The 71024-nt window shown below is 50.8% G+C and overlaps 1 protein-coding gene across 1 annotated transcript; it reads left to right on the top strand.

The window, feature by feature from the left end:
* Nucleotides 1-15635: 15635 nt before the first annotated feature.
* Nucleotides 15636-44733, top strand: RSPO4 (R-spondin 4). The gene is made up of 5 exons (XM_032859376.1): nt 15636-15714; nt 41351-41539; nt 42224-42364; nt 43779-43964; nt 44633-44733. Exons 1-5 carry the CDS (start codon nt 15636-15638, stop codon nt 44731-44733), a joined length of 696 nt encoding a protein of 231 aa, XP_032715267.1.
* Nucleotides 44734-71024: the final 26291 nt, after the last annotated feature.

Below are 71024 nucleotides of genomic sequence, written 5' to 3'. Positions count from 1 at the left end.
AGAATAGTGATTGATGGATGGCAGGTTCTCAGTAACAATTGAATAAATGGATAGATGGGTGAATGGGTGAATAAGAGGACAGAAGGATAGATGGACTGGACGATGATGGATAGATAGGAGTGTAGGAGGAGGGGCTATTAGAGATGGGTGGATGGATAGACAGGAGAATGGGACGTTGGGTCAATAGGTCAATGGGTCAATGGGTTGATGTGTGGATGGTGGATGGGGAGATAGATGAATGTGAAGATGGTGGGTGGGTAGATGGGAAAATAGGTGCACAGGAGTATGAAATAATAAATTGACGGGTTGGGACACCTGGGTGGTACAAGTTGATCGAGCATCTGCTTTTGGCTCAGGTCATGATCCCAGGGTTCTGGGATTGAGTCCTGCATTGGGCTTCTTGCTCAGCAGGGAACCTGCTTCTCCCTCTGCCTTCTGTTCCCCCTGCTTGTGCTCTCTCTCTCTCTTGCTGATAAATAAATAAATAAATAAATAAATAAATAAAATCTTTTTAAAAATTGATGAGTCAGTGGATAGATTAGGGAATAGGTTTACGGGTCAATGGGTTGGTGGGTTGTTAAGTGGATGCTAGGTGAGAAGATAGGTGGATGGGAAAATGATGGGTTGGTGGATGGGAAGAGGGGTAGATGGGAGGAAAGAAGGATGGGTTGATGGGTCAACTGATGAATGGAAAGATGGGCTCCTGATTTGAGAGGGTCAATGGATAGAGTAAAGAGAGTTCTGGACTTGGAATCAGACAGACCTGGGTTTTTGTTCCGATACTCTCCCCATTCCCCATGTGACCTCATTTGATCATGCTCTCTGATCCTCTGTTGCCACATCTGCAAAATACACAAACTTTTTCTTTGCATCAAGTGTCTAGCAATTACTATGTACCAAGTGCAATGCCGAATGCCTTTAAACCCCTCAACAACCCTAAGATGAGGAGGCTGAGGCCAAAGTAAAAGACATGGCCTGACTGTGGATATATGTTAGCAAAGACCAAGCAAGAACCCAAGCAGTTCACCAGATACCAAGATCCAGGTGTTTGTGAATGTGGAGGGATAAACAAAGGAGACTATATTATTATTATTATTATTATTATTATTAATTTTATTGATTATCAGGGATAGGAATTGACCAGGAAGTACCATTTGTGGTGATTTGAGATACATTTGAGACCTTCCTATGGCTCTGGGTCATCCTTTATACCTTGATCTTCCAAGAGGATGGCTAGAGGAGAGCTGAGGGTATGCCAGCCAGGTAAAATCAAGGGACATCAGCAGGAAGCATTGCTTTCTCTGACTTTGTCTTCAAGTGGGAGACCAGACAGCCAAGACTAAAGCAGTGGGGATGGGAAAGAGGAGAGGTGGGTGGCAAAAACATTAGGAAGGGAGGTTGGATAGGACCAGTGACTCACTTGATTTGAGAGTCTGAGAGAGGGTAGAGCCTACACACGAATCTGGTAACTGGATGGAGGGTGGGACCACTTCCCACAACAAATGGAGGTCTACATCAAGCTGAAGTCATCCTGGCTCCCCAGCCATAGATCATTCACTGAAACTGTGATGATTCAGAGAGGCAGCCCAGTAGTTAGGAACAGGGCTTTGGAACCAGAGGGACTGGTGGCCAAGTGCTAGGTAGGTCTGCCTCTGTTCCAGGCAAGATGCTTCCTCTCTCTGAGCTCTGATTTCCTCAAATGAGAGATGTAGATAGAAGTCATTGCTGTCCCTCAAGGATGTTATGAGGATTCAGTGAGGCTTCTTGTGCAGATTCAATGAGGCTCTGTAGAGTGAGCACAGATAGTACAGGAAACCAGCCACCACACTGCGAAGGGACACAAGCGACCTTGTGGCGGGGAACTGAGATCCCAGCCAGCAGCACTAGTTCTCCGGCCGTATGAGTAATCCACCTTGGAGGAAGGTCTTCTTCTCCCAGCCAGACCCTAGGATGTGTGCAGTCCCAGCCAAATTCTGCACTGCCACATCCTGAAGGACCCCAAGCCACAACCACCCTGTTAAACCATTCCCAAGTTCCTGGCCCCTAGAAGCTATGTGAGATAACACATAATTGTTGGTGTCCTATGCCAGGGGTCAGTGAACTTTTTCTATAAAAGTTTAGATAGCAAATATTTTAGTCTTTGCAGGCCGTGTGGTCTCTATCATTGTAGTGAAAAGTGGGCCATAGACAATACAGAAATACATGTGGCCATGTTCCAGTAAAACTTTATTTATAAAAACATCTTACCTGTCCCAGCTCTCAGACCCATGCACAAGGAAATTGCTAACCTAACTGTGTTCTGGAAGAACAAACTAAGTAAAACTCAAAACAGTATTTGTGCCACAAGAGGGGAGCTGTCTCCTGGGGCTGTGGAAACACTCCAAGGATTAATGTGATCTGGAAGGCTTCCTGAAGGAGGAGGACTTGAGCTGAACTCTGGATGATAGGTATAACTCAGATGAACATTAAGCACAAGGACAATCATTTCATACCAGAGGGAACAGCATGAATAAAGGATGGAGGGGCAGGCACACAGTGGAAAGTTTTGGGCATGTGGGTCGTGACTGCCTGGTAAGGGGCTCAGCTGTCATCCTGGAGACCAGGGCCTCTCAAACAGAGGCAAATGGGCTTTAATAATGGGCTCTGGGGAGAAAAGCTGTGACTTTCATAAAATTAGTGACCCAGAGACAATGAAGACACTGGAGTATGGTGAAGATTTATACTTTATTTTAAACAGAAGAGGGGGTATCTTGGTTTGAGTTCCCCTCAAAGCAGACATCTAGATGAGGAATCAAGCAAGTGGTTAATTTGGGAGGTGATTCAGTGAAACACAGGTAAGTGAGGCCTGGAAGGAAAGGCAGCCAAAATGATGCATAATCAAGCAGGTTGCTTATGTGGGCTTTGCGAGATCCATCCCACCTGGATCTCAACTGCGGACCCCTGGATGAGCGTGAAGAACATAGCTTAGCGGTATCCCAACTAAAGACAGGAAGCTAGGCATATATCCAATTCCCACTGATCACTGGCTAGGACTCTTGGCTCTGTTAATTCCCAAGCTCCTCTGGCCTTGGTGGAGACCTGCAGGTGTTTGCAGGAGGCTCCTTGAGCAGAGAAAGTCAAGTACTGAGAGAGCAATGACAGCAAGTGCTATAGGTAGGGTGACAAAATCAGTGGGTTAGGAAGAATGCTTGAGTGCTCAGCGTAGGACGGGCACAGAGGGCAGGAGGAGCCCTCAGAGCCTGAGACATAGGGAAGTGGCTGCAGACACTTGGGGCTGGGCTGGAGAAGAGGGACTGAGGGCCAGCTTGGCTGCACAGATGCAGTGAGTGGGTGGATGGCTGCCTCCCAGAGCAATAAGCCAGAAGGGGAGGAAGCTGAGTCTGGCCCCAGACACCCTGGGCTTGAAGTGCCCATAGGACCTCCCGTGGAGCTGTCAGATCACAGATGGAGGGAGAACACAGCCCAGACAGACTCAGAAATGCAGCAAGGTGTGCAGCAAGGAACAGGAAAGGCAAGATGAATTTGCAAAGGAGGAAGAAAGAGAGAAAGTGGTTTGGGAAGGGCGGCATTCTGAGCTGATGCCCATCAAGGGCTTCACATGGACTCTCAAGCCTTTGGTGGTGGAGTTACCGGCTTTGTTATCCCTCTTTCAGATGGCATTTATATGGGTTTATGTAAATGCCTGGTGAGGTGTGGCTGCAAGTAAACAGTTGTTTAATTAGTTAGTGGATGTTCTTAACCCCGTTTTACAGATTGAGTAGCAGAGGCTCAGAGAGGTGAGGTGACCTTCCTCCTGTTCTGCCCGAACAAGATATCACATTCTGTGTTTCTAGTAGGTGTAAGTGTCCCCGAGAACATCTGGAAGGTGTCCAGCAGGGCAGAGGTTGGGGAGAAGAGTGGCTAAGCTACACCTAGGAGCAGGAACTAGCGAGGCCAAGCTTCCAGACAGGGTGGAGAGAGGAGAGTGAGAACACAGCCACCACAGGTGTGGGCAGAGCTTCCGAGATGTTTTGTTAGAAGGGAGAAGTGGAACGAAGGCTGGAGCAAAGATGGATAAAGAGGACAGACTGCAGGCTGACGGGGCATGGGGACAGGGCTGGGCGGGGCTGGGGCTCTGCAGGAGGGTGTGAGGGCTCACAGCTGGGGTTCAGGCTCACTCAGGACCATGAGCAGCCATCCTTCCCTCCACCTCACACCAGCGAGGACCAATTAGGGACACGCAGAGAAGAGGAAGTCAGGGCTGGTGGCTGACACCTGAGGCAAGGGCCGCCAGGCATCCTCCACATCCAATCTCCCTTTCTCCTGGCTAATAACATTTCCCCTGCCTTTTAGCTGAGCCCATGGCTGCCTGTGGAATATTATATTTCCCAGCCTCCCCTGGGACTGGACATGGCCATGTCCCAACCACACTGGCTAGAATATGGATGTGTTGGGGGCTATCTCAGACAGCCCCCAAGGAGCTATGGGTCTACCAGTGAAATGAGTAGATACCATGGAGACTTTCTACTGGCAGCACTACTCACATCTGGGCAGCTAAGGGAGAGAGCTACACCAGCACCTCAATGAAATCATTCCTATCCCGGCTCTCTGTTCTTATACAGAAGCTAGCCACCCAAGTGAGCACGGCTTCCCACTGCCCACCCACTGCTGGGGGATGGGGAATGCCTCTCTCCTGGTTCTCCCCCTACCCCTGGGCATTTTCCATAACTGACCCATCATCTGCCTTCCTCCCCAACCCCCAACCAGCCAGACTGTCCCCTCCAGGAGGGCAGGGACATCACCAAACTCACAGCTAAACACGAAGGCCAGCACAGGGCCTGGGGCACGAGAGGCCCCTCATACACAGACCAGGTCCTTGCTTTCAGGGACACAGCCAGCAAGACCACAAACCCCATTTTACAGATGGCCAGGAGCGGGGGGCTTCACCACACACTCGTAGCACCCCTGGTCAGGAGTTGTTCCTCGGGTCATGAACTTACCAGAACTGCCAGCCCACGGGAGGGCGGCTGTTCCCTGGGCTCTGGCCAGCAGGTACCTGGATGGTGAATGCCGAGCTGGTATGGGCAGGGCAGCCGCTGAAGGATCTAGAGAAGCCTCAAGGAGGAGACCTGGAAGGTAATACCTTGGCCAGGACCTTTTGGGAGCTGAACCCGTAAGTCTAGAGGGATTGGAGTAGGTAATGGGAGCCGCAGGGAAATGGGGGAGTGGTCCTGGAACTCAGGGACCGAGGAAGCCCAGAGTGGTGGTGCCTATTACTTCCTCCTTGGTCCAATGTTGGCTGAGCCATTGCAAATAAAGTGGCTAAGGACTCAGTGGGTGGGGGGAGGCTGTGGGTCTGGAGGGTCCTTGGGCTGGGAGGCCCAGGCCAGAGAAGGCGGGCAAGCTGGAGACAGATCTGTGTCCTCTCAGATCCGTGTCCTTAGACCTCCTTTTCCCCACCTGTGAAATGGTTTGTTGTGAGGATTAAAAGAAAGAGTGGAAGGACCCAGAACTCTAGACTTTCTAATGCCAGCGTCCCATCTTGTCTCTCCCCTGTCCAGAGCCCCTTAGCGGCTGCTGATGGCTTTCAGAGAAGGTTGGAAACTACAGCACATTTTCCTTGATAAGAAGGACTCCTCCCTATCTGTCCTGAGCCCGGCTCTCTGGCATCTTCCCCTTCCCATCTCCCTAGAACACACTCAGACAAGGTCCTGCTCCCAACCCTACCACCCCTACGACTGCTCTGCCCCCCTTCCCACATACCCCTCGCTCTCTCTGCTCCAGCCACTCTGCCTCCCTTCACTGCCTTGGCCTCAAGTTCATTCCTGCCTCCTGCCCTTTGCCTCTGCGGTTCCTATTGCCTGGAATGCTCTGCCCAGATCTCCACACAGCTTGCTCCCTCACCTCATTCAGATTTCTTCCGTGTCCCCTCTCAGAGCAGCCTTCCCTGCACCGACCTGGTCCAACTCCAGCTTTCTTCACTGCACTCACCATCACCAAGGTCACTTTCCACATGGACGTGGTTATGGCTCCCGGTCTCCCCCAGGGCCAGAAGCTCCAGGAAGGCCAGATCTGAACCTAGTGTACCGTTGTTGAGTCCTGGGCATGTGGGCCAGCCCTTAGGAAGTATGTGTTCAATGAGTGACTGGGTTAAGTCCTGAGAGCTGCTCAGGACCCAGCTCAGACATTGGCTCCTGCAGGCACCTTTCCAGCACCTTGTCTGATCTCCCACAACCCCTCCTACGTGCCTGGATTTGAGATGTGCCCCGACTTGGTTGTGATTTCTCCTCTTTCTCTGTCTCCCCACCAGTCTATGAGGGCCTCATGTCTTTAACTCTCACTGCTCCCTGGCGCACACTTGGTGCTTGGTTACGATGAATCCATCAATCCTTCAATTATCAGCCAGTAATGGTCAGAATCTAGATGGAGAATATGGGGCAAGAAAATCTAGAGGTCCAGTGGCCCTCACTGCTCTTCAGGTGAAGTAACTTTTCTAACACTGCCCCTGCATGTGGTAGGAATGCAGGAAATATTTTTTGAACAGATGCTAATAGCTCCCACTGATGAGGCATTTACTCTGTGCCAAGCAGAGTTCTAAGTGCTTTGCCTGAGGTAACTCATTTAATCCTCACCTAACTTGATTACCACTCCCATTTCACAGATAAGGAAACGGGCTCAGAGGAGTTGTGCAACTTGCCCAAGGTCACACAGGTAGTAAGTAGGAGAGTGAGACCTGAACCCGGCAGCTTGACTCCGAGTCCACGTGCCACCAGACTCTGCTGCCTCTCAGCCGACACACAAGGCATACACATCATCACAAGGTCTGCAACTGCTATTAGGCACACCTGCTCAGTGTCAGACTTGGGCTGGATGCTCGGGGGCCGCCTGCTCTTTTGATCTCCAGAGTCCTCCTTGGGTGAATGGCACTGCCTCCATTTCAAAGGCGAGAAAAGCAAGGCTCAGAGTTAAGGGCATGTAGCAAGTAAGAGGCTCCGGATCTTGGCTCCTTCCATAGTGGGGGCATCTGGAGGCCTGGAAATGGGCTTTTCTCCTCAACCTTTCTGCACTCCGTTCTCTATCTCTGTGCCCCAGGGCCACATCTGTGTCCTGGCCCCATACCTCTGTCCCCAGCCCACCAGAGACCTGCCCAACCTTTGTTACAAAAACCTTCTCTTTGTCCTTCCCTTCTCTCCTGCAGCTAATGACTGAGAGATCAACTTGATTGTGGACATATTTTGGAAATATTTTCACTGTTTAAAAAAATTTTCCTTTGTTTGAAAGAGAGCTACAGCTCCAACCGCAGGGGGAGGAAAAACCTTACCCCCAGAGGACCAGGGCTGCACATGTAAAGCCAGAAATGACTATATTAAACAATCAAAACTGAAAACCACCCAAACAACAGAACTCCTCAGAGTTCTGGCGTCAGTAGGACATGGGTCTTTGAGGCTGCCCCCCGGATAGGGCTGGGGGCTTTGCAAACATATGAGATGGGGGTCTGGCTTCTGTGAACGGATTGTAAATCCCGCTGTGGTGCCTGGACCTTCTCCTGATGGTGATGAGAGAAGTTCTTCTCTCTGTCATTTCCTGAGTGATGGACTGGAGTCTGGGGAAGATGGGAAATTGGGTTCAGATGACGGATCCAGACTGGGGCTACAGGTGGAGTTCCAGGTTAGAGACCCCACGGAGCTAGGGCTCAGTACAGAACCAGGATCATGAGTCAGTATGGAACCAGGAGTATGACTCGGTCTATAACAAGGATCAGAGCTCACAGAACGCCTGGGTGGCTTAGTTGGTTAAGCAACAGCCTTTGGCTCAGGTCATAATCCTGGAGTCCTGGGATCAAGTCCTGCATCAGGCTCCCTTCTCAGCGGGGAGTCTGCTTCTCCCTCTGACCCTCCCCCTTCTCATGCTCTCTCTCTCATTCTCTCTCTCTCAAATAAATAAATAAAATCTTAAAAAAAAAAAAAAAGATCAGAGCTCAGTCTGCCACAGGGTCAGGCTCAGTCTAAGCTCAAGACCAGGGCTCAGTCTGAAGCTAGAGTCAAGGCCTAGCGGGAAACAACATTCAGGGTCTGACTGAAACCAAGATGTGGCTAGTCTGGGGCTCAGACCATAGCACAAATGGGATCAGAACCCCACCTAGGCCCAGGATTGTATTTGGTCTAGGATCAGAGTCAAGCTTCAGTGTGTGATGAATGACCAGGACTCAGTCTACTATGAGTCAGGGTTCTATGTGTAACCAGGATCAGGATGCATCTTGGGTTTTCAAACCCCCCAAAAAAGAAACGCCTGACACCACAGGTGAGTCTGTTCACCTTCTAGGCCTGTTTCCTCTTCTGTGAGCTGGGGATAATTATAACCCCCATCATGAATACTTCCATAGTTAAATGTCAAGCCAAACGAAATAGCGGATGTCAGCAATCCTTGCAAACTGCAGGGTGTCGGGCAGATGTTTATATAAACATCCCAGGAGAAACCCCAAAGAAGGATCGTGGAAAAGTCCAAATGTCACTAAGCCTCCTACTCCACCTTCTATCCTAGTTTCTCTTCCGCCCTGTAAAACTAATAATAGCTAACAGTTACACAGCACGGCCTTGTCTTGGGCACTCTTCTCCAAGCTTTATGTATATTTAATTTAATCTTCAAACAAGCCTATGAAGTAGGTACTGACTTTATCCCTATTTTCAGATGGGGAAACTGAGGCAGAGATAGGTTAAGTACTTTGCTTAAAGTCACACTTAGTATGTAGAAAATCTCTGATTTGAACCTTAGGTTCTTTGGCTCCCAAGTTCATGCTGAGTGTAGGCCCTGGGGATGGGGGACGAGTCTGGGGGATTCTTCCTGGAGCAGACAGACAGGGGTGAGAGGTGCAAGTCAGCAGCAGGCCGGGCAATGACCCGTGGCCTCCAGCAGCTGCCTTTCCCCAGGAGGCCGTCTCTTAGCAGACCCCACTCCCACCAGGGGACATAAAAGGCTGGGGGAGGAGTTGGCGGGTGGCATTAAGGCATCTCTTTAAACTTGTTTGTTTATGGAAAGAAATTTCAGGCCAGCTGCTGAAAACCTGTATTTTATGGGTAATTTTTCAATTTATTTAACACTGGTATTAAAAACAACAACCCAACCCACCACGGAGGCTGTGATTCCACCAGGGTTGGCAAAGGAGGGGCAGCTGGCCTAAAGCAGCTCCTTTGTTTGCCTGAACAACCCAGGGACCAGGCTGTTTGCCCTCCCTTGGGAAAAACCAGATGAGGTGAAGAATCAGGATAGGATGAGGTGGAGGTTCTGGTTTAACAAGAGAACAAGACAAAGTCCAGCAGAGGAAGGTGGGAGATTCAATGCTGGTCTTTTGTTGGAGGGGAAACTGAGACACAGATAATGAATATTACTAGTGAGAATTTATTCTGGATTGGACATTGTATTTACCTGCACTATCCCATGCAAGGTCATGAAAATTAAGATATTATCTTTCTTTGGGGTTGCTGTGAAGCAAACACTGAGACAAAGATTGGAGTTCAAGAAGTTTATTTGGGAATTGATCCTGGGAAATGCGGGGCTGGGAATAGATTGTGAAACAGGGTGGGAGGCCAGCCCATGAAGGGCAGGACATCAAGACAGGTACCACTGGGACATCTGGAGCTCTCTACCCTGCTGGGGAGTTCTGGAAAAGAGCACAGAACAAGCCTAGGCTATCCCACCTGTTGAAGGAGGAAGTTGGGGTCATTGTCCATCATTGGGTATCACCACTCTACCACTGAGTCCATCCTCAAGGTTTTCTTTTTTCTTTTTTCCAATTATTGCATTGTTCAGTTTTATACTTTCAATTTGGCTCTTTTTAAAATAACTTTTTTTCTTTGTTGAGATTTTCTATGTTTTCATTCATTTCAAAAGAATTTATAATTTCTTGCCAAAGCACTTTTTGGATGGCTGCTTTAAAGTCCTTGTCAGATGATCCCAACATCTGAATCATCCTTATTCAAACTGTGGTTTGAGCTAGCAGATTAGGCAACTTCAGGCCCTATTTAAGTCTTTTATTTTGGCTGGCAATCCCACTTTTTAGATGTAGTATGTAGGTTCTTATATACTTTTGGAGGCTGGAGTTACAATGACCATTTAGTTTCCAGAACCCTTGCATTTCTATTCTGGTGTGCTTTGTACTTCTGGTTCTACTGGGGTTAGTATTAGCTTGATACCAAAACCAGACAAAGATAGTACAAACATTATATACAGGTCAATGTTTTTCATGAATATAGATGTGAAAGTCCTTAATAAAATATTATCAAGTAGAATTCAGCAAGATATATAAAGAATCCTACACCATGGCCAAATGGGGTTTATTCTAGGGAGGGAAGGCTAGTTCAATATTCAAAAATCAATCAATGCACTACATCAACAAGCTAAAGAAGAAAAATCACATGATTATTCAATAATGGATGCAAAAAAATTTTTTGACAAAATTCAACACCCATTCCTGATTGAAAACTCTCAGAAAAATAGCAATAGAGAGGAAATTTCTCAACTTGTTAAGAGCATCCAAAAAAAAAACCCCTACAGCCAACATCGTATTTAATGATGAAAGACTGAATGCTTTCTCACTAAGGTTGGGAACAAGGTAAGGATGTCTTCTCCCATCACACTTATTCACTACAGTGCTAGAAGTTCTAGCCAATACAAGAAGGAAAAGGCAATAAAAGGATCACAAATCAGAACAAAAGAAAGAATACTGTCCCTGTTTGCAGGAGACATGTTATCTTTGTTGGAAAACCCTATAAATGTGCAAAAATACTTCTTAAACTAATAAGTTCAGCAAGGTGTCAGGGTGCAAGATCAATACATAAAAATCAGTTGTATTTCTGTAAACTAGGGATGAACACATGGTGCAACAAAATTGAAAATACAATACAATTTACAATCCTTTTTTAAAAGGGAAGAAAAATTCTTAGGTGCAGATCAAATAAAAATTTTAGGACTTGAAAATGGCAAAACACTGATTCTTTAAAAAATCGAAGAAGATATAAATAAATGGAGAGATATACCATGTTCATGGATGGAAGACTCAATGTAGTCAAGATGTTAATTCTCCCCAAATTGATATACATGTTTAATGCAATTCTGATAAAATTCCCAGCAAGATTATTTATAAGTATAGGCAAAGTTATTATAAAATTTATATTGAAAGGCAAAAGAACTAGAATAGCTAAAACAGTTTTGAGAAAGGATAAGGTGGATGAGATCAGATTACCCAAATTCAAGATTTCAGTAATCAGGACAGTGAGGTATTGGCAGACAGAACAACACATAGTTTGCAGAATAGAATAGATAACCCAGAAATAGATTCACACAAATATGCCCAATTAATTTTTGACAAAGGAGCAAAAACAATTCAGTGAAGATAAGACAGCATCTTCAACAAATCATACTGGATCACTTGAACATCCACAGGCAAAAAATGAACTTTGATGTGGACCTCATTCTTTATGCAAAAATCAATTCAAAATGGATTGTGAACTTAAATATAAAAAGATATAACTTCTAGAAAAAAGATAGAAGAAAATCTTTGAGACTTGAGACTAGGCAAATGTTCTTAGATTTGATACCAAAAGAATAATCCATAAAAGGAAAAATTGACAAGGTGAACCTTATCAAAATTAGATACCTTTGCTCTGTAAAAGATGCTGGAAAGAAGATGAAGGGACAAATTATAGACTAGGAGAAAATACTAGCAAATCATATACCCAACAAAGGACTTCTTTATGAAATAAAGAACTCTTAAAATGCAACAGTAAAACTAAAAAATTACAATCAGAAAGTGCAAAAGACCTGGCGATTCACAGACCTGTACCCCTGGGGCCAATAATACATTGTATGTTTATAAAAAATTTTAAAAATGTTTAAAAAAGAAGTGCAAAAGACATGCACAGACATTTTGCTAAAGACAATATACAGAAACTTGTAGACAAACATCCATTGTAGCCTTGTACTTAATAACCAAAAACTGGAAGTTATCTAAATGTCTTTCAGAGAATGAATGACTAAAGAAACTCTAGTACATTCATACAATGGAATATTACTCAGCATTAAAATGCAACTATTTTTCTTCTAAAGATTTTATTTATTTATTTATTTATTTATTTATTTATTTACTTTCCAGAGAGATAGAGAATGAGAACACAAGCAAGCAGAGGGAGAAGCAGGCTCCACCCTGAGCAGGGAGCCCAGAGCCCAACGTAGGGCTCGATCCCAGGACCCTGAGATGATGACCTGAGTTGAAGGCAGATACTTAACCGACTGAGCCACCCAGGTGCCCCTAAAATGCAACTGTTAATCATCAAAAACTTGGACGAAACTCAAGAAATTCAGCTGAATAAAGAAAGCCAATCTCAAAAGGACACCTGCTACAAGATTCCATTATGTAACATTTGTGTAACAACATAATTGTAGAAATGGGGAACAGATTGGTGGTTGTTAGGGGTTGAGGTATAAAGGAGAGAGTGGATGGAGTCAAAAAGGGGTAACAAGGGAATTTTTTGCCAGTGCAGTTGAGTATCTTGATGTGGTGGTGGTTACACAAAGCTGTACATGAAATAAAATTCCATCCCAGGAAACTCTGCAATCCCTGGCAAACTGGGACAATTGGTCACTCTAGCAGGAGCCATCCTGCAGCCCTTGCAGCCCCAAGAAAAATGTTGGCCTTCACCTGGAAGAAAATCCAGGTCCTCTGGCTGCTTAGGAAAAAGAACGTGTAGTGGTCAGAACCAACACAGGCAAGAACTACTGCCTCTTTAAGGCAAGAATGAGAGTGGTCCACTGTGATAGAATGGCCCAATTCTCACCAAACTCTTTTGGTTTTCTTCCTGAGCACGCAGCTAGACTGCGTTTCCCAGCCACCCTTGCAGGTAGGTGTGGCTATGTGACTGAATTCTGGCCCGTGGGAGGTGGGAGGACATCGGTACCCCCCATAGACGATCTTCCATGCCTTGCCCCATCCACAGCAAGCCTTAAGCCATGTACTAAGAGCAGAGCACAAGCTGGAAGGAACCTGAGACCTGGCTGTCCATGCAGGGGAAGGATTTGCTGATCCAAAACACCCAATAGGACTGTCATGTGCTGTAGCCATTATACCAGTCTTCATCTATTTGTGACAGTGTCCTGCGGTTCCTTAACTGATGCCCCTAGTGTGCACACCTCCTGGGATGCCACTGGCCTTGATGTCCTCTCTGGACGCTTGTCTTGAGGGTGACCAGATGGCTGGCTAAGATTCTCAGACAGCCTCCTATAGCTACAGAGACCCCGAAACCGTCTGTACATCTCAGAGCCGAGTAGAGGTCTGAGTTCTGGCTCACAGAATCTGAGAAATAGCAGATTCTGAAAGGATTGTAAGACTCTCAGAAAACACAAAAACCCATCCATGCCACTGAACAGGGGAAACTGAGCCCAAGACAGCAGGAGATGCCTGAGGTCCTACAGTGAATCAGTGGGTGAGTGAGCCCTCATTCATCCATTCTTTTATTCATTCCACACATATTTATTAAGCACTTTCTGTGTTAAGCATACAGATAATATAGAAGATTCCCGCCCTCGTAGAACTTACAAACAAGCCAACTGCAAACACAAACAAGACTATGTACTTGGTACTGTGGAGAATAAAGCAAAGTAAGGGGGTAAAGGAAATGTTTGGCTTTATCTGGAGCAGTCAGAGGGGTCCTCTTTGAGGAGGTAACCTTGAGCGGAGACAGGTCCTGAAGATATCTCAGGAAGGATTTTCCAGACGGCGGGAACAGCAAAAAGCCCTGCTGAGGGCACACAGCAGAGTCTGATAGAGAGGAGGCTGGGCAGCTGGAGCACGGAGAGAGGGAAGAGAAGGACTGAGAGGCTACAGCCTGCAGAGCTGGGTGTCTGTCCAATAGCCATGGCCTTGGCACACACTACCACCCCCATCCGTGCTACCGTGTGCATCGCTCTTCCCCAGCCCTGCTCACCCAGGCTATCCTGCTCTGGACTCTGGAGACTTCAGGACTGGGGGTGGTTGGATAGGGGCTGACTTTCCAACTTCCTCCTCCAGATCTTCTAGGGTTACCTCATTTCTCCCCGTACCTGAATTCCGTGTAGAAACCAGGAGACTCCTCCATCCAGAGAGCTCATCCGTTCATTCATTCAACAACATCCAGTGTGGCCCAGGGCTCCAGGGACCCAGATATAACCTCATCTCTGGCCTCCCAAGAGTTGACAATGTAGAGTGAGGGACAGAGACATCAATAGTTACCACCTAGGGCCAAGCTGTGATAAAGAGATTGTGGGAGCCCAGAGAAAGAACTGAATGTGGCCTGAGAATCCAGGAAGGCTTCCTAGATGAGGGGCATATCCAGGGCGGGGTCCTGAATGAGTCAGCGAAGAAAGGGGATGGGATGTGTAGGCCAATATTTCATGGAGAAGCCACACAGGAAAGGCTCAGAGGGATGGAGGGCCTGGAGGCATGGAGGGCCTGGGACTCACTGAGGATGGAGACAAGGGGCTGAAGGGGACAAGCCACACACATAGGAAGAGGAAAGGACAGTTTTTCAGCAAGAGACTGTCCAAGCTAAGCTCCACGGTGTCCTGAGTAGTGGCCCAGAGGGCAGGTGTTGGACACAGACAGGGCGCTGATCTGCTTTGTGTGGCCTTGGGCAAGTCACTGGCCTCTCTGAGCTTCTTTCCTCCCTGTAAAGTGGGGCTGATCAGAGTAGACCCTCACTGGGTGACTTTGAAGATGATATTATGTGTAAAGTGCTTAGCACAACCCCAAGCACACAGGCATCAAAAATGACAGTTACCATTATTATTACTGATATTGGTTAAGGTGGGGAGTTTGACTGAGGCAGGAGTGCACTGTCTGCTGGGTAGGTGGAGGGATCCGGCTGTGAAAGGGTTAAAACGGCCCGAGCTGCTCTCCATCCAGTAGATAAGGTTGGAGGAAACACAGTCCAGTGAATTTATGAGGTGCCGGTCACTTGGCATCAAAGATTAGGGGCTCCCCGCAGGCCGCGCAGGAAACATGCAGGGTCCATGGCCAGAAGGGTCCCGGGACTCTCTTGAAAGAACAAGGCAGAGCAGAGAGGGTGCACACCAGACGGTCAGGCCTCAGGGTAAGGGACTGTGAGACACAGAGAAAACAAGAGGAAGTTCAGGAGTGGCCCCCGAAGGGCCAGGCGCAGGAGCCAGGAGCGACAGAGGAGGGAGAAAATCGGAGGCAGGCGGGGAGTGGGGTGTCAGGGGTGCCGAGAGCGCCGGGATGGGGGTCACTTGGCGGTCGCGCATTTGTACCTGCGTCTGGCCGGCCGGCGGCGGGTCTGTGAGTGGGGCAGTGCAGGGGGCGGAACGACGCCAGACCGCGGACTGCGGGACCGACCGACCTCCGGACCCCCTCCGGGCGACCCCCGCCCCCCGCCGCGCGCGCCCTCCGAGCGGGTTAACGCGCCGCCCCGCGCGCCGGCTCCTCCCAGCCAGGGCAGTGTCCCGGCTCCGCAGACGCCCTCACTCGACCTGGCAGCCGGCCCCTGGGCAGACGGCGCGTGCCTGGCGGCGGTACCGAGCCCTCGCCCCGCGGATGTGCCCGCGCGCCGGGAGCAGCCATCGGGCCTCCGGGGAAAGCCCCGCGCGCCAGCCCCGACCAGGCTGCCCAGATGCGGGCACCACTCTGCCTGTTGCTGCTCCTCGCCCACGCCGTAGACATGCTCCCAGCGAGCCGAAGGAAGAAGCAAGGTACGAGGGGCAGCGGGCTGGTGGCAGGGCGCGAACAGCGGGGCAAACTGGGCGATGGCCCTTGGAACATCAGCATGGTGTCCCGGCACCATGGACCACTCACACCTCCAATGGCCCACTTTACAGACAGGGAGACTGAGGCCCGGGGCACCTGTCTAGCAAGCTGGCTTGCTCTCCAAGGAAGGAAGGGGCTGGTAGGGCTCTGTCACTGACCCACTCCCTATAGTAGCAGCATTGCTGAGAAGGAGGGTGGCTCTGTGCAAAGACAGGAGGCCCCAAGTGCTAGGTCAGAGGACACTGGGACTAAGGGACAGAATTAGTGGCTTAGAAGCCAGCCATCCATGCTGAACAGAGAAAAAACATATACAGTGTTGGGCTGGGAGTCCAGATGGCCCAGTCTGAGGCCCATCATTGACCCTGACTCACCTTGTCACCTTCCGGGAGGCAGTGTTCCTTCATGGGCCCCCTCTGGCAAAGGTATGAGCTTTGGGAATTCAGGGAGACCTGAGACCAGAATTCAAGTCCATTTGTTCTGAGATGACCCAGCTGAAGCCCCAGAGTCCCCCCAGTTTTTCCATCTTGACTTCCTGGGAACATTCGGAAGGTAAATCAAGGTCAAACTAGAAATGTACCTGGGGCCCATAGGAGCCCCTGGCTCCCTCAGGGTCCTATGCCACAGTCGCTCACTGTGAGAGTCAGAATGTCCTCAAGAGGTGCGTTTGAGGTCATTGCTGCAGAGTGGGGGTCGGCAGAGCCCGCACAGCTGAGGAGAATGAGCAGGGGAGCAAGTCTCCCGAGCTGGTACCAGTCTGAGAGGCAACCTTGGAATCCCAGCCACTGTGCCAAGGTTTTCTCTCATTAAGGGAATCCCTACCACTTCCTTATGACAGCTGGGTGCCAAGGCTTTACAGGTTAAGGAACTTTGCTAAGCTGTCCTGCAAGGTCCGAACAAGGCTACATGGGAATAAAAAAAGAGAGTCTGCCTTCTAGAAGCTTCTAGTTCGTTTGAGTGAAAAGCCCGGCATGGACACAGTCACTCCTGGAGTGGAGCAGGAAGCAGAGAGGGGCTTTGGGAAAATGCGGAGGTGGGATTGGGTGGGGGTGACCGACCCAAAGGGCTCTCATCCCTGGTGTGACTGGTTGGAGGGATCCAGGGGTCTGAGCAGTGGGTGGGCTTCAGGGGAACTGGGGCAGGTTTGGGACTTTGTGGGAATGTTCCTCCGTGAATGGCCCTTGGACGGTGTCTTCCCCAGTGACCTGCTGAGTGACCTTGGGGAAGTCACTTTGCCTCTCTGAGCCTGGGTTTACCCATCCGACAGCCTTTTAGAATATCTCTGAGATTTTTCTCAGTTTTAGAACAGACCAAAGAAATAAAAATAAAAACTTCCTCCTCATTGACTCCCCTTTAACAAAAGGAATGATAATCTGGAACATTGGACTCACAGGCAGATGTGGGCAAGACTGAATGTGTATGTTTGTTAAGTGAGTAGCCAAGTACATGGGCTCCTAGGGGCACTTGTCGGTACCAGTCATCTTCATTTCCTGTGTGTGGTGTCCCTGGCTACTCACAACAGCTTCACAGGGGTGAGGGGAAGGGCGGGCAGGGTGATGCTTATGTTCTGGATGAGGATTCAGAGAGGGAAACTGATTTGTCCAAGGTTGCACAGCAGGTAAGTAGCAATGCAGGCTGGAATCCCACTGTGTCTGTCAGGATGGCTCCTGAGCTGTGTTGGCCTTCCCTTCCCCCTTCCCAGAATCTCCATTTCCCCAACTGAAGAGGAGTTGGTTGGGGAGATCTTTAAGATGTTTCACAGCTCTAAAAAGACCCCCCACACACACACACACAGATTAAAGAAAAAGAAAACCTCCACTCCCTCTCCCCATCCCCAGTTGCTCGATGAAGAGGTTGGACATGGCTGTTCCCGATGCTGCCCGTGTTTGGGAAAGGGGCTCTTGGCGCCCCTCCCCACAGTAATTGATGTCTTGTGTATAGGACATAAACATGCCCCCTCCAGCATTTCCTGAGAGAGGCTTGTAGCTCTACTCATCAGTCAAGTACAATGGAGAGAGCCTTGGATTTCACTCCCACCCCGGGGCCCCTTTACACCCAGATGGTGGACTCCCATGATCCTGCCAACACCCTCAGTTTCCCATTGGCTCTGGGTGGGGGCATGGAGGGGTAGGAAAACCCTTCCTATAGCATATTCGGCAAGTGGTCTTAGGAGTCCTGGCCAAATAGGTTTGAGAAATGCTGGGTTTAGCAGATTTCTCCACTGCAGGACTTATCAGAGCATTCATGGCAAAGCAGTGGGGCTAGACAGCAGGACGTTTCCCAAACTAATTATGCAGCAGAGGGCCATTTTTCATGAAACAGCTACTTGGAAAACTCCACACGACATCCCTGAGGGTCCTAGCGGCTTTGACATTTTGCTGTCACTGTAGAAGGAGACTGTGTCCTGAAGACACCTAGGCCCTGGTCATGCTCCATCATCCATCTTTCACCTGTTCATTCAACCACCGCTACAGGGTGGCCTCCGTGCCAGGCTCTGTGCTGGAAAGCTTGGAGACACCAAGGTCTAAAGACCTGGGGCCTGCCCTTAAGCAGCTGTCACGGTGGACGAATACCCCTTCCCTGACTTCCCCAACCTCCCCTCCATCCCCGAGTCCTGGGCCTCAGTCTTCGGCCTGCTCTGCAAGGCCCAGCAGCTGCCCAGCCCAAGCCGCCACCCGCGGGGCCTGGCACCCGCAGACCCACGCTTCCTCAAGCCTGGCGTCACTGTTTTCTGATGAAACCCAATTTTCCTGTTTCTTTCCTTCTTTTTTTCTTTAATTTTTCTGTTTCTAAGACAAGAAAGAATGAAAGAAAAAGCTTGAGAAAGGTTCTTGGATCTCAAGTGTCTCTTACAAAACAACATGTTGATTAATTAAGTGTAAATGAATCAGAACCAGATGGAAACATTTCTCTTGAGACATGCTGGGGTGTCCGGGCAATGGGACAGTCAGGGAGCGTGAGGGAGCTCTGGTCTGCACCCCCCAAACCCTGATACAGAGCTTCATTTAGGCAAGAAGAAAAAGGCAGGCTGTGACAGACTTCCCAGTAGGTGATTTGTAAAGATTCTACCACTTCTCCCTCCCATTTGACAGCAGGCTGGGATGCTCTCTGGATTGGGGAGAAAGGGGCTTTCATGTGGGTTTAGTCTCACTTCTGCCCTTGTCCCCTCAGTGAGTCTCTTTTTCTTCATCTATAAAAAGACTATGGCAGCAGCTCCCTTGGGTGGGATGAGTACGATCATTCTTCATAAATTGCAAAGTCCCGCATGGACCTCAGGGCAGGCAGCACTGTCCCACTGTCCCCTGTGTGTAGCAGGGATGCTGAGACCCAGCAAGCAGGTGCCTGAGGCAGTGGCAGAGTTGGGAAAGGACCCTGGCTTCTTGTCTGCAGGGCTGGGCCGGGGCCAGGCGGGCCCAGAACAAGGGGCATCTCCCTCGCTGCTGGCCTCCAGGTGACACCAGGTAAAGACGCCCGTCAGAGGCAGCTCTGGAAGGGGAACCAGCTGCTAAAGGATGGAGTAAGGGGTGTTACCCATACCCAGAGGGCTCGGGAAAGGCAGTGCGTGTCAGTAGAAGGTTACCAGCAGAATGCAAGTCATTTTTGCCCCTTTGGGCCTGGGTTTCTTCATAAAATAGGTCTGCTTGAGAAAAGGAAAGCAGTATGTTTGGCACTCAGTAAACTTATCTCTGATCCCATGCCCTCTCGCTCTGTGGCCAGTTCTGGAGCCAAACTTGTGCTTGAAGGAGATGCTGCTTTCATCTCACACATCCCCCATCCTTGGGGGAACCCACCTCCCTCTGCAGGGATGGGAACCCCCCAGTCCCCACCCAGTCACCAAAGGAGAGCCTTGAGGTCACTTAGCGAGGGCTGGCCACGTGCCAGGAGCTCTGCACCATGGGAATCCTCACTATCACACTGCCTAGTGGACACCCATTTCCCAGACAAGGGAACTGAGACTCAGAAAGTCCACTGACCTGTCCAGGAACACTGGGGCCACGGACCCAGCATCTTGGAAGCTCCAGAGCCTGTGCGTAGAAATATACATGGGTCTTGTTGATGACTTGCCAGGGGCTGCAAGGATGATGGCATCTGAGAGGGGCCTCATCACAGGGATTTTGTCAGGAGAGGTGGGAGCAGGGACAGGGCTGGGGACTCCAGCAGGAGGAAGGAAGGGTCTGGTCAGGTGGGAAAGGCCAAAGGGGTTGTGTGGCCAGAGGAAGAGAGGTCCAACTGCAGACAGGGTGAGAATCCAGTCACAGAGGGGCCTTGGATGCCACTGGCATATCGCCTTTATCCCAAAGAAATACTCCCTGAGCCCCTCCTCCAGGCCAGGCTCTGGTCTAGGTGTTGACAAGGACGGTAAAGACGCGCTCTGCCGTGCCCGTCTGTCAGAGGGCTCGGTCTCTCCTTGAGATGTCAATTACAGACCCATCAAGAAGACTGACACAGACAGGACCCCACTGCCCCTCAACACAGCCTTCAGTGGCAGGTCTGGGGTGTTCCTGGTCTCAGCTGAGCCATCTGACACTCAACAAGGGGACATTGCTTGGCTAAGGTCACCTTACCTGTTTTCTTCTCCTGTGTCTTTGCGTCCGTCAGTCAGTTCACTGTTTATTCACCCATTTTTCCATCTAGTGAGAAAACAGACTCTGGTATGAATGCAGTTTTCAAACTGAGGTTTGCAACCCATCAGCAGATCAGGGAACTAATTTAGTAAGTACAGCCGAACAGTGAATGAAGTGGAGTACAGTGCAGCCGAACAGAACACGACAGTGTAGGATAGAAAGTTTGGGGGGGGTGGTGTCAGCAAACTTTCTTTGTAGAGGGCCAGACAGTAAATACTTTCGGCTTTACGGGCCACCAATGCCATGTCCCATACTCTTCTTTGTTGTTGTTGTTGGAAACCCTTCTCAGTTCACAGGCCATATGAAAAGGCCAAGGGCCAGATTTGGCCCAGAGACTAGAGGTAGCTAACCTCCTTTTTAGAAAATATCAGAACGTATTGCAAGTATTAAGATTAAATATTAATTTGAGAGGTGTGTTTCCATTTACACGTATAGGTTGAGTGTGTGTACGAGGAAGCGAGTGTGCATGCTCGTGTGTGTGCACATAGATGGGTGTTAGAGCACGGGAGCGTTTGTACTGATGTGTGTTTTCGGAATGTTGTGTGTGAACTGATATAATACGGGAATTTTTACCGCCGTCAAGGAAGTGTGGAGGCTGTCGGATCAGCTGAGCCCAATACAGTCTTTGTAAATCTCTCAGAGACAGGTTCCAGGAGGTCCCTGTATCACAGATGGGGACACTAAGGGTCCCTGAACAGAGGGCCTGTGAACCCAGGGAGCCCGGCTGCAGAGTTCCACCTGCGACACCAGATTGCCTCAATGAGCAGCAATGGTCCCTGACACATTGTGCAAGCTGTATGCTTATTTTTGGTGGACTTGAATTTGGTGGCCTTGTCCTTCTCAAGGCATGTGGCTTGTGGCCCCAGAAGACAGAGCAATCAGTCAGAGCCCTAAATATCCTTCTGCATCAGACACTCCTGAGCAGCCGGTGGGCCCCAGACATCGTGGGAGCCTTTCTCACTGATCCTGCCGGGCCAGCGTGGTTGCTCCCTCTGCCCTTCCAGAAAAGGAAGGCTGGTTGAGAGAGGGGACATGATTTGTCCCAGGTCACGTAGGAAACTGATGTGTGGCCTCGGTCTTCCAGGTTCCAGACCCACAGGGGCAAATCCTGCCTACTACAGACTTCTCTGGAAAACCCACGCAACACCATGAACCGCCCTGTGGTTCACACAGCACTTTACACTTTGCGGAAGGGTTCCACTTTCCTTTTTTATAGAATAATGGAATGCTAGGGCTGAAAAGGCCAGTTGAGACCTTTGAGACCAAGACTTGTGCAAATGGAGATTCAAGCAGGGCAGTACCCCACCCCACCCCCAACCCCCGGGACCCGGCGCCCATCACCACAAGAGGCCAGCCTGGGCTTGGGAGCCTCCAACGGGCCCCTGGAGTGACCTGTGTGCCCCACAGGCTCTGTGGCTTGGCTGTGTGCTTCCATGAGCAGGAGCCGGCTGAGGCCCCGGGCCAGACTGGAGCCATCACAGCCTTGAGGCCCATCCTTCCCTTAGAACGGCAGGCTGTGGACCCTGGCCAGACACAGGAGGCCCTGGACATGGTGGATACCCAGGACCAGGCCCCTCGTGCATTTCCACACACGTGCATGTTCCTAAAAACATACATTTTTTTTTCTTTAAAAATACTGAACTTTCGCTGGCATCCAAGGTTTTTAAAAGTCTGTTTTTGATTTGGTTTTACTGTCGAACGTTTACTCTATGCCAGATGCTGTTACCTGTTATTTTATTTTATTTAACAACATCAGGCACTGTTCTAAATACTTTATGTGTATGAACTGGTTAAATTTTCTTAATAAACCTATGAGGCAGGTCCTATTATTATCCCCGTTCCACAGATGAGAAGACTGAGGCACAGAGAGGTTAACTAACTTGCCCAAGGTCACGCAGCCCAGGTTCAAATCCTGCCTGGTCTCAGAGCCCACGGTCTACTGAGCTCAGTTGTCTCCCAGTCTTACTTAATCCTCATAGGCTGCTGTGAGGACTATTATCCATATTTTACAGCGGAGGAAACTGATTTAAGAGGAGAGGGTGTTAGTTGAAGAGTATGAAATTGCCATTTTTATAGGTCAAAAACAGCCCAAATATTAGCAATTTCATATACTTCAGTCCACTAGCTTGGCAAAGTAAGTTTGGCAAAACCAGGATTTAAACCCAGACAATTAATTCCAAAGGAGGGTGCATAACCACCCCGCCAGGCCTTCTCCCAGTTTGGCCACAGAATAGCCCAGGAGGTGGTGTGACCCTATTTATTCTACAGAGGAGGGCTTCCAAGCTCCGAGAGAGCAATTGACTTGCCAAGGGCACAGAGCCAGGACGGGGAGAGGCTGAGATGTGCCTCCAGGTCTCCATGGGCTGGAGCCTCCTTTCTTGGCCTGTGCAGCCAGCGGTGCCATTCAGACAAACGCCTTCAGCCCCAACCCTGAGGATCCCTCCAGGTCCCACAGGGAATGATCTGGTTCCCATCGCGGGTGGGAGAGGCCCTCCTTTTGGGCATGGCTGCCGCAGGCTGGGCTACCACCGCCTGCCCTGGGATGATTTCTTGGAATCACACCACATGATTCACAGGGCCCCCTTCTCTGTCGTCCCCGCTGGGGGCCCCAGTCTGCCATTATGGTGGGGGTTCTGTTTCACCAGCTCAAAAGAAAGGCATTCCTGAGCCTGGGGGACCCAGACCACATGGGGAAAACCACTCACTTTTGTCAGAAGCCTCCACTTTCCCTGAAGCCCAACAGCGGTGCCCACATCCGCAGGGGTGGAGACTCGAAGGGAAGGAATGTCACGGCTGCCCTTCCGGAGCCTGCCCTGGTGTTGGCACAGGGGCACGGCTGTCTCTAGCAAGCCCCAGATGAGCAGGGGGTGACCAGCAGGCTGTCACGAAGGCCGTGGGCTCTGCCACTCACTAGCTGAGTGACCTTGGGCATGTCATCTCTCCCTTCTGTGCCTCCGTTGGCTGACTTGTAAAAGACATTTCTAGCAAATAGGGGGAGCTCTCAAGAGTTCCAGCACCAGGCAAGGAGTGTGGGATTTGGGCTGTGACACACCTGGGCTGAACTCCCATCTCCGCTCCTGCCGTGCTTGGGTGAAAATATTCCATTACCGAATCTCAGTGTCATCTGTCAGCACCCTGGGAACGATCAGAGCATCTATATCATACAGTTGTCTTAAGGATCAAGATTATGCATGTACCCCACCTGAGAGATAGTGGGTGTTCAATTAATGGTGGTAACCCTCACGCGCCATGGGAGGTTGGCTCTTGCTAGCATCCAGAACATTCCAGCCTGATGTCAGACCTGTCCCTGCCTGTGTTTGGAAGTCCTCAGGAGCCCAGATTCAGAGGGTAGAGTGGTCCTAAATGCTGTGTGACTATGACACAGGATTATCCTCTCTGAGCCTCTGTTCACTTCTCTATGAAACCGGCCCTCAGAGGACAGCAGTGAGGACGGAAGGTTGTGTGTGGTACGTGTTCATGGTGCTGGCATGTTTTAAATGTATAAATGATGTGATGGCTGTTTGTGGATGAGGCCATCGTGGGGCCTGACGTCCTATCCTCTGCCCACAGCAGGCTGGAAAAACCCAGTCAGATGCTGTATTTTGAGCATGCTTTTCCTTCCTCCTCCACCCTGCCCCCCTTCTGGCAGGCATTTGAGTCAATCAGACTCCTTAATTCATAGCATATTATCAGTACAGGGTCGTGTAAAAACCTGCTTCTGTTTTGTATTTTATTTTCCTTTTTTTTCTTTTTTAAATTGTTATGAATTGCCAACTTCTTATTTTATTCTTAAATTTGTTTCACTTACTTAAAATTCTTTCTTTTTTACTTTATGTAAACCCTTCCATTTTGTTTTTTAGGTTTTCATTATTAGTAGTTGTAATGTCTAATTGTAATTAAAAATAATTTTAATGCATTTAAATTTACGTTATAGATGCAGTTTTAGTTTTACTTTTTTGTTTTTCTAAAACTTTTACTGTTTTAACTTTAAAATGCTATTTCTTTTCTATTTTTGTCAATTTTAATTATTTTTACCTGATTTTCATTCCCCTTATTTTCACTTTTTTAAATTTTTAATATATTTTATTTTTATTTTGCCCACTTTTTTATTGTGTTTCCTGAATTTTTCTTGTCAATTTATAGGACTTCCTTGTGTTACCTACATATTGACCCCCTGTTGGTTTTGACCTAGAAAATATTTTTCTTCAGTCTGACACCCATCTGGTAACTTCATATGTCCTTTAGAGAATAGAAATCTCTACTTAGGATACCGTTCACGCGATCAAATCTCATATAAGCTTTTTGGGGGTGGGGGTTTTCTTCTGCCTTACAGTCTGGGCTTTTTGATCTTAGAAAATGTCCTTATAACGGGCCCTGGAAGGGCTCAGTCAGTGGAGTGTGCGACTCTTGATCCCAGGGTTGTGAGTTCGAGCCCTACACTGGGCATAGAGATGACTTAAAAATAAAATCTTTAGGGTGTCTGGGTGGCTCAGTTGGTTAAGCGACTGCCTTCAGCTCAGGTCATGATCCTGGAGTCCCGGGATCGAGTCCCACATCAGGCTCTCAGCTCCACGGGGAGTCTGCTTCTCCCTCTGACCTTCTCCTCGCTCATGCTCTCTCTCACTCTCTCTCTCTCTCTCTCTCTCTCTCTCAAATAAATAAAATATTAAAAAAAAATAAAATAAAATCTTTAAAAAAGAAAGAAAGAAAGTGCCCATATAAGAGATCTCAGTAGAAGGGTGTGAGCCCCTGGTTCTCCGTCCTTCCAGCAGACCACCCTTCCTGTGAGCCGTGCTTCCTTGGCAATGCTGACAGTCCTGGTACAGCAGCCCAAGGCCCCTCCCAGAAACATTTCTGGAAGTCTCAACAGCAGGTAGTGCTTCTCTGTTCACTCTTGTCCTTGAATGTCCTCTCCATCACTGCATCCAGCCGACACCTGCTGTTAGCCCTCGGGGGCCCTGGACTGAGGGAGGTGGTGGGCCCCCTTCCTTCCTATGAGGAGGAAAGATGGCAGCTGGAGTCCCTGCCCCTGGAGGTGGGGAAGTTGGCTGGCAGGGCAACCCAGGGTGGCTCAGAGTCCTCGCCATGGGCTGAGCAGCCCCAGCCCGCGGCTGCCGCTCTCCCAGGGCTGCTTTGGCTGCAAGGTCACAATTTGTGGATCATCTGAGCTCCTGCATCCACACCCTACACCCCCACCACCACCAAAGAAGAAAGAATACAAGCACCCAGGACATTTGTGTGCAAAGCTGGCTACCCTGAAGGTCCTCCCTTCTTCCTGGAGTTAGTCTCCCCCTGTCTGTCCTCACGAACAGCTCAGAGCCCCCTGTGGTTGACCTTGGGCCCTAAGGGACATATGACTTTCAAGGGCTTTCGTCTGCTTTTGGAGAGCCACAGGGCAGGAGTCCACAGGGAGTGGCCAACAGGCCATCCGGGAGGCCATCCAGGAGGTGGGACCCCCAGCAGTCCAGAGCTTGGAGTCAGGTTTGCCTCCACCCACCTCCTCGTTGTGAGCTCATGGGTCTACTACTTTATCTCACAGAGCCTCAGTTTCCTCCTCCGTGAAAATGGGGCATGTGTAACCCCAGACTTGCAGAGCTGTGGTGAGTGTGAAAGATAGAACACAAGGACCGGGGTGAGAGGCTCAGCCAACATGAGTCGGGCTCTGCACACTCACAGCCCTGGTCCCTTCGAGCACCTGCCAGAACTCACAGTGACCAGCCCCTCTGGCTCCACGCTACCCGTCTTGGTTCCAGACCTTTGTCCTGGTTTTAACTGGGCAAGAAGGATGCTTCCATTTTGCAGATGAGGAAACTGAGGCCCACTGACAGTGGCTGTTAAATTTTCAGGCCTGTGCAAGCCCAGATTTCTCTGACCACCTGGGTTTCAGTTTGGCAGAGATGGTGCCTCGGGGCCGGGAGAGGGTTAGAGCCAAGATCATGAACCTCCCCATTTCCCTGTGCTCCTGCTACCCTCACCACATGCTGTGCCTGTTTCCTCTTCTTCCATTCAGTCCCTGCCCCCCCAACCCCGCCCGGCATCATACCATTTATTGATCACCACTATGGGCCAGGTTGGGTGCGTTACAACCTTAGAAGATGGGTACCCATTTTACAGAAGGGAAAATGGGACCCAGATGGGGAAAGTCAGTTACCCAGGTTCCCACCACCCTCACAGAGTCCGGGTTGGAATCCCAGCTGGGGCTCCCAAGAGCTCCTTTTCACTGTGCCAGGAATTGGTTAGCTAAAACCCAGGGCAGAGCATAAGGCAAAGTCTGGCTCCCGCTTGGTGACTGCTTTTGTCATATATGCCAGGCACATGGCCCGGTGTTCTGTGGGTTATCACCCCCGTTTACCCTCCAGACAAACCTTGGATAGCATCATTCTATTTTGCAGGCGAGACACTGAGGCTCAGAGAGGTCAAAGGCCTTCCTAGGTCAAGGTGGCAAAGCCCCGGGTGTGTGACCTGGGCTCCCACCTCCCTGGCGCTGTCTCCCCTCTCCCCATTTCTCGCTGCCAGGCAGCTGTTCTGGGGGCCTGGCCCAAGCAGATGGCCACTGTGACTCACCACTGTTCTCAACTTGGAGCCCAACTTAGGAAGCCACTGTGGCGGGGCCTCAGGTTGATGGCATCTGGAGGGTAGGGCGTGGGTGGCAGAGGCAGGGAGCACAACTGGAGGGCAAGGCTGCTTCACATCCAGAGGGGACCCAGGACAGGGACCTGTTCCTGGTGGCCTGTGGAAGTCAAGAGCAACAGCAGGACAAGGAGGCCCAACCGGAAGTGATGGCAAGGGGAAGCGGAAGCAATTTGGCATTTACAGGGAGGCCGTGGGGTAGATCCCGTCCTGGGATTCTCAGATTAGGTCTCTTTAGATCTGAGACTGGATAGCGGATCTGTAAGCCCCTACATGCGCCACGCCAGGACTGGGCCACTTACCTTGTAGTAGCCCAGGGGCAGAGCTTGCCTGTCCCCCCACCTGCTTCCACAGCTGCCAGCCTCATCCAGACCACCTGGATGACCATGCCCCCTCCCCCTCGGCACCTGCTGGAGCACAGGCAGACCCTCACCTGCTTCTAGGAAGATCCAGCACCATGCAAACCGCTTCTGAGCCCACGCACCTGGGCTGGCCCATCCGCCTGTCCGACCTCACCTGCCATGGCTCTCCCCTGACCTCTTCCAGAACAAGCTCTTTCCAGGCTCTGACCCTCCATGCTTGCTGGTCCCTATGCAGGGATACCTCTCCTAACTTTCGTTCACTCCTGGTCACTACCACAAATAATCGCTCTCTCCTTCCGGCTTCAGACTTCATGAGGGGAAGACCCTCTTGTTCACTGATGTGCCAGTGCCTAGAACAGTGCCTGGCACAGAGAGGAAGGTCTCTGATAGGAGGGAACACATTTTCCAGTGAGTGGATGATTGTCTCCATTTTACAGGTGAGCAGACTGAGGTTAAATGTCTCAGGAAGTAAGCTTGGAGCTGGAATTTGAGAGCAGGGTTGTCTGATCCCAAACCTCAGGATGTGTATCCATCAGGATGAAATGCCATTTCCATGGTCTTCGGATCCCCTCTAAATGATGAGTTATTCTCTTGCCACTCCAGCTGGGTTTTGGGAGATGGGGAAGTTCTCAGCCCTGCCCCAGCCCCTCTGGGACAGTTTTTTGGGGATCCTTTTCAGAAATCCATTTACACAGGCTGCAGAGGCAGGGGGTGGGGTGGGGGGGAGGATAGGGGATGCAAAATCATTGCCCCCTCCCCACACTAAGCCCTGGAGCCAGCTACCAGGCCCCAGTTTCATACTCATGAGGCAGCTCTCTTTAAAACACTGTGGCAGGGATGGGGAGGACTCAGAGACTGTTTCCACCCTTTGTCACCAATTTTGGCACTGCAAGATAAGTCCTGTTCATTCATTCATTCAACAAACATTTACAGAGCACCCTTGTACCCAGCGGGGTGCCTGGCGCTGGGAGGAGGGCTGAAAAAGAGAGCGTGGGAAATTTACCTTTCAACTAAAACCATGTTGTGCATCTTTCTAAAAGTTTCAGCGGGTCTGGGATTTGTCTTTTGATTTTTGTCTAATCAAATGAAAGCAAATGAGAAGGGTTTTTTTGTTTGTTTGTTTCTTGTTTTCACCCTTGTGTTCCTAGAGGTTAGAAAAGGGCCTGGCACATTGAGGGTGTTCAAGAAATACCTGCCCAACAGGTGGATAGATCATGAATATTGGACCCTTATGCACAGTGGGTTTTGACAGACGGAGAAACTGAAGCTCAGAGACAGGGAGGACCTTGCCCTAGGGTCCAAAGATATGGGACAAGAGTCCACATCTGGGGCTCTCTCCCTTTGCTGGGATTTGAGAGGGGAAGGGAACCTGTGAGAAGAGGCCAGACCCACAATCAGATCTGTGAAGACACTTAGTCCATGCCTGGAGGCCCCACTGGATTCCTGATTCTGTCACCCCTCAGAGCCTCCTGGTCCCCGGGGTCCTGGCTGAGAGAAGCTGGGGCTGTCCCTGAACATTGACAGGGTTTGGCATGAGGACTAGCCCTGACTTTTAGACCTGGTCGCCTTCCCTGATGCTTACTGGCAGTGGAGCCCCAGGATTTCTCTGTGCTGAGCACTGATCATATACCCAACGTTTCCTTGGGCTTAATTTTATGAGGCGAGGAGGGTGTTTATGTTGGGCCTATTCTGAGGGCTGGAGTCTCCCTAATGCTTAATAAAAACCACCAGTTCTTAAGACCACCTGGCTTTAAACCTCAGCTTGCCACATATCAGCTGTGTGATTCTGGGCAACTTACCTGCCTTCTCTGTACCTTAACTTATTTGTTTTAAGAGGACACCTCATAGGGTTGTTGTGACAGAGCCCGGCCATGTAGGCGCTCCACACCGCTCACACCTACCATCTGCTAGACCCTGTTCTAATTGTGTCACACGCCAACGAACTGCACCTTCACAACAACATAAGAAGACAGGTAGTATCCCATTTTACAGATGGGAAAACTGAGGCTCACAGAGGTTAGGTTTAGGCTTGAACCCAGGCTGTCTGTCTCCAGTCAGTGCTGCTAACGGTTCTGCCGCTGCTCCTCCTGCCATTGGCACTGTGGACCTTTGGGGCTTGAAGGTCGTTAGAGATGCTCCAAGCCCTGAAGGGCTGCCTCTAGAAGTGGGGGATGGGAACGAAAAGGATCAGACTCAAGATCCTCGTCCTCACACCCAGCCAGGTTTCAGCCAAAGCAGCTCCATCCTTACCTGCTCTATTAACTCAGCACCCATATCCCATCTCATTACGTGGAAAAGAAGGCTTCCGTGGCTGAAAATATTTTAAAAGTCCTTTATCAAGACCCATCCTTTGTTTTCCTGCTGGGGAAACTGAGGCATGGGGCAATGAGGAACTCTGCCAAGATCATACAAGGAGTCTGAGTCCACCACGAGACAGGTACCACTGTCCTCATCCCTAGCTCTGGACTCTCAGTCACAGGACTTCCACAGGACAAAGGAAAGGAGGTTGTAGGTAGAGTTCTCAAATCTGGTACCCTCCTCAGATTAACTTTCAGAATCTGGGCTTTCCAGTTCCTCTTAGGAAGTTTCTCCTGAATCCAAAACTAAGGATGTACTGTTAAGTTGGCTAATTGAATTTAAATGTAAGAAAATGAAAGTTTCCACTGCCTTCCCAGGTATCCTGGCCCTTACATCTTCCCCCAAAGCTTGTGGGAGCCTCTGGGTTTAGCCAGTGGGCATGCCCCCCCCCCCATGCGGCACTGGGTCTCCAGATTGGCTGGAGGAGTCCCAGCAGGGTCCTAACTGCTGCAAACATCCTCCTACTGGGCCAGAGCTGTATAGCCTCTCAAAGAGCCAGAAGAGTCCTTCACAGATAAAGAGCAATGGGGAATCAAAAGCACCCCAGGGCAGGGAGTGGGAATAAGCAGCCAACTCAAGCCAAGCATCACCAGGTACTGTACACACGGGTCTCAGAGTATTTCACGGCAGCCAAGTAGGTTTGGAGAGGATCAGAGAAGAAAGAGACCTGCCCGAGGTCACATAGCGAACCACAGAGACCCAGAACTGGAAGGAGCCAGAAACTAAGTCCACTCCCAGCTTACAACTCCTCACTGAGCACCTACTGTATACAGGCACCTGCTGTGCCGGGTGTAGGGCTATAGCTGGGAGGAAACATGCCAGAGACACGCGTGCTGCAGAGACCTGCCGTTCACGGGGAGTGGGGGAGGGGCCGTGAGTTTCCTGAGCATCTGCTCTGCCCTGCTTTGAGCACAATGCATTTGACACCCCTCCCCGTGCCCCGCTACAGCCGTGTGAGTTAAAAACAGAAGAAACTCAGGCACAGGGTATTTCAGCAGCTTGTTCAGGGCCTCTCCCACAGCAAACCTGTGTCTGTTGCTGGAAAAGAAAAGGAACTGTTTTCTCAAGATTTTTTTCGAGGGGCGTAACTGCGTCTACTTGACAATTTTGTGGCTGTTTTAAATGTAGGACAAGGCAAGAATGTTTCTTCTGCGATTCCACACGCTTGACGACACGACGACACTTTGACCCACAGACAGTTTTGTGACAAGACTGTAGGCAGATTGATTTTCTGACGGTTTCACACTCGGGCCAGTCGTGTGATGCTTCTGTGTTCACGGATAACAGGTAGCTGCACTCTGGCAAGATGGGTCCTTGGCTTCTGGCTGCACACACAGGGCTCCCACAGGAATACAAGCGGGACCCTCCTTGAGGAGTGGTTAATGGAGGGCAGAACACATCTGCCCAGGCCAGGGTGGCTCATTAAGGGATAGGAAAGCAGAGATTTGGCTTGGTGAGGGGCAGGGGGCGAGCCTGGCACCAGCAGCCTGCTCTGAAATGGGTCTGCCCCGCTACCCAGCCAGAGGGCCAGGCAGAGACAACACAGGGCGAAGACTTCGTGCTTCAACCCTGAGCACTAGAATCCTCTGGAGGTGGGGTTTACCATCCAGCCCGCGCCCGCCACTGTCCTGGCACCACGCCCGTGTTTGGGTGCAGACGAACCCGGCGCCTCCCCTTCCTGCCTCGCTGACCTTGGCACTATCCCCAGCTCCGGTTACTTGGGAAAGCCTTCCAGTGAGTGATAAGAGGAGCTGGGTTGCCCCTTCCAAATATTACCCAATATTACCCCGGCGTCTCATCCATCATCAGGCCTCCGGGGCAAGGTACTGTCTGGGAGCTCTGTCTAGCTCTGCTACCTCCAGGGGTTGGCCTTTGAGCCCCAGTTGGCTCATCTGTGTAAGGAGGAGTGGTAATAAGACCAACTTCCTTGCTTCTTAAATGAGGTCAGGGACCAATATCGTCAGCATCCCCGGACAGCTTTGTAGAGACGCAGCAGCTCAGACCTCACCCCAGACCTTGAGCATCAAAATCGACCTTTGAACCCAAGACCCCAGGGTCTTGGGCTTAACCCACTGAGCTACCCGGGCGCCCCAATTGCAGAGTGGTTTTTGAAGATCGCCTGAGCTCAGACATCTATGACATCAGGCACAGCACCAGAAGCTTTCAACCAAGCCCCTAATTGAGAGGGGGTAGTGCCTCAGATTTTAAGCAGCAGCACTGGGTGATTCTATGTGGATTGAAATCTGAGGAAAGAACAGATGTGGGTGTGAACCCTGACTCCCCACCGCACTCCATCCTGCCTTCTCTCCCAGGGTCTGGAAAGGATTCCTTCTGGATTCCAAGCAGTGGCTGGGGTGGGGCAGGACGTTTCCCAGCCTCCCGAAGCCCTGGTGGGGGCAACAAGAAAATCCCCCAGAGAGAGTTTGGAAGGGACCTGACAGAAGAACGACAGGGACAGGCTCCCTGGGTGAGGGCACACGTGCTGACTTGCCCCACATCCCAGGGCTGAGCACGGCACAACGGAGAATGAATGAGATACGCCGAAGAGGCAGGCTCAGTCCCCGGACGGTGAGTGTAGACAAGCAGGCTTCACTACTCTGAACCTCAGTCTCCTCTTCGGCAAAATGGGGACAACAGCAGCAACCAGGCCAACTTCCTGTCTTGGTCAAGGTCAAGTGGGCATGGAAAGAGGCAAGGGCCTTAGCACAACCCTGGGAACTTAGCAAGGCCATAGTAAGGGGACAGCAGGACGTGTTATTCAGTGTGGAGGACTGAAGGAAGCATGGGGTACACAGGGACTCGGGAGGCAGTGTCGCCTTGACGTGAAGATTTCAGCTTCTGGAGTCACCCTGCCTGGGTCTGACTGTCCACTACAGCTCCTACAACGTGCCTTTGCGCAAGCAGCGGCACTGCCCTGAACCTCAGTTGCCTCGCCTCTGAAGTGGGTGTGACGATAGTACTTAAATGAATTTTGCAACATCTCCACGCGGGATGGTGAGCAGCTCTGGAAAAGGGGGTCGGGAGGTGCAATATTTGCCAGGATAATTTGGATGAGCAAAAGCAAGGTGCAGACTCGCCTGTGGGGGGCACTGTGGTTTTGCCCTGCCCTGCTGGGGTTCATCCTTCCCTGGCAGAAAAGGAACATCATCAACTTCCTTTGCCCTGTATGAGCCTGGCCCTCCCACCGCAGCGACAGCTCTCTGAGGCCAAAGGGCAAAGCTATGGAAACTTGAAGGAGAAAACTCCAAACTGCACTCCGGCCCTCGAGGGAGCACCTTGGGGCGCCTCCCATGCGTCTCACAGAAACCAAATAATAAAATAGTGCCCATTTGTCTGCCACGAGTGGTGCTAAGCACTTCACATGGATGAGCTCGTGTCAATCAGACAAGTGCCTGGGAGTCGGTTGCTGCTGTTGTCCCCATTTTGCCGAAGAGGAGACTGAGGTTCAGAGTAGTGAAGCCTGCTTGTCTACACTCACCCAGCCAGGAAGTGTTGGTTTGTCAGCCTCCGAAACCAAGACCACCTCAATATTCTGCTGAAGGTGAGGCCCTCTATGTTGCCTCCCCAGGGTACTGAGAAGAGGCTGGGGGGCTGGAGACCCTTAGCCCTGCACCCCGTGGGAGACTATAAGCTGGGAGTCCTCTCCAGGGCCCCTCCCTTGCTGGGAATGGTGCAATCTGCCCCCCAGGCAGGGATGTGCCGTGGGGCTCCTCTGAGCCAGCTTCCAGGGGCAGCAACTGCCTCCCATATGTGGGGGCCTGAGCGGACAGGCGGGAGCCCAGATGTTGTTTATTTCCTTTGGTCATCGGTGACATGTGTCCCCCACTGCCAGGCAAGGATCAGAAGACGCACTGCCCAGCGCTCTCTGCATACCCCCCACCCCCACCATGGTTCTGGATCATCCCCAGAGACAGAGCAGGACTCAGGGCAAGGACTGGCCCTCCTCAGGTTCCATGGCCTTGGGGCAAGGGGCAGCCGTCTCTCTCCATCCCCATCCTTGGCACCCCCCAGGAAGGCCTCCGGGACAGCTGTGTTAAATCCTCAGTCAACCATGACACACAATGTTCTCATGCAAGACACACTTCCCTGGGCACACCCCAATTAGGAAGAAACTCCACCCCCCAAAAAATGTTGACATCAAAATAAAAAGTTCTGCACCGATTGCCCAAGCGAGCCCTGAACCACAGACTCCCACAGACACGTGGCAGGTGGCGATGTAACAATCCTGAGCCTTTCGTCTGGCTTTCTATGTGAAATCTGTTTTTCTTTTTTTTTTTTAAGATTTTATTTATTTTATTTGACAGGCAGAGATTACAAGTAGGCAGAGAGGCAGGCAGAGAGAGAGAGGAGGAGGAAGCAGGCTCCTTGCTGAGCAGAGAGCCCGATGCGGGGCTTGATCCCAGGACCCTGAGCTCATGACCTGAGCCGAAGGCAGAGGCTTTAACCCACTGAGCCACCCAGGCGCCCCTGTTTTTCCTTTTTAATGTTAGCAGTCTATCCAAATGAGGGTTTTTGTTTGTTTCTTTATTGTTTTTTGTTGTTGGTTTATTTGGTTGTTTTTGTTGTTTGTTTGGTTTTTTTTTAAGTATGGGGCTGCATTTCTCAACGTGGATATTAAGGATTTTTCAGTGACAGACACGCTGTGGGCTGCCGAGGACATGAACCTGTCTGGAAGAACATGTAATCTTCAAGGTCTTAGATGTCACCCTGGGCATTTTGACCCCTTCCAGGAAAGCTCTGCAGGCTGAACGGGGGTGGGAGGCATGATATTGCAGATGACCCTGAAGCCACTTGAAATTCCCAGATGGAAAAAATATGGAGATTCCTTGCAAACGTCAAGCCATTGACTCCTATTGCAATGAGGTTGCCTGGGGTTGTTCTCAGGCTGTGGGTCACCCTGAGATTGGGAACCCTTGTTGGAAGACCCAGGTCATTCCCTGATCCCAACAGAAAGGATAAACCTGCCCTTCACCCAAGACCAAAACTGCTTCCTCGTGTCTGCCTGAAGACCATCTCCTTGGACTTTCTGTCCACCAACACCTCTGGCCTCTGTTTGCTCACCTGTGAAAGGGAGGAGGGTCCAAATGTGGACTGACCAAGTGTGGGCAGGCAAGGAACTTGAACTTACATTTATAAAGAAGTACCTGCTGTGTGCTGGGCACTTCCTGGTTTGTTTGCACACATCTCATATCCAGGCCCATGAGGAAAGGAATTGCTGCGACAGGATTTCAGATGGGGAAACTGAGGTCCACAGAGATGAGGGTACTTGTCCAAGGTCATTGCATGAGTGGTGGAGCCAGGACTGGAACCTGGGCACCTGCACCATAACACACTTCCTTAGATTTTTGAGGGCACAGAACGGGTCATCGCTTCCATATGACAATAGACACAGTGTATCAGGGGCCTGCTTTGTGCTGGGCTCAAAGCCAAGAGTTTTTCAGGAACTGTCTCCTTTAACTACAACAACCCTGCAAGATAAGCCTTATTACACCCCTTTTACACTAGAGTAACTGAGCCCAGAGAGTTAAAGCACTTTGCCCGCGATCACACAGCTGTGCCCCAGAGCTCATAACCATAGAACCCCTCAGAGTGGACATGACGCAGTGATATTGGTTGGACGTGTGGGTGAATGAATGAATGGATCGTTCAGCCCCGGGCTAGCTCATGATCTCAGAGTTGTTATAAGCCTGCCTCCCTTTGGAAACCGCAAAGCTTGATGTGATCCATTCCACTGTCATTTTCTTGGGAAAAGATGAAGCGACTCAGATGTCATTCCAAACCCATCCAACTGCTGGAGTAAAACAGGCCCATGTATTTGGGGCCTGGTATTTTGAGTAGGGGAGGATGGTCATGATCATGGGAGACCATTGATATAGGAAATTGCGTGGGGTTCCATCTCTTCTGATGTCCCCTGAAAACCCAAGGTATTGCAAGGAGAGCTCTAATCCTTTCCTTTAGAAATGTGCATCTAAGCTGGGAGAGGCCAGTGATGAAGGCCAGGAGACAGTTGGGGTATACAAGAAGCCCATTGGGGAGCCACGGTAAGCAGGCTGGGGGGCTGGGGCTCCAGGCCCCTTGGCCTGGAGGGAACTGGAACCTGGACTTACATCATGGTCAGAAACTCTGTCTTTTGGGACCCATGAGGTTTCTGGTTGCTTTACTCTATCTGCATCCGATGTGTTTCTTTCTCTCTCTGCTTCTCTATATTAGGAGTCTAGTTGCAAGTGACAGGAAACCTACCATAGAGTGGCTTGAGAAAAGAGAATTTGTGGACCCTCGCAGGGGGGCGTCCAGGTGCACACATAATCTCTCGGCTCTGCTGCTGCCTTGTGGCCTCTATTCTCAGGACTCCCTCCCACCCTGCAGTGCCCACCAACCCTGGTCTACATCTTCCCAAATCCAAATAGAGTGGAAAAGAAAATGCACACATGTGCATGCACACACACATGCCTGTCAACGACCCCCCGCCCCAAAATCTGAAGACTAGCTCTTGCTGAGACATGTGCCGAGGTTTGAACCAGCCACCAGAGTCAAGGGGACCTGTGGTGAGGTGTATGGAGAGTCTCTCCATGAACCTCAAAGTCAGAGAGTGCGGCCGGATGGGGCCTCTATTAGCACAGAGAGGGACGACAGATGCTAGTGGCCACAAAAGCTTCTCATACATGGGCACTAGCCTGCCTTCCTGCAAGTGTCCTTAGATCAAGAGCCCAACACAGACCATTGTCTGTTGGCCCAGAGTCAAAATTCCCAAGAAAGATGGTCTAATTCGTTCAGCCAGAAAGAGCAGTCAGTCCCTACTTCAGTCTGTCTGGCATTGACCAAGGGAGAGCGTCATGCAATTCAAGCATGGTTTCCACATCTGGTTGTCAGGGAAAGGAGTTCGTGAGCAGGGGAGACCCATCCAAAATGCCTATTACATTAATTTGGACTTATTATAATGCACATTCCTGGGCCTGAACCAGACATTTTATAAGCCTCCCTGAGAATTCTTAGGCTCAGTCAAGTTTAAGAACTATCACATTTGGATCTTTCTAAAGCAGCATTTTACAAACACTAGTTGTCATCACTTATGATTCATAGAATTATCGTTCAAGTCTCTACACCCGTGACCTTGGGGAGGAGAAATAGCATTGCCCTGTCCAACAAGTTGCAGAGATGTGATGAAAAAGCCAGAGGCCATCAGAGTTCTAAGTCAGGCATGCCATTACAGTACAGAGCCACTAGAGGGCGCCCTAGCCCACCACCAGGACCAAGGACACGGCAGGACGCAGAGCTAACTCTTCAAAAACCTGAAAGAAGCGTTGAGATCTGTCCCCTGCCTGCACACCCATGTGTACACACACACACACACACACCATCCAAGGTCACGGGGGGTGTCCTTATCAGGTTCTGTCTTCTGCATGTGGAAATGTCACTCTAGAAAAATGCTGTAGCTCTAATTGCTGTTTGGCTGTCTGAGCTTGGGGAAGTCTCCACCCCTTGTGGCCTCGGAATCCCCGGTGCACCTGCAGGGGTCAGGCTGAAGGATTCCTAAGTTCTTCCCAGAGACCAGTTAGAAAGAGTTTACTTTGTCTGTCTGCATTACGTTCAGTCCCTCCTGTGGGCTTCAGCCCTCGCAGTAGCTGTGAGGTCCTCTGACAGTGGGGGCCATTCGCGGGCCATCCCTGCTGCCCCAGGCTCTGCCTGACACGGAGGAGCCTTGAACAAATGCTCCACGAGGGCAGTAGGGGGCTGACTGCCCAGGTCCCTGCCTCCACTGATGCTGCAGGACCCTGGGGCCCCGTGGTCTCCTCAGCTGGAAAGTGGGCAGAGACACCTGAGTCGGGTGTGAGTCTCTGTCCATGCACTCAGTGTGCAGCGAATGCTATTCTGTTTTTCTTAACTGAACATAATTTCTACTTGGAACTCCTGTTCTGCAGGGAGGCAGAGTTCACCTCAAGCCAAATGAGGGTCCCTTTGCCCTTTGTTGTGGGGCCGCATCTCAGGTCCAGTGAGATGACATAGCACCGAGGCACTGAGGAGAGGTACCCTGTTCTCCACTGACATCACCCTGTGCCCACCCGTGAGGCTGAAGACCCCACAGCGTCAGTCATTCTCATGCAGTCCTCAGGATCTGATAGAAAGGTCCAATGGCCTAAACAAGAGGGGTGACACTTTCTCCTCTCTCCTATACAAGAATCTGAAGTAGACCGCCCTGGGTTAGCATGGCCACGCCATGGCCTCTCTGCCAGGTCCCTCTGTCCCCGGCATCTGCCCTGGCTCTGGCTTCCAAGTCCACAATCCCACCAGCAGAGGAAGAAGGGGAGGAGAAAAGAGCCACCCTTCTTTAAAGGTCATTCCTGGAGTGTGGACAGGACACTCCCACTTAAAGCCCATTGGTCACAACTTAGACACTGCACCATATACCTCTGCAAAGGAGCCTGGGAAATGTAGTCTTCATTCTTGGAAGACATGACTTTGGCTAAACATAAGGTCCCTTACTGAGGAGAGAAAGGACCTGGGGGCATAAGTAACATAGGGCTCGCAGCTGCGGGTCTCCGCTGCTCTCAGAACTTCTGTCACCTCCTGCCCAAGATCTCAGCTTGAGGATGGGCCAGCGCTTGGCGAAGGAAGCTGGGAGGGGTAGGAGTAGAAGATAGTCCTCTTTCCTTACCTATCCCTCCCCAATCCACAGACACGATAGAGGCTAAACACTTCTAAATATATTTTTATTGTAAAGTATTTTGAAACTACAGTCAAGAATAAAAAACACAATGAACATTTGTGTACCTGCCAGCCACTTGTTGCAAATCTTGCCATCCTAATATTTGCTTCAGATTTGAAGAAATGAACTATTACAGATTCAACAGGAATCCCTGGCCTTCTTCCTGAATCCCTTTTCTCACCCACATCCTGAATCCAGTGTTTATTAACCCCTTATGTCTTTCACTCTTGATACAAATTTAAGTATCACACATGTCCAAGAATATTGTTTTGCAGGGTTTCGAACTCTACACAAATGGCTTCTTCCTCTGTGATTCATTGTGCAATCTGCGTTTTCGCTGCCACCCTTGTCTTTGAGAGTATCCATGAGGTCGGCTGCAAACCCTCCCCAGTCACGTTTCATGGGTCATATATGGGACTGCACCCTAGAGAGCTTATCTCTTCTTTTGATAGTCAGATTTTTACACTTGTTTGCTATTAAACGATGTTGCAGTGAACATCTTTGCTCATGCTTCTTCGGGCACAGACACAAGGGTTTCTCTATGCTGGTGGTTTGAGAGCATGGCCACGGTTCAGCAATAGCAGTGTCACCTGGAACCTGTTAGAAATGCCAAGTCTCAGTCCCCCCACCTCCAATCTACTCAGTGGGACACTCGGACACTCGGAGTGGAACCCAGCGCTGTGTGTTGTAACAAGACCTGTAGGAGAGGCTGAGAAAGGGTTTGAGAAGCACAGTTCTTGAGCCAAATTGCTGTGCTCAGAAAAGGCACATTCTCAAATTTACTAGATGCTGCTGGACTTTTCTCTAGGGCTTATTTACTCTCCTGTCAGAAGGGAGGGTTTTCCTTTCATTCTTGCCAGCACTCTGTATTATCAGAATTTAAACTGTTTCCCATGGGGTGGGAGGTCTGGGCTCTGTTTGCTTCTCAGCTGATGTTCTCTCTCTGGCCCTGGAGATCCCTCTTATGACATCGCGCACACTCTCTCTCTCTGCCCTCAGGTCCCTGCGGGGCTACAGCTTTGGAAACACACAAACCTCTACTCCGCTCTTCTGTGGCTGTTTCTCTTCCCAGGGGCATTAGCAAGCCCTCTGGATCAGTCAGGGTTCTCAGGTGTAAGCCACAGCATTGGGAGTTATCAGAAGGTTGTGGGGGGCTCACCGGATCCAGGCAGCTGGAGATCAGACTTGGAGAAATGGCAGGACCCATCCCAGAGTGGGAGGGAGGGGAGGCAGAAAAGGCCCAGACTGGTCTGGACAGTGACCCTTATCCCCACATAGCCCCTCACTCTTTTTGTCCAACTCCCAGGACTCGGGGTCATGGGAATGAGCATCTGATTGGTCAATGCCCATCACTGTCAACTTGAAGAAGGGCTGAACTTCCTTGGTTTCTGTTCTGGGGGTGGGGGCAGGAATTGCCCTTCTCGGGGTCCTCACACAATGGGGAATTCCTCTAAAAGGCAGATGAGGCACGAATAGACGGGGGCTGGTGGGGGGGCAGGTAGACCTGGAGAGTCAAGAAGGTCCTATGCTGGGTGGCTGTGGGCTCAGGGGGAGTCAAAGTATGTAACTGGTTTATTAAACAGTCTGACCTTGATGGGGTATAAATGCGGGACCGTTTCACATGTCCCCAGTTGCCTCTAAGAAGCTGCTCGGTCCTTCACGGACTCTCCCCACCTCCTACCTCCAGTGGTTTTCCCTGCTGCCTCTCGCTGAGACATTTGCCAGGAACCACCCTGCTTGGGTGAGGCCGCAGCCTCAGCCCTGAAGCCCGGCTACTTCTAAGGGGCCCTCGCCACTGAGAAGCCCCCCAGGCTTGCTGTGAAGGATGCATAGCTTCTTCGGCTGCTGCCTCTTCTCTCTGCTCTGCCCATCTCTCTCCTGGCCTCTTTACTCTGCTCAGAGAGACACAGGAAGGAGCAGATTGGCAGGGCTGTGACAGAATTGAATGCCCAACAGGGGCATAAGAAGCTGGCCACCCCTTGTTGCAGGCAACCCGTCTCTAGGAGGGGCACCTTGCCCCTCTTCTCACTTGATTTCGGGGGTTGGGAACAGAGGGAAAGTCACAACCCCCCACCCCCACCCCAGGCTGACAAATCCCATCTCTCTAAGTGGTAGGCTTATCAGGTAATGATCAGGAAAGCAGAAACCCCCTGTGAGCCTTGGCTAGAAAGGCTCCCTTTCTAGAGTATTCTCAGCCTCCTTCCCAGCTTTGGGTCCTGGCTGACTCTGGGGCAACAAATTTTCCTTCCCTCAACTCACTACACTTGATGATGCTGGGAGTGCTTGATGACGGTGACAGGGAGGAAGGGAGTCTTGTTCAGAAACACAGCAGGAGGACGAGGGTGTCCCCTACCCCCACCTGCATGCGCACCCTCCACACACTGATAAACACACACTATTCCCATGAAGGCTAAGTTTGCCTGTGAGTTCTAGAAAACTCCACGTAACAGTGGTTTAAATGAAACCGTGATTTCTCTCTCCTGTAAGTCTACACGGGCAGCCCAGGGCTGGTATAGCATGGTTCTACCTTCCTTGGGGACCTGGGCTCTTTCTTCTTATATCTCTAATCATTCCACGATAGCACTTCATGATCCAAAGTAGCTGCATGTGTTCCAGCCATCGTGTTCACATTCCACTCACTAGGAAGGGTGAGGGGATGACAAAGGGCATGCTCCTGCCCTTTAAGGCAGCTTCTTAGAAGTTGCACACATTGCTTTAGCTTATACACTGTTGGCCAGATTGGGATCATATGACTGTATCTAGTTGTCTGGGAAATGTAGTGGTTTGTCCGGGTGACCATGTGTTCAGTTAATATGCCCCATGAGATGGTCCGTGCTGCTCACGTACATGGTTTGACTATTTCTCTCCCACTTTCCCCCACCTTCCTCCCTGGTCTGGCTGGCAGTGGGCACTGGTCCAGGGGGCAACTGCACAGGCTGTGTCATCTGCTCAGAGGAAAATGGCTGCTCCACCTGCCAGCAGAGGCTCTTCCTGTTCATCCGCCGGGAGGGCATCCGCCAATATGGCAAGTGTGTGCATGACTGTCCCTCTGGCTACTTCGGCGTCCGTGGCCAGGAGGTCAACAGGTGCAAAAGTACGTGGCTTCCCCCTCATCCTGTGCTAGTGCTGGGTTCCTGAGACCTCTGGCCCACACCCCACCTCTCACCCCAACATGACCGCAAGCAAGCAGTGTGTGCCTGAGCCCAGACTCCAAGATACCGGCTTGGTTTCAGGCTGGCTCAGAAGCCCTAAGCAAGACAGAGCCCTAACAGCTCTCGGCACTAGTAGAGCAGGAAACCTTCACCTCTATCTACCCTAGCTTGCTGTGTGGCCTTGGGCATGTTACTCCCCTTCTCTGGGCCTAACTCAAAGGGAAAAGGGGGTCCTAACTCCTAACTCTGATTTTCACTGTGACCTGGGATAGATCATGCCCACGTTTGAGCTTTGATGGAAATGCAGCAGAAGTCCTCCATCACAGCCCAGACTTGCTATGTGACTCTAGACGAGTCGCTTGCCCTCTCTGAGCCTTGGCTCAAATGAGAAAGGGAATCTTGACCTTTCAATCCAAGTAAGCGTGTTACCTTGGATGTGGCACCTGCCTCCAGTGAGCCTCAGGGCAGACAAGGAAAGGAACTCTGGAATGCAGTTCCCACACAGGTCTGGGCTTCAGAGGAGACCGAATCCTGATCCCAGGGCTACAGAGCTTGGGCTGCTCAAAGGCAGAAGGCCCCCTTCTGCGTGGCCACCCTAACCACTGGTGGCCCTGGCTTTCTTGCAGAATGCGGGGCCACGTGTGAAAGCTGCTTCAGCCAGGACTTCTGCATCCAGTGCAAGAGGCGGTTTCTCCTGTACAAGGGGAAGTGTCTGCCCTCCTGCCCGCTGGGCACCACCGCCGAGCCCAGCACTCGGGAGTGCCAGGGTGAGTGGGGGCCTCCTCGCCCCGCCTCCTTCCCTAAGGGGCTGGTGAGGGCTGTCAGTAGAACAGGAAGAACCACAGGAGAATGTCCCAGGGTGCTGGGAGGCCCAATAGGGGACATCAGACACACACAAAGGGACCCTTCTATACATTAGAGCCATCATGAGCACCATTATCACGGTCACCATCACAACCAACATCAGATTCGTTGCTATTACCAGGGGAGGCCCCAGAGTTCACAAGAAGAGCACCGATTTTAGAATCAGATAAACCTGGGTTCAAATCCTTTTCATGTCTCCCTTCTGCCCCTCCCTGAAGCCTGGCTAATCTCCCCACCCCTACTTCAAGCTTCAGGTCAGGATTCTCCTCCTCCAGGAAGCCTTCCGGGTCCCCCAAGCCCCCAGAACCCAGGCCTCTTCCAGGCTCCGGCGGCTGCCTGTGCTTCCCCCATTATGGCACAAGCACCCTGCCGTCCCAGCCTGACATTTCTCGGTGGTGAACTCCGGGAGTCGGAGCTGGATCTGTCTTGTGCCCGCTGCTGCTCTGCACCTAGCAAAGCACGAGGCATAGAATAGGGGCTCGTCCCTACTTGGCAAATGAACACATCAGCAGAAGGACCACTGTTCTCAGGTCTGGAGACCTGGTTTCTGGGCCCAAGTAGGTCTTAAACACTTGCCATGTTCTGATGCAGATTCCCTTTTGTGTTTCCTTAGCAGGCCCCTTACCTGCTCTAGGCCTCACTGGCCTATTCTGCAAAATGGGGGTATTAACAGCCGCCTTGTTTTTTGCCTACCTCTTGGGAACTCTTAATAGAATCAAATGCGAAAAACTGTGTGTGTGTGTGTGTGTGTGTGTGTGTGTGTGTGTGTGTGTTTTGTTTCCTGCTAAGAACTTTCTTGGCCTGTGACCTCATTTTTCCTCACAATAGCACCAAATAGCTTCTGCCTTCCCCAGCCCATCAGAGGCACACGATCAAGGTCAAAGCGATGTGCTGGCCCTGAGGGCCTCCCAGCAGACCTTCTGGCCTCTTGGCCTACCTGTCCTCCTCCCAGACTCCCCCCTGCCTCCCCACCAGCTGCCCTCCCTCCCTCACGTTTGCCAGGCCCCCGGACTGCATACACCTGCCAGTATCCTTCCTTCTGCTCTACTGGATCGCCTCCTCTCCCTCTAGCTCCTCAGTAACCTCCTCCAGGAAGCTCCCCTCTAAAGCCCACTGTCACTCCCACTTCTGGCCCGGGCGTGCTTTAGTATGGCGCCCATCCCAGGCCCTCATAAATAGATAGTTAAGTGTCTCCCCTCTGCTCCTGGCGAGAGCTGTTGTCTTCAGGGACCCGGACCACTCCGACTTTGCCCTTGGATCTGAAGGACACTCCCTGCCTGCTGACCCAAATTGTCTGTCTGTGTCTCCACCCAACAGAAGAATGTGAGCTGGGCCCTTGGGGGAGCTGGGGCCCCTGTTTGCACAACGGGAAGGCATGCGGCTCGGCCTGGGGTCTGGAGACCCGAGTGCGGGAGGCCGGCCGGGCCGGACGGGAGGAGGCAGCAACCTGCCAGGTGCTCTCTGAGTCAAGGAAATGTCCCATCCAGAGGTCATGCCCAGCAGGTGAGCACTGGGCTGCATTCGGGGCTGCAGCAAGCAGGGCCCCCCCGGGGAACGCTGTGGGGCTGGGGACATTGCCTGCCCAAATAGCACCCATAGGGCGGCCCGAAAGTCCAAGATTACCCATACCTTCCTGTGGGTTAAGTCCTGCCCTCCCTGGTATCCTTTCAAAGGCAGGCGGGATCAGTCCCAACTTCGGGAGAGATACGTGCCTGCCTTCATCAGGACTTCTCTGCCCTTGCAGAATGACCACCACCCTTTTAATAGCAAGGATTTCAGAACGCCCTCTTTATGACTCCAAAGTTTGTGGAAAATGTGATCTCCTTACATGGGTCATTAGAAAAAAAAAATCAGTTGATGCCCTGTCATATAAAAGAGAAATAAAAGAAATTCCCCCACGTGGTCACACTTGGGCTCAACACAACTTGCGAACACTTAGAGGAGTCAGGGCAAACGTGAGAGCTCCCGTCCGGGCATAGAGATGCGACTTCCCAAGAGGGGACCAGCTCTTAGTAGAGCCCAAGTAAGCCCTCTGATCTCTAAACGGGCCCCACGCCGCCGGCAGCCTCGGGCCATTCAACGCGCGAGTGTTCAAAAGCAAGTGGATGGAAGGGCTTCCCCGGGCTGGGCCGCGCGGGTCTCAGACACAATGCCCTGTGCTCTTGGTGCAGGGAGGAACCCCAGCCAGAAGAAGGGGCGGAGAGACCGGCGCCCGCGCAAGGACAGGAGGCAGGACCGCACGCTGGACGTGAGGCCCCGCCCACCGGCCTGAGGAGTCCCGGGGGCTTGCCGCCCGCAGCACCCCGACCCTCCCTCAACCTGCAGCCCTCCAACACCCACACCGCCAACCCCTCCTGCTGCGGCCGCTGGGACCTCATCCTTCTCTCTCCCCACCCTTCCCCCCTCCTCCCCGCGTCCTGCCTTTCCAGCTCTCCTTCATTTCTGCTCTTCCTTCCGTTTCTCCTCCCACCTGTCCTTTTCCCTTCTTTCTCTTTAATCTTTTATCTGTCTGCCTTTCTTTTCCTTGTCTCCTGTTTTCTTTCCTGTTCTTCCCTGTGTCCTGCTCTCTCTACTTCTTAAAGAAAGAAGACGTCTTTCTCTAGGCCTTTCCCTGACCCTGTTGGGACCCCTGTTCGCAGAGAAGGGGTGTCCAAGGGCGGGGCCCAGGCCGCCGTCCAGGCAGGCTGTGCGAGTCCTGAGGGACCCGCTTCTGCTCCAGAGGAGACCCCAGAACCCAGGGCTGCCAGTGCCCCCTGCTCAGGCCAATCCCTGGAGGCCATCTCCACGGCCCTTGGTCACCGGCTCCTGTGGGAACCTCCAGGAAGAGGCTCTGGGGGCTCCCCATTCCCTGTGTAGACACAGATGGGGCCTCCGGCTGGACAGCCAGCCCTGAGCCTGCCTGTGGCCACAGAGTTTGCCCTTGGTGCTCCATGACTGCCCTCCCTCATGGTTCCCTGCCCCCTTCTTCCCAAACTGACTGTATTCCCTTGTCCTTTGGGGGTCCAAGCACTGCTTCCAATAGGACTGTCATCCCTGGGGGAACCACGGGCCCGCCCAGAAGAGGCCATCAAAGCCAAAAGGAACTTTGAGATTATCCAAGCTGCTCTGTTCCCCACCCTGGTGCTTCCTGCCCCTTGTACCTGTGGGGAAACTGAGGCCCAAGAAGGGACTTGCCCAAGGTCACCCAGGAAACCCAGGTGCTAGGCTTTCTACTTATTGGCTGCCCAGCGCAGCACACCCACAGGAAACTTTGGGGGCCTTTGGGGAGGTGATGAAAGAAGGAGCAAGGGAAGGGTCAGGAGCGAGGGAAGATTCCTCCATCCCCCAAGCCCCCAAGGAACCCTGAGCGCTTGCATTTCACTGGGACACCCCCCCCCACCACCACCACACCAGGCGAGAAGAACATGGAGAAGAACATCGGGGAGTCTCAAGTAAGATTTAGCTCAGAAGTCAGTTTGTTCTCACTGCCTGTCATTCCAGCATCACAGTACCTAGCCCCTCCTTGTTGGCCTCCCTGAGTCCCCAGGAAGGGGTGCTCCCAATTTGCCTTGGCATGGTCATGCCAAGGCTGGCCTGAAGTCAGAAGGTCCCAGCAGCTAGAAGCATTGGGAGCCTGAGGCCCAGGGGGGCCCCCAGGGTGGCCTACGGAAGGGGGACCGGCCCGCAGGCTGGAAGAGAGGTTAAAGGTGATGAGGTAGCACACCCCCCACCCCCCAAGAAGTGCCTACCCTCAGGCTTCCCTCTCTCTGGCATAATCCCTTGACACACACACACACCGCCCGCCCCGCCCCCCACCGCTCCACACACACACACCCGCCAGGCCCACCCTCATAACTGCTGCCTTTCCTCGCCTGGCCAGACCACCAGCTTCTCCTGCAAAAGTTTGTGCCTCTGAAATGCTCTATTGTTGTTGTTTCAAGACCCCTACATTTTTTTTTTTTAATAAAGAGAAAAAAAAAAGAAATTTGCAAGTGCTTCTTGGGCATGGGGTGGGTGTTATAAAACCATGATGCTGATGAGTTTGGAATAAGTGAATCTCAACCATGTGGGGCGGTTTTCCCTGGAATGCTCAGGGCTGTGAGGATGAAGGGAGGGCTGGGGATGAAGGGGCACTGAAAGAAGAGGAGGGACCCTCAGCCCCCACAGCCAGGGTCCTCTCAAGAAGGGGACTTAGCCACAGGCTGATGACAGCAGTGCTGTGCTCCCCACCCAAGGCCTCTCAGCCCCATGAATCACAGATGTGGCCCCAGGAAACCATCTGTGCCCTGGATGACACGTCCAAGGGGCCAGGGACACCCAGGAGGTGTGACCATCCCAAGGAGCCATCTGAATAATGATCTCACTGCTGGTGTGAGTGGCCTCAGCTCTGGGGGCCCGGGTTTGAGTCCCAGCCTGGCACCAGCTATCTGCTAGCTCTAGGCCAAGTCCCTTTTTATTTCTTGACCTTGGGCCTCCCTCACCACCCCCAGTTTGATGGAGGACATGACTAGATTATATCCATTGCCCAAATCTGGGCGGTCCAACAGCATCCCTGGGGCACTTGTCAAAAATTCAGATTTCAGCGTCCTACCCCAAGCCTACTAATTGTGAACAAGTTTGGGGGGCAGACAGGGAGTGCTAACTACTCATTCCAGGACCAGCTCAGTAGTGACGATGGCTCTCTTGGGGGCCTTGCCGTGGCAGTGCTCAGTGTTATGCCCCAATAATGGGTCCGTGATTAAAGGAGCGAGACTGATATAAAGCGAAGGTCAAGCAAAGCTTTATTTCGCACCAAGTATCAAGAATCTAACCAAATAGGGGCGCCTGGGTGGCTCAGTGGGTTAAAGCCTCTGCCTTAGGCTCAGGTCATGATCTCAGGGTCCTGGGATGGAGCCCCTAGTCGGGCTCTCTGCTCAGCAGGGAGCCTGCTTCCCTCTCTCTCTCTCTCTCTCTCTGTTTGCCTCTCTGCCTACTTGTGATCTCTGTCTGTCAAATAAACAAAGTCTTAAAAAAAAAAAAAAAAGAATCTGACCAAACGTTCGGGGATGCACCTCTTACAAGAGAGGGCGGCCCTTCTCTGTTTCAGACTAGCATTTAAGGGCAAAGGCCATGCGGTCCGGACTGGCCACGCAGAGGTGGCCAATGAGATTTTAACACACACAGGAAGCTCCACAGTGATGCTAGGTAACCAATTGAATTACAATTTACCCTAGTAGACATTTGAACCAGCCTATTACACCTTGATTAGGATTGGCGCCAAAAAGGCTCCCAAAGGGTGGGGCGGGGGGGGGGCTACTCCTTGGTAGCTAGGGAGACAGTATGCAACCCCCCACTGATCAGGTGTCTCCACCTGGCCTGACCCACCCCTGTATTTGAGCTTTGTTACCTGAGGCTGGTTTCCGGGACTTGTCTCCAAGTAAATCCCCTGGGGGAAGGGAGGCAGGGACAGTTTCTAAATAGGTCCTTACACTCAGGCCTAAATCCAAGGCATCTGCCTTTCTGCTTCTGACCGCCAGCTTCTGCAATCCGATTCTATAGGGTTCCAAATATAGACCTCTTCTCTAGTATGTTTTCTGGTGAGATTTGAATTCTAGGTTGCTGGAGGTTCTAACATCCATCATTCTAAGAAATCAAGATGGGAGAGGAAACTTCCCCTCCTGCAATCCCCAAGCCATGTTCTTTCCCTCAGGGGCCTGGTCCTCTGTTCCCAGATGAGGGCTGTGGACAAGGTTGTCCCTTTTTTTTTTTTTTTTAAGTTTTCAAATTAGGAGATTAGTTTCTCGAGGGCCTATAGACTGGATCTCAGACATTCTCTCCAGCTCCTAAACCTTTCTCACCCAGCCTCTCCCACGTTCTCTGGAGGATCAGGCCACCTTACTGCGAAGGAGAGCCTCCCATGTAACTATCTCTTACAGATGAAGCTCAGAGAGAATCTTTGAGACTGGCCAGGATCACCCAGCCAGAGAGGGACAGAGCCCAGACGGAGGCTTGGGGCTGGCCAGATGCTACTCCAGAGGAAGCAAACACGGCTTGGCGCATGCTGAGAGCTCCCTGCTCAACCCTCCCCCAACCTCCCACCTCCGCTCCAGAGGCCAAGAGACGGCCCTCTTTCAGGCAGACACCCCACCCCAGAGCTTGCTTGCTGGGTCCCCAGCATTGCCTGCATGTCCTTCCCACCTCCTGTCCCTAGAGGGCGCTGCCCAGCTATGAACGCTGCAGAAGCCCGGCTAGTAACCACGCCCTTTTCAGAAATTGGGGGGGGGGGGGATGGGGGCGGGGACTTCTGGCTGGCTTCTCACTCCCAGCAGGGTCGGTGGGGATGGATGAGGGGGAGGGTACCTCCCGCTTCAGGCTGAACAAGGACCGTTGCGATGGTGGCTTCTGCCGAGTGGCATTTACAGCAAAGAGGCTCCAGGACTCTGGCTCCCCGCCAGGCACTGAGGGGACGTGGATTCAGAGGAGGACCGGAGCGCTCGCTTTGGCAGCACATATACAGAGGAGGACCCGAGCCCCACATCCCACAGCAGGTCACCCTGACTGCCGCAGTTCCTGCCTCCTGCCAAGACATCCCGGCCCCCGGCCTCCAGGGACTCGTGGAGTTAAAGTTCTCCCATTTTCACTTAGAGGAACATTTCAAACTATCCTGTGTGGCCCCTCAGACTCAGGAAATGTGCGTTCTTGTAATAATAAAACAACAGTAATGATCATAATGATTAATAAGAAGAACATCTTAAACGTATTGATCTGGCTAAGGGCTCTAAGGGCAGTGGCTCATTTCCTTTGCTTGTCTCCCCTCCCTACAGGTCATCTTTCTGATTTCCTCCTGTGCGTGGGCCTGGTCCCAGCATTCATCTCCTGCAGCTTCATGGCAGCTCTGCCTGCAAGCTCACTTACACAAGAGGAGACAGAGGCGCAAGTTAAAGCCATTCAAAATCTTGGGGCGCCTGGGTGGCTCAGGGGGTTAAGGCCTCTGCCTTGGTTGGGCTCAGGTCGTGATCCCAGGGTTCGCAGCGTTGGGCTCTCTGCTCAGCGGGGTGGCTGCTTCCCCCTCTCTCTGCCTGCCTCTCTGCCCACTTGTGATCTCTGTCTGTCAAATAAATAAAATCTTAAAAAAAAAAAAAGCCATTCAAAATCCACCAGTCTCATTTTATCATCCGTTCAGTAAATATACACATAGGGGTGGCTGGGTGTCTGGAACTATGCTGGCTGCCAGTGATAAACACCTAGGTCTTGTCCCAGAGCTTTCTGTCTGTACTCAAGTCAATTACAATGGGACAAGAAGGCCTCCTGCAGAGGAGAGGATCTGGGATCAGGGACAGTTAAGCTATCTGCAGCCTGCAGGGGGTGTGGGGGGGGAGCCCTCAGGGGGCACCTCCTCCAGGACCAGTTAGGCAGGCTGATAACTGAAAACTGACATTGGAGGGGTGGATCCAGCTATAGGAAACAGCACATGCAAATGCCTGGAGCAGAAGCTGCTCATGGGGGTGCCAAGCCCAGAATTTGCAAGCCTCCTAGGCTGCCCGACTGGGGGACCAGAAGATTCAGCCCTGGGGTCTGCTGCTCCCCCACCTTGCTCTCCGACTCCCAGCCTCACCCATAGTGGTCCATTCAACCGGCCATCCACCACCCACAAGGTGGCACAGATCAGCCAGCCAGAGCTGGGGCTGAAGAAGCTGGCTGGGAAGGGGCTGCTGCCACCCAGCCTGTCCCACCCCCAGCTGCTGTCCTCCTAGCTCACACGCCAGCAGAGAGAAGCTGGCCCCACTCTGCCCTGTCTGAACTCCCGGGCCTCAGAACCCACACATGTAATAAAATGGGTGTTGCTTTATGTTCCTGAGGTTGGAGAGGTTAGTTTCACAGCAATAGACAACTGGACTAGGGGTTGATAGTGGAGTCACTCTCCTAGGGCGGAGGGCAGGGAAGAGGCAGGGAAGAGCTACATAGCAAAGCCACAAATGTCATCTCCACCACTGACCAGCTTCGAGCCCTTGGCCAAAATCCTGTACATCTCTGTGGGCCTCAGTTTCCTCATCTGTAAAAGGGGATAAGAAGAGTATCTCTCATGGTGTCTTTGTGAGGTTTAATTCAGTTTTAATAACACATGAGAGTTAAGACACAGTAACTGCTCAATAAAGGTTTTTATTTTAAGATCTATTTCATTTATTCACTCAACAATCATTTCTTAAGCCCTGAGTCTGAGCCCAGAACTGTATAGGGAATTTCACATTACAAACTTACATTCATCCTCCATCCCGCCCTCAGAAGTAGATTTTATTATTATTCCTACTTTTAATAGATGGGGAATCCAAGGCTGAGAAAGATAGCAGGAATGGGAACTCAAAAACCTCACCCTCCACCAGGTGGCCACTTACTGCATGGCTCCCACACTGGGGGGGGCACATCCTATGCCACCCCGGGGAGACCCGCATCCCGTGAGAAAAGATGGTCCACCTCACTGAAATTAAATGACAATCAAATCACACAGAGTGACCCCGTTTGACCTGCTTGAGTGGCAGAGAGCCAGATTTTGAAACCACAAGGCCTTGGCCGGGCTGTGGGTAAGTTGGTGCTCTCTCCTGCCTTCCTGGGGGGAGGAGCATGGGCCAACCTCTAGAGAAGGGAAATTGACGATGTGTATTAAAATGAAAACACTCTCCTCCCCGGCGCTCAGCCAGCCACTTCCAGGGATTTATCCTCTGATTAGCCTCATCCGCGTGCAGAACAAGTGTGCGTGCACACAACTGTTCCCTGTGGCCAGTGGTTTTGATCACAGAGAACTGGAAACATTCCAAACCTTTGCAGGAGACCCCTTTAAGGTATAGTCACATAGCGCTCCATGGGACGTCATGCAGCTGAGAAGGGGTCCTGAGGAAGGGTTTGATGTACGACTCTGAGCAATGGCCAAGACGCACGATGAATGGAGAAAAGCAAGTTGCAGAACCATGGGCAGTCTGCGAGAGGGCCGGGATGGGAGCAGGTGGAAGGAGACTTGCTGTCCTCTTTTACTCCTTTTGACCAGTAAGACATGGAAATATACTACCAAGTTCAAAAAATAAAAATGAAATTCTTTGGAGACATTTTGCAAACGGGATTTTAAATACCCTTTAGAAAGATTCACATGGCTTTGCATAAACGTTTTTCAGAAAGGGTTTTGGAGACACAGCGCTGAGCTTGAGAACAGAGGCCCCCCCCTTTTTTTTTAAGATTTTATTTATTTATTTGACAGACAGAGATCACAAGTAGGCAGAGAGGCAGGCAGAGAGTGAGAGGGAAGCAGGCTCCCTGCTGAGCAGAAAGCCCGATGCGATGCGATGCGATGCGGGGCTCGATCCCAGGACCCTAGGATCATGACATGAGCTGAAGGCAGAGGCTTTAACCCACCGAGCCACCCAGGAGCCCCAGGACAAATATGATTTGGACTGAAGGAGATTGACAAGCAAATGAACGGATGAATGGAAAGACAGCATCACAAGCTACCACGGTGAAGCCCTACTATGTACCCTACCACAACCCCTACCATTTCATCTTCCACCTCCCCTGGGAATGGGTGCTATTGTCTTTGGCCACATATACAGTTGCAGAAAGGGAGACTCAGAGGGTAAAGTGATATGCCGGCCATTGTGTTCTATATCTCCTATTTTGCTGTGGACCTGGGAATTCTGGTGAGCTTGCGCACATTCACTCCTGCGCTTTGGCATCTGCACCATGTCTCAGCAGTCTCACCCCCCCTCCCCGGCACCGCCTGCTCTGCTTCAATGCCTACCTATGATCACTCTCTTTCTGTCTTCTCTGTCAAATAAATAAATAAATAAAAATCTTCTTAAAAAGATTGTGTCTGTCCTACGGCATAGATGTTCCTCCTCCAGGAAACTTTACCTAATTGACTGTCTCTTCCCAGTAGAAGTTCCCTTCCTTGGGCGACTCAGTCCTCCTCCCTCCTTTCACACCCTCTGTTTGATACCCTGGGGAACGGCCTGGGTGCTGTAACTCTTTTGGCCAGGAGAGGGCAGCACTGTCCAAGAAGCTGGAGGAGCCAGGCTCACATGATAGCGGGACTCCTACCTCTGAAGCCCTACTGTGAGCCAGATACCACTGGGAGCACTCCACTTACTTTACTCCATTGGAGGAAGGCCCTACACTAGTTGCCTTTTACCATCCCCATCCCCATTTTATCTCCTTTTCCCTTTTTTTTTTTTTTTTTTGGTAAGACTGTGGCTGCCTAGAGAGTTGAGTTATTCATTCTCAAGTCAGATAAACCCTTCTCTTGTTTTATTTAATTTCCCTCTTGATGCCCCCTACTCTTCCCCCTTCCCTTCCTGCCCAGGTATCCACTCTCACAAGTTCATTCTGTGTCCTTTCATGTACATGAATCCTTGGATTTGCATGTTTTTATTTACAGAAATGGATTTGTGCCTGAGTCCCTCCTCCTTCCCCCTAGCATCCACCTGCTGTTTCTTAGATCCAGTTGTATTGCTTCTGCACCCGCTCCCCCTGGCGTTAGACATAGCTCCCTACCTCAGCTGTGTCGCAGTCATCATTGCCTCTTTGGGCCCCCTCCCGGGCCTGCCCGAGAATTTCTCTGGGCTACACACGCAGGGCGATGGTGGCTGGACCACTGGTAGCTTCCTGCTTACCGTCCCTGGGTCCCGCACCAGTTCTAACATCCAGCAGAACACAGAATTCCCGTTTGGCACACCCTCGCTAACCCCACAAAGCTCCAGGCTATCTCATTTGTGCCAGCCCAGCTGCTGCAGGGAAAGGAGATCTGCCTCTTCACTGTGGACTCTCATGTCTCTGATGACCGCTGAGGGTGTAGGAGCATTGATTCCCACTTTTGTTTGTGATGTTCTCCCCCATGTTACCGTGCTACCATGGAGGCTCAGGCCCAGAGGTAAGAGGTAGAGCCCCCAACCTTGGCCTGCCCCTCTAACAACAATAATGCATTCATTTTCGACTCAGTTAATGACTTTGCTGTTTCCTTCATGATCTCAGGGGCCTGTGGTCAAGGGTAGTGGCTTAGTTAACCCAACAACATGCAAGAGAACCTCACGAGGACCTGGGAACCTGTGTAAAGGGGGCTTGGGAAGGGTGGGTCTCCTTGCTAGATGGGCCAGGGCAGGTAGGAGGCATAAGGAGAAATCAGGATGGCCAAGCTGCCCAGTGACATTGATGAATGCAGAAGAGGAAGCAGGAGGCCAGGACATACCAGGAACAAGGATCTGGAGGGCATCTTGCCCTATGTCAGGACTGGTGCAAGCTAGATGTTTCTCCACTCCTAGAATAAAATCCATACTCCTCATGGCCACAGAGTCCTTGCCAATTCAGCTCCTGTTCTTTCTCTGACCTTGTCTCCTGACCTGTCCTCCTTGCCCACTCCAGCTACACTGGCCTCATCTCTTCCTGAAATTTGCCAATCTCATTCTGGCCTCAGGGCCTTTGTACTTGCTATCCCTAACCCTCTGCCCAGAATGCTCTCCCTCTATATCTGGATCTCCACATGGCTTCCTCCTTCTTTTCTATTTCTTTTTCTTTCTTTCTTTCTTTCTTTCTTTCTTCTTTCTTTCTTTCTTTCCTTTTCTTTCTTTCTTTCTTTCTTTCTTTCTTTCTTAGATTTTATTTATTTATTTGGCAGAGAGAGAAAAAGAGTACAAGCAGGGGGAGCAGCAGAGGGAGCAGCAGAGGGAGAGGGAGAAGCAGGGTCCCCAACCTGAGCTGAAGGCAGGCACTTAACCAACTGAGCCCCCCAGGCACCCTCTTCCTTCTCTATTTCTAAGTCTCTTAGTTCAAATGTCACCTTTTCACGGAGGCTTCCCAGACAATCTTATCTCAATAGCCTGTGCCCAGCCCCAAGGCATTTTCTGCTTTAGTTAGTGAATGTTTCAATGTTTCTTTGTAGCCTTAATTGTAATTTAAAATGCTCTCATTTAGATAAGGGGTCATCCAGCCAGACATCTGTCTCCCCTTTGATCACAAGCGTTGTTGATTCAGCTGACCTGGCTGCCTTGGCTAGTGTCCCCTTCTCCCTCACAGCCCCCCATGTGTCCGTCCAGAAGGGGCATCTTGCTGGGTCTAAGAGGACGACGCTCCCCAAAGGAGAAAGCCCATTCCTCCATCAAGGGCACAGAGGAGCTGCACTCCACTGCCGGAAGCTCCAAACAAGCTCTCGAGGTCCATTTGTAGGCGAAGGTAGGCTATTCAAGCTTCCAGGACACAACTAAATGAGACGCTGCGTGTGGCACTCTGCCTTTCTAAAAGGGAAAAACATAGAATAAAACAAAATGATCTCATCTAAGTCTTGACCTCTTTATGACTGCCCCCCTTACCTGTGACTATCTTCCACACCAGACTCTGCAAGGGGGCCACGTCTGCACGGAGCATGGCCAGCCCCTCCTGTGCCCCCCCACCCCCCCGAAAAGCAGCCGGTGCATGGTAGAGAGCCAATCAAGATTCATGGAATGAATGAAAGAAGGAAGGAAGGAAGGAAGGAAGGAAGGAAGGCAGGCAGGCAGGCAGGCATCAAGGGATACCAGATCCATCACTATCTGAGTGCTTCCTCTGTGCCAGGCGCCGTTCCCTCCCCAGATAGCCTTGTAGAGAAGGAATTGTCAGTGTGCCCATTTTACAGAGGAGACAACTGAGGCACAGAGAAATTCCATCCCTTGCCTGAGGTCACACAGCTCCAGGAGCTTGAGTTTTAACCTGCGCTGTTTAGCAGTCTCTTGTGCTATCCATTCTATACTAGGAAGGCCCCTTGCCCCAACTAGCTCCCTATCCACCCTGTCACCCTATATCTCTGCCCTTTGCCAGTGGGGTTTCCCATCTTCAAACAGAAGAGCCACTCATCCTGAATCCTGTGGCCTCTTGCAAAGACTCTTCATCTCGAATACCTCCTTGTCTTTCCTTCTCAAAGGCCATAAGGGAATTTGGTGGGGGGTGATGAGAATGTCCTATAACTCGTTACAGTTGCTGGTGCCATTGGAGGATTTATTTGTCTAGGTTCAGCCAACTGTACAGTTAAACTCTGTGTATTTCACTGTATATAAATTACACTTCTGTTAAAAAATTAATGAACTCCAGGATACCTTCTATAATCTCTCTCCATCTGCTCCTGACACTAGAGTGACAGATATTGGGCACAGCCTACCAAATACCATCCCCCACTTCTGCCTTGCTAACTGAACACAATTTTCTTCTTGGCTTTCCCAGATACTCACTTTCCCAGCCTCCAGTGTAGCCACTAGTGGCCATCTGATACAATTCTAGCCAATGAGGCCTCATTGGAGGTCTGCCGAAGAGGAAGTAGATGGAACTATTCTTTCCTGCCTCACTTAATTCCTGCCTTAAGTGTAGATGTAATGTCTGGCGCTGCAGCAGCCATCTTATATCCATGAGGTAACAAGTTTGAGGGAAAGAGCAAGAGGGTAAAGCTGTCAGCCCTGACTTTGTTGAACTGCTGAAACTTTACCAGTTGCCACTCATCTGCAACCCTCCATTACATGTGGAAAATAAGCCCTAATTATTTAAGACTCTGTTAAGTGGGGAATGATTTGACTGTAAGCACTGAAAAACCCAAACTCATAGAAGCATCAACAAATAAGCAAGATGAATATGCACACAGCACACACATGTATGGTCATGCCAATTGTCCAGTGTTTACAAATTATTCCCCTGCAAATAATGGTTTGCTTTTCACATATAATATTAAAGTCTGGAGGTAGATGGCAGTTATATCAGGAACGTGATTCTCTTGAACTTCTCCTCATGGTTGTAAGACGGCTACCTCCGCGCACACATTCAAGGCAGGAAAAAAGAGGCAACAGCAGAAAGAGGCTACATATGTGCCAAGAAAGCTCTCCCAGAAGACTCCCTGCTCCTTCCCATCTCTCTTGTCCCCCACCCCCACCTCACACACATAGCAGACTTCTGTTGGCATTTCATTATCCAGAATTAATTACCGCTCCAGCTGGGAAGTAGCAAGTGGGAATGGGAGTTGGGCTGACCTCAAGGGACAAACACTTTATCCCCTGGTCAGAGACCCAGCTTAAAATGCGGGGGCGACTAGGTGGCTCAGTCATTTAAGTGTCTAACTCTTGATCTCAGCTCAGATCTTGATCTCAGGGTCATGAGTTCTAACCCTATGCTGGGCTCCACGCTGGGATGTGGAGCCTACTTAAAAAAAAAAAAAAAAAATGCAGATCCCAACTAGAAGAAATACTGGTAGGAGGAGGGGTGTGAAAATTCACACTAAGGAGTCAATAAAGGACTGATAATAGACCTTTGTTTCCTTTGAGGCAACATCCCTGAACTTGAGAGCATGAGGACTTCCTTTTTGGGTCTGAGCCTGTTTCAAAGGGGCTGCCATCAGACTTTCCCATAGCCCCTCCTCCTGACCCCCAAATATTCTTCCCCCTCTTCCTCCCGTCATTGTTCCAGACGTCACTGTGCATTGGCTACTTGTTACACATTATCTTGAATCATCTCAACCACTTGGGGGGGTTGAGGTTATGGCCCCATTTTTCTAATGAGGAAATTGGCTGCACGTGAGGGGACCATAGCTGCAGAGTGCGTAAACCAACCCCCAGGGCTCCCCGACCCTGACCACACTCCTCACCTCCTTCACATAGCTGTGCTCCCCACCTGAATCCCCCTTCTTCTCCTCTTCACCTGGTGAACCCAACCACCTTAGAGGTTTCTGCTGACTCTGCCTCCTCCTGGAAGACTTCCTTGACAGCCCCCCAGGCAGGCCAGGTGCCTCTTCCATGAGCTCTGTGCCAACATGACTGTTGGCCCTGACTCTGTGTGTGTCTTGCCTAGATCAGGGCCCTGTGAGGCCCAGGCCTGGATCTGACTCATCTCTGGGTCCCCCGTGCCCAGTCACACTCTGACACAGGGTGGGACCTAGCCACTGCTGAAGGGATGAATGAATGACCCCAAGGCGGCTCTGGGTGCGAGTGAGATCGGTGTTACCTGGCAAGCAGCAGCCACTGCCCTCAAGGCCCCAGTAGACAGTCTCCAGTCTGGTCACTGTGCCCCATCCCCCAACCCCCTCCTGGTCCTTCAAAATCTGGCCCTCACTCTCACACTAGGAGGGTGGACAAAGGAACCCATACATCCTCTACCTCTGTGGGGCATTTGGAATAGTCATCATATTTACACACAGATATATGGTTTTCTTAAATATAAGGCTTATTTAAATATAATTTACTACAGTTGAAAAACCCATCCCTCTGAGATGTAAAGCTGATTGTGTTTTGACAAATGTATACAGTTGACCTGGAACAACTTGGGGTTTAGGGCACCGAGGCTGGTGCAGTAAAAAAAATCTCCTTAGTTACTAATAGCCTACAGTTGACCAGAAGCCTTACAGACAACATAGACAGTGAACACATACTTTGTATACTATATAAGGTATATAGAATATACTGTATTCTTACAATAAAGCTAGAGAAAATAAAATGTAATAACAAAATCATAAGGGAGAGGAAATACATTTATAGGGTTGTACCGTATTTACCCCAAATCCCACATATGTGAGCAGCCTGGGGGAAGCTCCAGCCTGTGTTGTTCAAGGTCAGCTGGAATGTCTGTCATGTGCCCACCCTCCCAATCATGCTCTAGATCAATCCATCACACCCTTCTACACTTGGTCTCCCCCACACTCCCACGTGCTCCCAATGAACACCAACTGTCTTGCTCTCTGTCCAAATGGTTTTGCCTTTTCCAGAAAGTCCTATACATGGAATCCTACAGTATGATGCCTTTTGAGTCTGGCTGATTTCCTCGCACACCTTTGAGATGCATCTCTGTTTCTGTCTGTATCAATACTTCCTCCCTTTTTACTGTCCCGTTGGTATTCCACATGTATCCTATTCGCCTACCGGACAACTGTTTATATAGCGTTTGGTGATTATGAGAACAGCTATGCTAAGCATCTGCGTATGATTTTTGTGTGTGGACACTGTTTTCCTTTCGACTGGGTAAATGCAAGGGTGTGGGATGGCCGGGTCATGTGGTAAGTACATGTTTAGCTTTCTACGACATCGCCAAAATGTTTCCTAAATTCCCGTTGCTGGGCCTCCTCGGCCAGCGCTGCGTGTAATCCCCTGTTTTTCCATTTTAGCCACTCCTGAAGATGTGCCACGGCACCTCACTCTGGCTTTCGCTGGTGTTTCTGATACTGTCAAATATCTTTTCCTGTGCTCATGAGCCATATCTGTTTTTTGAGGAAGTGTCTTCTCAAATCTTTCGCTCACTTCTTATTGGACTATTTGTCTTCTAATTGAGTAGCTAAAGCTCTTAGATATATTCTGGACACGAGTCTTTTACCAGATATGACTTTTGCAAATATTTTCTCCCGATCCGTGGCTTGTCTTGTCATTTTCTTAATGGTGTCATGAGAAAAGAAGAAGTTTCACATTTTGATCAAGTCAAATGTATCATTTGTTTGTTGTTGTTTTTTTTTTTTCTTTCGTGGTCCAGACTTTTTGTGTCTTTCATGGTTCAGGCTTTTTGTGTCTTGTCTAAAATATCTTTGCCTGATCTAAGGCTTTTGTCTGGATGTTATGGATTTCGGTTTGACATTTAGCTGTACGGTCCATTTCAAGTTAATTCTTATGTATGGTGTGCGATAGGAGCTAAAATAATTTTTTTAACATATGGATGTAGAATGCCATTTCACTTCCAGAAAAATCATCCTACCTTCTACCCTCCTACAAATGTGCAAAATGGGTATTCCTTGCAACCCTGATCGAAAAAGTAAAACATTGAAAGCAGCCCACATGCCATCACTTGAAGCCTAGTGAATTACGCGTGGGCACATCTGCGCGATGCAAACACTGCGCAGGCGCAAGGCTGGCTCGCGCCACCAGCCCCGGCCACTAGTACGCCTGCGCTGCCGCTGGGCTCCATCCTGGTTGGTCAGTGCCCATGCTGAGCAATTGTCTGATGTTTGGCTCTCCTCGCCTTCAGACGTCAGAAGGTAAGCGGCACTCTTTATGGTATGAAGTAGAAAGCTCTCTAAAGTGTATTATCAAATAACAAAAAGAGTACAGAAGAGGATGTGAAGTTTGCCATCATTGGGGAAAAAACTCCTATGTGTATTTCCAGCATGCACATAAAATATCTCTGGACAGATTCACAAGGAATTAGTGACAAGGGTTGCCTAGGGAAGGGGGGGCGGTCTGGGTGTCTGGCGGACAGGGGTGGGAGAGAGACTCACTTTTCACTCTGTCCCCTTTTGTACCTTTGAGATTTTGTACTATGGCTATGTATTGTAGAGTGTGAAAATAAATACAAACAGATAAGTAAAACCAACTTTAAAAGCCCCACTTTTCCAGGGGTGCCTGGTCTGGGAGATTTGGTCCCATGGGCACAGCCCTCCGCAGTTTGGGAAATCTTCTCCTGCTCCTTCTCAGCTTTCCCAGTACACAACAGCTCTCCCAGCCAGCTTCATGGAGAATTCTGGTTTCTCAGATGGGGAAACTGATGCTCTGAGCAAAGCAGACCTTCCCCAGGTTGCCTGGCCCAAAGCAAGGTACTTTGTCAGGTATCTGCCAGGACCAGAGGGGCTGAGAGCAAGGGAGGAGGGAGACCTGAAGCTCTGCTCCATGGGGAACCAGATGGGATCACTCGAGGGGCTGCTCAAAGCCAGGCCCATCTGGAAGCTATCTCTACCCCTCATCCTGGGCTACAGAGGAGGGGTGGGTGGGGCCCCCGACTCTGTGTGCATCTGTTCCTCATCAAGACTGGTGCTATGGCCCTGGCTCCAGCCCTGAAAATCCCATTTCCCAGGCGGGCCAGGCCACCCTCACGCCAGCCACCCTCCCACTGGGACCTGAACAAAGTCCCAGGAGCAGCAGGCAGTGGGTTTCCAGTTTCAGGCCTCCATGTCCCTTTACCTCTCTGTTCTTTGGGCTTCCCAGCTGGAAGGATTAAAGAAGCCAGTTCATGCAAATCACTTGGCACAGTCCGCCCTCCATAAACAATCACTGCAATTCTCTTCTCATGCCCCTCTGGGTTTCATTATGATACTACAGGAGCCCATCAATATCAACAGCTAATGTGTCCTGTGCTGCTCGAAGCACCGAGTATGTACTAACTCATCCAAACTTCACAACCACCATCTGAGCTAGGTGCTTCTATTGGTTGGGTTTCTTTGATAACACAGCTGAGGCTCAGAGATGTTGAGCAACTTACCCAAAGTCACACAGCCAGCAAAGGGCATACCAGGATTTGAACCCCTGGGCTATCCTGTCTCCAGAACCCCCACTCCAAAGCTCTCCCTCTACTGCCTCTGTGGATCCAAAGCTCTTCCCCACTGATCCCCAATTCCTGTGGGTGCCTCTGATACAGTCCCCTTGGGTAGAGAAGAATGCTGATCTCAACCAGGATTGGCTGACCAAGAGACAAGCAGCAAGAGGATGGCCAGGAGAGGGTGCCCAGTCCTCTGGATGCCTCCAATGGAACAAGAAAATGAAGGGGGCAAGCAGGCTGGGGACCGCCAGGACAGGGGAGTGGGGCAGTGAATGTGCATGTGGAGAAGAGCCTCCGGGGACGTGGAATGTGGCGGCACCCCACACATAAAGAGCACATGCCCTCTGTCAGCTCACATCCAGGAGTCTGCCTCAGAGACAGTCCCCATGTGGATAAAGAGCCGCAGATGAGGGCTTTCCCTGCAGCCCTGTTAGAAACAGAAGGACCCAGGCCGCAGCCCAGCGATCCATCAGGAGCACGGGCCCCACTGCCGGTGGCCGCACCACACTGTGGCCAACTATGCCGTGATGAAAAAGCCTGACGCAGGGCTGCTCTGCTGACGGCCTCCGCCGGGGTCCCATTGTGCAGCGGACAAAGGGCGCCGGAGGGCAGCATGCGTGCAGGGCGCCCGGGCTGTCCGTGCGCAGTCAGGGAGGGGCGGGAAGGGGCCAGGAGCCACTGGCTGGACAGTTTTAACTCGTGGCTGACACCCTTTTAGAATCTCTTTCACTGAATCGATCATTGTTTTATTGGAACAAACAAACAAAGAACACCATGCATCTCAGAGCCCAGTGCATGGAGGGGGCTTAGCCAACATTGGCAAAGGCATTTTGAGCCCCTGGGTCTGCTGAGTGTTGGGGTAGAGCTGAGAAGAGGACAATCAGAGGTTCCTCCCCTCGGCTGTGGCCTCAAGTGCCCAATTAACAGTGGTCTCCAAGGACAGTGGTGGGACAGTGGGGGAAAGCCATGTGAGGTGATAGTGGGAGTCTGAAGGCCAAAGCCTTACAGAGGATTTATCAAGTGCTTACAGTGGACCAGGCACTGTTCTCAGCATGAACTCTTCCCTTATTGGCCCCATTTTGCAGATGGAGGGATGGAAGCCCAGGGAGGGACCAATAAGCTGCCCACCGCACCCTCCCTTCACACCGCTTCTGGGCCTGCACTGGACCAGGAGACTGAAGCCCGGCTTGTGGTCCACTCTGGCTTCTGCTCCCTTGTCTCCAAGTCCTGTTCAGTCTTGGATGAGGGCAGCCAGCAGCCAGAGGCTGCGCAGCCAAGAAGGCTGGGAGCGATTAGGGCCTAGCCACGTTTTTTGGACCAAGGCACCTTCTGCATTTTAATCAAGTGGGGCATCAAGAGACAAGGCGGCTGCTCTCCAGCAGCTGAGGCAGGATGGAAGGACAGAAGGACCATCCTCTCAGGAGAGGAGAGGGAAGCAGTGGGAGGATGGGACTGGAGCCAGGGTGGGGCGGGGAAGCACAAAGAATGTAGGGGAGGCTGCTCCCTTGGGCCCTGATGAAGACCAGGAGTGGTGGCTGACTCTGGGGCCCATCTCCATGTCCTCCCTAGCTTCTTCCTGCCCCCTTCCTGATCTCTCTGGGCTCTCACAAAATTCTACCTGAGTAGTCATTCAGGTCTCAGGGATGATTTCTGGTCCTGTTTTCTCCTCTTGTGGGAAACCATCCTTTTCAAGGGAGTAAAGCTTGGGTCCCTGCTGAAGGGTGCCAGGCCAGGAGAGCTGCAAGGGAGATAGGGGCTGGGTCCCTCCACAAGAGGGACATCAATCCCTGTCCCCACCCCTGCTCCAGACCAAGCACTGGTGAGGTCGGTGAACGCTGTCCCTTATGCTGGCAGAGAGGGAGAGGTGGAGGCAACAAGCAGGCCACGCTGAAAGCCAGAAAGGGCCTCAGAACAGATCTGCGTTAATGCTAACACAAAAATAACAAAAGCAATAGCATGTTAAAATAGTAGTAATAATAGGAATTCCTAGCAGTTATGAGCACCCTGGCCATTGTACCCTGACTTCTCACCATAGCCCGAGGACTGGGCCATCTTCACTGTGCAGATGTGGAAACTGAGGCACAAGGAGGTTAAAGAGCTTGCCCAAGGACAAGGAACTGGGAAACAGTGGAACCAGACCAGCCCCATCCTCAAACAGAGAAGAGGGAGGCCCAGAGAAGTTCAGTGACCAGCCCCAGGTCACAGGTCACAGCAAATGAGAGGCAGGGGAGGGGCTATGAGGGTCCTTTCTCTCAACGCTGCCTGTCCCTTCCCTCTGTTCCACGTCAGGCTCTCCAGGAGGGCAGGAGTGTGCCCCCATCATTCCAAGGGCCTGTGGATCCAAGCCTGGGCCTCATCTTCCCAAGGGATGTAGCTTCCACTGTGCCAAGGAAAATACAAAGATAAGACAAGTCAAGTGGGGCAGGGGAGGTAAATTTGGGCTGAGACCCCTCTCTTCTCCCCTGCTTTCGTTCCTCCTTACCAGCACCCTCAGAGCTGACACCCAGACGAATCCCTGTAACAAAGTCCTCTGCCCCTCCCACCACTGCCCACCCAGACTTGTCCTTTGTCTTATCCGGGTCTCCTCTGCAGCCTCATCATGCCCCTCCCCCTATACTCACTCCACTCCAGCTACCCTGCCCTCCTCTGTGCCCTGAGGACAAGCTCATTTCAGCCTCGGGGGCCTTTGTACTCACACTTTGCACATGCTGTTCCCTCTGCCAGGAACACCTTTCCTCATATCTTCATGTGGCTCCCTCCTTTCCCTCTCAACTCTGTGTCGGGGGCAGGGGTGGGGGTTTCCTCTGACATCCAAGTTCATGGCACCATGTCTTCCCCTGGCCCACTCGCAGCTTCCTGACTTACTGTCTTCGTGTTACTGGTCCTCATCTGAACTCCTCTTGTTTATTTGCCTGTGTGTTTATTGCTTGTTTTCCCCATGAGAATATCAGCATCACGAGGTCGGGGATTTCCATCTGTTTCTTCTGCTGTTGTGTCCTCAGCCCCACGAATAATGACCGGCACAGAGAGGAAGGAGGGCCCAGCCGCAGAAAGGGCAAAGGAGGCTAATGTCAGGGAAATGCCGCTCCTCCAAAGACTCCACCCTTTGGAAAGCTTCCCCCAGACACCTTCTGGGCCTCTTCCGCGAAATGGGGCTGACACCAGCAGTGCCTTCCTTTGCTGGGTCATCGTGAGGATTCCATGAGAGAGATCAGAGTCTGCAGCCATAGCCCAGCGCCTGGAAAGTGGTGAGAGCTCTCAAGAAAGGGCAGCAACTCCCGTCATTACTACTGTTGTTCTTAGTCTTCACACTGACTCACTCGAGGCTTGATGTCACGCTTGGGATCTGGCAGTCCTGGGAGGAGGACTCTCCTTGAGAGATGTATCCCCCATCCTCTGAGCCTTTCTAGGTCACCTCCCAGGCATCGGATAAGTTAGGGCAACGTTAGTAAGCCCAAAGTGTGAATGCACCAAACACCATAGAGGTTTATTTCTTACGCATCAAAAGTCCAACACGGTGGGGCGCCTGGGTGGCTCAGTGGGTTAAAGCCTCTGCCTTCGGCCCAGGTCATGATCCCAGGGTCCTGGGATCGAGCCCCACATCGTGCTCTCTGCTCAGCAGGGAGCCTGCTTCCCTTCCCCTCTCTCTCTGCCTGCCTCTTTGCCTATTTGTGATCTCTGTCTGTCAAATAAATAAATAAAATCTTAAAAAAAAAAAAAAAAAGTCCAACACGGGAATGCCCGGTGAGTGAGCAGCTCTCTCGAGCAGTGATCCCAAGACTCAAGCTCTTTCCATCCCATAGCCCCACCGTCTTGTACCATGGCTCCGAGGTCTCCAGGCCTGTGTGCATCAAGCCCAGGGAAGGGGAAGGTGTGGCATGGGATGGAACTCAGTCACGTGACCGCTCCTACACGCAAGGGAGGCTGTGGACTATGGTTTAGCCATGTGCCTGGGTTTGCTCACCACTGGGTGGTTCGTGCTTCAGGCAGCTGCAGATTTTCTACTTGGGATCCTGGGATCATCAGGAAGGGTTTGCAGGGAAAGTGCTCTAGGCATCGCTGCCGGCCACAGGGCCACCGTGGGCCAGACACTTGGTCCACTCTTTCTCACGCTGTCCTCCCCCGTGGAGGGTCCTTCTGCCCCCTGAAGCCCCTGTATTAGAGATGCAGGTACAGAGAGTTAAGATAATATTCTGAAGCTGCCCACCTGCTGACATGATGGAGGTGGGTTTGAACTTGAACCTATCTGGATGCAAAATCTTACAGGAAGGGAGGGGAATGAGAAAGGGAGAGGTTTGCCTTCCTCTTTTTTCAGGGTAGCAAGGATGGAGGCGTGATAGGATGTATTCGGGCAAGGTTACGGCCTGGTCCTGGGGCACAGAAAGGGCACTGTGCAAACATTGCATTTAAGGCAGACTGTGTGGCTTGTCCTTTATCCCAGAAAGATGCCCTATCATCCCCTCTACCTACCCAGTGAAAAGTCTGGAAGCTGAACAAGCCCCATGTTTCAGGAGACGACAGAAGAAATCTTGAGCCAAGAGCAAGGTGTCTGCTGTCTCCACAGATCCTGGGGTGGAGGGAGTGTAGCCAGCATTTCCTCCTCTGCTGGCAGACCCCACACTTCCCTGGGGATCCGTCCCTGCCCATGCCCAGCCTATGGGGCGAGGGTGCTGGCTGCAGTGGTCGCTGGCATATCCCATCCCTGCCGGCCATCATGGTTGGCTCAGCGACGGGAACAGGATGCCATCAAAGCCAATAGGACACCTCCCCAAGGATTTTATGGGGACTTGACAGAGACGTGTAGCAACAGGAATGCTTTTAGCTACAAGTAACAGGGAATTTAATGCCTTGGCTTAAACAGTAGAGGTTTATTTTTCTCTCTTAGGAAGAAGTCCGAAGGTAGAAGTCCAGCAGCTTAGCCATGTCAAGGGAAATGTGGTTTCCCGCCCTCCTTTCCTCATGGTTGCAGGATGCTCTATGCTCCAACACCAGGCTTGTGCTCAAGACAAGACAAAGTGGGGAGGGGCTGCTCTGGCCACAGCTGCCCCTGTTATGGGAGCAACACGAACTCTCCTCCTGCCAGCTGACCCTAGTTTGTCTCATCACCTAACTGTGTCATGAGCCCCACCCCCCCCCCCCCCCCCAGCTGTAGAAGAGACTGGAAAAGTCAGTATTTGGCTATACAGTCTCCATGCTGGGAGGAGGCTGATGGGAATGGGTGCTGGATTAGCCAACCCCAAGGCCTGCAATGAGATGTTCTTTTTCCCTCAAGACTTGGTTCTTTGGGGCTATTCTTTGGGGCTTGTTTTTGGTTCTGACGGTTGGGAGGGCAGGCATTGAAGGCAACCATTTTGCCCTCATGACTTGAGAGGTCATCTGGGAATGGAGCCAGTTTGTTGTTTGATGTTGTCTGAGATACTAGAACCAGCTGTGCCTGAAGGCGACTATTCTTGGATATAGCTGTTATATCAATAAATAATAATAATAAATTATTACATTTATATTCTAAATTTTTATATTAATGTAAAACGTTAAATATGAGAATATATTTGTTAAAATACTTAACAGAGTAGTTTATGTACAAAATGCCTATATTTTATATAAAATGGTATATATAGTTTTTTGTTTGAGCCCCCTTAGGCTGGACTTAACTTCTTTTTCTTGAGCAAAAGGGGCCTTGGTGGCAGAGGAAATAGAACTCAGAGTTTAGTAGCTGGCCACGCAAGTTCCATCTTGGTGCTGCTGTGAATTTGATTTTTGCCCCAGTCATTTCACCCTATGATTAATCTGTAAAATACACTATTGTGAAAACTGAGTCAGACGTACATGTGAAAGGTCCCACCATGGAGTAGGCTCTCGGCACACAGTCCTGCCTCCCTCCTTCCTTCCACACACTTATATGAAGATTGCAGAAGCTGGAAATGGAATCCCCAGCAATGTTTTACTATGGCATTTGTCAAAAATCCCTTTCCCTTAGACAAAGTGCTCTTTGGGGCCAAGGACTACATCTGATTTATTTCCATATCCACAGCCCATAGAGCATAGGTGCTCAGGAAATGTTTGGGTTAGAGCATACTGTATTTCATCCATCCATGTAACAACTCTTCATTGAGTACCAGCTATATGCCAGATATGTGGTAGGCCATGGAGGTACAGAAGTGAATAGCTTAGAGATGGTCTGTCTCTTCAGGGGTGCACGATCTGATGAGAAAGACAGAGAGCAAAGAGACAAATACATTTAAAATGCAATGTCAAATAGTAAAAGGGCCATCAAGAAACCACAGTGGGGAACGGATAGAGTTTGTTTTATAGGGTGCCCAGGGAAGACCTCTCTGAAAGCAGATATTTGAGCTTAGCTAGAATGCTAAGATGCCCACAGGGGAACAGTGATCCAGATGGAAGGAACAGCAAATACAGAGCCCCCCAGGTTGGTTACATGACCTATGCACGGGGAATGCCTAAATAAATGAATGAATCTAATATAGCAACTCCTAGGCCAAGAACATTCCGCTCACACCAATGTGAAATGAAAAAAATACCCTACTTAGGAAAATAGGCCAGTTTGAGATTTTCTGTCACCCATAGAACTTCATCTTGCTGCCAAACCCTCTGAGAACGGTTTCTGCCAAAGAGATGATATCTTGGGGGAAAAATGTGCCTGCCCTCCAGAATTTCCAGGCCTGGCCTTGCTTCACCTGCCCCATCAGTCCCACTATGCGCCAAGCCTCCGGCTCTGTCTTCCCATCCACTCACTCCCTCATCCTCCCACACAGCCTCTTCGAGGTAGGGACAATTATCTCATCTTCCAAAGACAGACGCTGAGCTCAAGCAGGTGAAGTACCTAGCCCAGGATCTCTCAGGGTGAAGGAGGAAAGAGCCCAGGATGTCTGAGCCTAGAGACTAGTGAGCCCAGTGCCCTCCAGCTGTCAGTGTGTGCAGGAAAGCGCCCTTGGGGGCTCAGAGTCTGCTGGGACATCTTCCCAGGGGAAGGTCTGGCTTTGCCGGTCCCAACTGTGGTACCTCGAGCCCATGCCTTAGTTTTGCTGAAACTCAGTTGTCTTACTGTGGTGCCACGACACCCTGTTGGCTTGTGTGATCTTGGAGGCAGTAGTGCAGGCTCTGGACCTAGGTAACTCCTCGCTGAACGGTCCTTGGAGCTACAACCATAAGAAGACCAGCAATCCATGGCCTGGATTGAGCCCTTGCTCTCGTGCTAGGGACGGTGTCATCCCCAGCAACTACGTGAAGTAGGCAGATGCCATATTGAACCCATTTTCCAGGTGAGGACACTGAGACTCAGCATGACCAGATCCAGCCAACCCCAGAGCCTGTTCTCTTAGCTTCTCTAGCTCCCGGCTGCCGCTGTTATTCTTGTCAATGCTAACACTACTTCTTAGCAGCAGCAACATCACTCCCACTTAGTGGCAGTGTGCCTGATGGCAAATGAGGAACAGCGTGGGGAAGGGGGTGTGGGAGCTGCTGCAGAGGGCAGGGATGGGGTCAGGAATGGCCTCCCGGAGGAGGATGGGGTCTGGAAGGATGGGAAGTCCCCCTGCTCGCACACCTCCTGGTCAGCTGCCGTCCCTGGCCCCTCGGCCCCTCCACACAGCTGCCCCCAGCTGGCCTCCCAGGGGTTGCAGCACCACAGGGACAATGGACTTGTGAAAAGCAGGTTTCCAGCCAAGGGCAGCTGCCAAGTTCACCTGAGCGGGATGCAGGAAGCTCTGTGTCAGGAAGTACAACATGCTTTGAGCTTGAGGAGGGCCTCAAACAAAAGGGATTCCAACTGGGCTGTTCCCAGGCCTGTACAGATTTCGGAGGGCCCCGGAGTGTCAGGTTACAATGCGGGGCGGTGGGGGAGGTCAGGGTCTAGGACAGAGCAGTAAGGTAGGGTTCCCTAATGGCCAAGATGACCAAACACCTGGAACTTTCAGTCGAGGCTGGGCTTGCCCTGCTCTCATCCCCACCTCCAGGGCGAGGGCCATGGGCGGATAAGCAACTCATTCACGAAAGGCGAAAGCCGAGCAGACAAAGTGCTCCTTCTTAGGGCTCCTTCACTACTCAGGGCCTGTGCTATGCTCTTTGCTAGAAGCTGCCCCCTGAGCCAGTTCCTGAGTAACTCTGCACCACCCTGAGATCTGTCTAAAATGCTCCTTTATCAAGGAAGCATCTTCTGACCCTGATTAGGTTAAGACCAGGGGTCCTTGGAGCCTCCTTCCCAGCATTTGTCACACTGGAATTCATCTTCTGTCCATTCTTTGCTTGGTATCCTTCTCTATTTCTTTCTTTCTTTCTTTTTTTTTTTTTTTAAGATTTTATTTATTTTTAGAGAGAGAGAACCTATTCGAGGAGGAGCAGAGAAGGGGGGAGAGGGAAAGAATTTCCGGTAGACTTCCTGCTGAGCACAGAGGAGCCTGACATGGGGCTCAATCTCACAACCCCAAGATCATGACCTGAACCAAAATCAAGAGTCAGACGCTTAACTGACTGAGTCACCCAGGTGCCCCTGCTTGGTATCATTTTCTTGCCATAAAATACAAATGGAGGGGACAGCATTTCTTCGTTGTTGCTGAACCCATAGGATGGATCACAGTGCTTGTTACATAGCAAATGCTCAATAAACAGGTGCTGGGGGCATGGAGGGGTGTGTGACTGGATTCATGATTCTCAGTAGACCGAGAGAGAGGATGCTAAGACCCCTTACGGAACCTTACCCCTCCTATGATTATGAAAGGTAACAATCATTAACTACCATGTACTACAGTCTTTTGGGGTCTTCCCCTGAATCACCTCTAATGCTCACAAGGGATGGCACGATGAGGTGGGTGGTATTTCTTATTTGCTGATGAGGCACAGTGACTTGGAGCTAGTCTTTTTTTTTTTTTTTAAGATTTTATTTATTTATTTGAGAGAGAGAGAGCATGAGAGGGGAGAAGGTCAGAGGGAGAAGCAGACTCCCCACCAAGCAGGGAGTCCAATGCAGGACTCGATTCCAGGACTCCAGGATCATGACCTGAGCTGAAGGCACCCACTTAGCCAACTGAGCCACCCAGGCACCCTGGACCCAGTCTTTACAAGCAGGCAGTGGTCAAACACTTTGGTGATCACCAAGTCGACCATTTCCCTAAGACCTGTTACTACTTTAATGAGCTTTGTTAAGGTATCATTTGCATACGGTAAACTTTACCCATTTTATATTTATAGTTTGTTGCATTTTAACAAATTTGTACACCTGTGCTGCTACCTGTCTGATCCAGTAAAGAACGCTTCTATAACCCCAGAAACTTCCTGGGTGTCTCTTCCCAGTCAATCCCTGCCCTTCAGCCCCCCGCCCTGGCCCCCGTAACCAGTGATCTGCTTTCTGTCACCATAGATTAGATCTGCCTTTTCTAGGGAATCACTCAGTAAGAACTCTTTCATAGTTTTGCTTCCTTTGCTGAATATAAGGCTTTTGAGATCCATCTGTGTTGTTCTGTGTACCTGTGGTTCATTCCTTTTCATTGTTGAGTAGGACCCCATCGTGTGGGTATATCAAATGGTTTACCCACTCACCTGTTAATGGACATTTGGTTGTTTCCTGTTTGGTGCAATTATGAATAATGTTGTTCATAAGAATTTTAGCATACATACAAATAGACATACATTTTCATCTCTTTTGGAAAAATGCCTAGGAAGGGAATTAATGAGTTAGGTTAAATATATGTTTAATTTTAAAAGAAACCACCAAGCTGTTTTCCAAAATGGCTGTAGCATTCTGCATTCCCACTCGCAATGAATCAGAGATCTACTTGCTTCGAATTCTTACCAAGACTCATTGTCAATCTTTTTGATGATAGTCATTTCTATGAACGTGTATTGTTGTCTCACAGTGGCTTTTGCGTTTCCAGAATGGTGGGTGATCCCGAATACCTTTTCATGTGCTTATGTGCCATTTCCGTCTTTCGGTGAGAAATTTATTCAAAATTTTTGCCCATGTTTTTCTTTGGTTGTTTGTTTTCTTGTTAGTGAATTTTGGGACTTTTTTATGTATCCTGGATAGAAGTCCTTTATTAGATATAAGTGGGTTTTTTTTTTAAGATTTTTGTTATTTTTAAGTAAACTCTACACCCAACATGGGGCTCAAACTCACAACCCTGAGATCAAGAGTCACGAACTTCACGCACTGAGCCAGTCAGGTACCCCTAGATATGTTTCACAGATATTCTCTCCTAGTCTGTGACTTGCCTTCTCATTCTTAATCATGGCTTTGGGAGGATAAAAGCCATCCATTTCAATGAAGTTTGATTCACCTGTCTTTTTCTTTTACAATTTCTGGTTTTGTGTCCTATCTAA

This window comes from Lontra canadensis, unplaced genomic scaffold, assembly GCF_010015895.1.
Source record: "Lontra canadensis isolate GAN:19392208 unplaced genomic scaffold, GSC_riverotter_1.0 scaffold16, whole genome shotgun sequence".
NCBI lineage: Eukaryota > Metazoa > Chordata > Mammalia > Carnivora > Mustelidae > Lontra > Lontra canadensis.
Note: the sequence above shows the minus strand (reverse complement) of the source record. Positions and strands in the feature narration are given on the sequence as shown.

Bases quoted from the DNA above. Each gene is read 5' to 3' on its own strand.
- RSPO4 (XM_032859376.1), top strand. From the start codon at position 15,636: ATGCGGGCACCACTCTGCCTGTTGCTGCTCCTCGCCCACGCCGTAGAC. The intron at 41,540-42,223 runs GTACGTGGCTTC...GCTTTCTTGCAG, and splicing joins GGAGGTCAACAGGTGCAAAA to AATGCGGGGCCACGTGTGAA. The intron at 43,965-44,632 runs GTGAGCACTGGG...CTCTTGGTGCAG, and splicing joins CCAGAGGTCATGCCCAGCAG to GGAGGAACCCCAGCCAGAAG.